Source organism: Conger conger, chromosome 9 (assembly GCF_963514075.1).
Source record: "Conger conger chromosome 9, fConCon1.1, whole genome shotgun sequence".
Taxonomy (NCBI): domain Eukaryota; kingdom Metazoa; phylum Chordata; class Actinopteri; order Anguilliformes; family Congridae; genus Conger; species Conger conger.
This window is the reverse complement of record NC_083768.1, coordinates 12,063,306-12,132,369: the sequence shown is the minus strand read 5'-3', so window position 1 is coordinate 12,132,369 and position 69,064 is coordinate 12,063,306. Positions and strand designations below refer to the sequence as shown.

At 41.0% G+C, this 69,064-nt stretch overlaps 2 protein-coding genes and 3 long non-coding RNA genes across 6 annotated transcripts; all 5 read right to left on the bottom strand.

Moving 5' to 3' along the window:
• Positions 1-11,443: 11,443 nt before the first annotated feature.
• On the bottom strand, positions 11,444-14,055 carry LOC133136585 (uncharacterized). Its single transcript, XR_009709545.1, has 3 exons — positions 13,978-14,055; positions 13,218-13,319; positions 11,444-11,494 (listed from the first exon to the last, which is right to left on the bottom strand). It is a non-coding gene; the product is annotated as an uncharacterized LOC133136585 (long non-coding RNA).
• Positions 14,056-31,889: 17,834 nt separating this feature from the next.
• si:dkeyp-73d8.6 (uncharacterized protein LOC100170809 homolog) lies at positions 31,890-34,779 on the bottom strand. The gene is made up of 4 exons (XM_061255879.1): positions 34,597-34,779; positions 33,989-34,093; positions 32,194-32,277; positions 31,890-32,041 (listed from the first exon to the last, which is right to left on the bottom strand). The coding sequence occupies exons 1-4, from the start codon at positions 34,777-34,779 to the stop codon at positions 31,931-31,933; spliced, it is 483 nt and encodes a 160-aa protein (XP_061111863.1). The 3' UTR covers positions 31,890-31,930.
• A 1,024-nt stretch (positions 34,780-35,803) lies between these two features.
• On the bottom strand, positions 35,804-46,048 carry LOC133136301 (uncharacterized). Of its 2 annotated transcripts, XR_009709506.1 has the most exons (8): positions 45,724-46,048; positions 44,920-45,021; positions 43,065-43,148; positions 42,009-42,912; positions 40,662-40,947; positions 39,850-39,951; positions 37,901-37,984; positions 35,804-37,748 (listed from the first exon to the last, which is right to left on the bottom strand). It is a non-coding gene; the product is annotated as an uncharacterized LOC133136301 (long non-coding RNA). The 2 variants fall into 2 exon arrangements; XR_009709504.1 differs by having other exon boundaries at positions 40,662-42,912.
• Positions 46,049-48,322: 2,274 nt separating this feature from the next.
• LOC133136180 (uncharacterized) lies at positions 48,323-52,199 on the bottom strand. The gene is made up of 3 exons (XR_009709477.1): positions 50,862-52,199; positions 48,632-48,715; positions 48,323-48,475 (listed from the first exon to the last, which is right to left on the bottom strand). It is a non-coding gene; the product is annotated as an uncharacterized LOC133136180 (long non-coding RNA).
• A 1,825-nt stretch (positions 52,200-54,024) lies between these two features.
• On the bottom strand, positions 54,025-57,488 carry LOC133138014 (cystatin-like protein). The gene is made up of 4 exons (XM_061256474.1): positions 57,252-57,488; positions 55,779-55,880; positions 54,371-54,451; positions 54,025-54,290 (listed from the first exon to the last, which is right to left on the bottom strand). Exons 1-4 carry the CDS (start codon positions 57,432-57,434, stop codon positions 54,135-54,137), a joined length of 522 nt encoding a protein of 173 aa, XP_061112458.1. The 5' UTR covers positions 57,435-57,488; the 3' UTR covers positions 54,025-54,134.
• Between the last annotated feature and the right edge of the window lie 11,576 nt (positions 57,489-69,064).

Below are 69,064 nucleotides of genomic sequence, written 5' to 3'. Positions count from 1 at the left end.
CACTGAAGACAACTGAGCTTGAGGTCAAAATGTATACATGAGATGACCGATTTGAATTTCAGCTTTTATTTCCTGGTATTTTTATCTTGATTTGTTCAACAATTTAAACCATATTTTAGGTAAGCAAGTATTGGAACATGTGACTGGCAGGTGTTTCTTGTTTCCCAGATGTGTCCTGTTAGATTGCTTGGTTAAACAACAAACAATTCTAAATATCTACTCTTGATTTTAGTCTTGGGTTTTGCCTACAACGATTTGTGTTAGAAAAGATAAACCAACATGAAGACCAGAGAGCTGTTTTTTTATCTTAGAAAAGAGGGGAAAATTGATTAGAGCCATTGCACAAGCATTGGGGATAGCTCGTACAACAACTTGGACTGTCCTGAAAAAATGAAACCGCCGGCATATTGAGCAACAGACATCGAACAGGTCGACCAAGGAAAACAACAGCAGTTGATGACAGAAACATTGTGGGAGCTGTGAAGAAAACCCCCAAAACATCAGTCCGTGACATCACAAACAATCTCCACTGGGCAGGGGCAAATGTTAAGTGATTGTGTTATTCTTAGGGATGTTTTGCAGAATATGCAGGACGTACAAGCAGAGGGTTAAACATGGCCCATCTGAAATATAGGGCCATTCATACAGGTCCCCTGTACTAATTACAGGCGTGATGCATTGGACTCGCCCACGAGTTCCAGCAATCATGCAGTTGTTCTGTCGGAAATCAGTTATGCGTGGACAGCGGTCATCAATTTTCTGTTTACTTATTTTGTGTGCATGTATATGTTCTGTATTTGTTACACGTACCGGGCGTGGTACGCATAGACAGTGATATTTTTAAATATCTGGAAAACAGTCACAAAAATGAAGTCAGTTAGATGTGACCTGTTTTCACGAAGTCTCTCAAAGTTATCTTTATTTACAATTATCACAATTATTACAATTATCACAAGTATTACAATTATCACCCCTGCCTGCACTGTCCCTTTAATAGAGTCACTTGTACTGCTGTACAGATATAACCATTGTCTCTGTCTCTAGACATTTATATCTTGTTCATAGAACACTCAAAATACAATGGTCACTATCAAAAACAATATCTTCCCCATACACTTTCCATATCTCTATTCACTAGACATTTATATCTTGTTTATAGACACTCAAAATAAATGGTCATTCCTAAACATGTTTATATTCTGCATCAGCATCCTCAATGCACTTTACATACTTCCCAGTATCCTCGGACATGCATCACAGTTATGAATAATTAACTTGCATATTATTCTATAGTTTAAACAATTTAACCGTTTCATTAAACTTGAAACTATTGAGCCAGCCAAAAATATAAAATTAAAAGGAATGGGATACGTGGAGCCATTTACAGGACAGGATACAAAGCTATCAGCACCGAGTGCTGAATCCCGGCACATAACGTTAATTGGAGAACAGAGTACGTTAATGTTAGCTCGAAAAGCGGCAGTGCCAATCTGGGCTAACTTTACATCAGTAACTGAATTGATATCCAAACAAATATGAGCATATGCCCTTGGTAGCTAACATTACCGAAAACAAGCAATGTTCGCTAACTTTCCAAATTTCACAGGAAACTAACGTAGGGCTAACGTTAACTTTGCTTAGTAACGGTAAAATTAATTCAAATAAGTCATATAGTTAGCTAGCGTTCGGAGCATTCATAACATTACTGGCTAACGTTAGCTAACTTCTCACATCTTAGTTAGCCTACATTAGCTAATTCACACCAAACTAGACAAACTGGACATTCACCAATCTGACAAACGTAAATCAAACTCTATACTGATTTTATAAAACTGAATTACACAATACATGGTGCTTGTGACACTTTACTAACCTGGAAAACAGTCACAAAAATGAAGAGTCAGTTAGACGTGACCTGTTTTCACGAAGTCTCTCAAAGTTATGGTGAGCCCTCGCCAAGTCCAATACCTAGACTCAACCATGTCATCTGGTGTCGTGCAATTGCTATTACAGGCAATTGAGGTAAAATCATTATCGTGAAACAAATAGACAGATTTTACCTGTAAAATAAAATTATAAGCTCGCAAAAATAACATCACTAATGTGATCACATTTTAGTGGGCATCACATATTGCACAGAGTAACAAAAATTCATGAATGACTTGAGCAAGTAAAAATTTGTTTCCCTCCTTCAGAAAAACAAAAATGTGTTTGCTTGCCCCCCCAAATCAGAAGATTAACTTCCTGTGGTAAACACTGTAATCTGTACATATTTGAAGTTCCAACAGTCAAACCTTCAACAGTCCAAGTTCCAACAGTCAAATTTTCTACATGGAATAGATGTGTAATCACTGCATGCAAGCAGGTCTTTTGAAAAGATTTTATTTAATTTATTTTAATCTAGTTTTATTATTTTAATTTGTATAATCGACTATTATCATTGTGTTATTCTCTGTCTTCCTTGGTTTCATTAGTCCTGCTAAGCACTTTCAGCAGCATTCTGTATGAAAGGTGCTATACAAATAAAGCAATTTGAGTACATTCTGCCAAAGGAGGGAATAGAATACAGCACAGTATTTCAGACATGAAACTGTCACAGAGCCTTCATTGCACTGAATTTGGGGATCGGACAGCCCAAACTCGCCGGGACATTCAGAAGCACCCTAGACACTCAGCAGGTGGTTTTTCCTGTTTCTTCAGTGTGTTTACACTGCCTGCCCCTAAAACGTGAATTGGGCACACTTTCTTCCGCTCTTCCATGGACTGAAATGAGGAAAAAATAGATCTGTTAAAGGACAACAAAGCCTGTTCTGTACCTGAAGAATAAACATTCACAAGGAACACAGTTTTGGATATTTCTGTTGGTGATCGTCTGCAAAACCACAGTGAGTAGTGTGCCAGGAGAGCTGGTGTACCTGATTTAGTTGCAGTTGCGTAACGCAGTGAATGCCGGGGCCGGACTTAATCCCGTTATTGCAAACAGCACAGTTGATTTTTGGCTTTAGGAAAAGGGATAAACAACCAATTAGTACAAGGGGTAGTGCAATAGAAAGTCTGAATGAATTAAAAGGTGTATTCGCACCTCTTCAAGCTACACATTTCCCTGTCCCTCCCTACCTCCCTGTAAACCTTAATTGCTGTCTTTACCTGTGATATTTACTTGTGTATTACGATGTTTTATTTGGCTAGGTAAGCATTGTTTGGCTAGGTAAACGGTTCATACATTGTTCATACATTTGCGTGTTGCGGTACTATGATTAAAAAATAAAAAAATTAATGAATTGATCAAATAGGCCCTGGTCCTTATCTTTGTTGTGCAGGTAGCAGTTGAAATTGTACTTCCCTCTAGGGTCTTTCAGCGCACTTATCCTTGGGTATGGGTATGCACTTTGCACTTTTGTTGTATGTCGCTCTGGATAAGATCGTCTGCCAAATGCCATTAATGTAATATAATGCAGATTATTCATCTGACGCATTCATCAAAACTCGACAATTATACTGCAAGTGGCCAATGAGCTGCAGCTGGAGCTGCAACTTCTTTACTAACCAAATTGCACAGCCTTTTGCATTTGGACTTTATTTATTTAAGTTTAAAGGTACAATAGGTAAGATTTTTGTGTTAAAACATTGTTACAAGCCCATTGTGAATCTCTTCCTATCATTGTCACTACTGTTGACGGCCCAACACTCTGTACCAAAACATTGTATAACTGTACAATAATTCAAGCTCATTGGTTGGAAATTGCTTCTAATTGCCACAGCCAATGGCGTTTCAACTTCAGCGCATTTACAGAAAAGAAATCCATGCATCCCTTTGAAAAATCACCAGGACATAAAATTGCCCCATCAATTTAAGTAAACACTTTGTTTTGTACACATAACCTCAGAGTAATGTGACCATATAAATGAAAGAAGTTATGAATGTTAAGTCAGCCTTTATTATGTGAATGACCCCTACATCAGTGTCATTTGCTGTTCCGGATACTTAGCACTTAAAATCTACAGAGAACATAATCTGTGTCAGGTTTTTTCCAAAGTTAGTGGCCTGTTTAGATGAAATGGCAGGTAAAGCCTTTTCATCTGCTAGGCCAGGACTGCCCAACACTGTTCCTGGAGTTCTACTGTTCTGCAGATTTTGAGTTTAACCCAATTTTTGCATACCTGATTCAACTAATTGGCACCTCAATAAGATCTCTAGCTGTTCAATGAGGTGTGCTTTGTTAGGGTTGGAGTGAAAACATACAGGAGGGTAGATCTCCAGGAACAGGGTTGGGTGAATTAAGGGTGTAAGCTTTCGGCACACAAACATTCCATATCACAGTTATGTAAATCCTTCTGTATTTGGTTCCATCTCTGTACCGAAGGGTCAGAGGTATACCTTGGCACTGCCAGGTGTACTACAATGCCCTGTGGCTCCAGTACCACACTTGGTACCTGTAAAGTGCTAATGTTTTTATAGCAACGCTGTTGTGGGGTTATTCCTGTAGCACAGTGGTCCTCATTCGTGGCTCTCACTCTTGGACCCTATTATTCTTTGATTGCTAACATTTGAACCCTTACATTCTTGCTGTGTGGCTTCTGTTGTTTTGACCACCTGTCCAGTACAACTTACCCTTCGGTTCATAAATGGGCAGTCATCTCGATGTGTGGTCTTTCCTGTTTTTGTGCAGGTGGTGACTTTCAAGTGAAGCTCAATGTAAAATGGATCAGATTTCTAGGCCATAGTAAAATACATACATAACAAGGTTGACAAAACGAGAACACAAAATTACATTTAGTTTGCAGTTGAAAAAAATCTGTGAACGATGACCTTCCCTTTGCAGTGCCAGGAAGGTTACTGATTTGCAAATGGTCTACAAAATGTTTGCGTTTCTCTGAATCCATGACAGTCAAAATTAATGTTAGAGTTCAACTTGCACAAAGCCATGACAGAGCTGATACATGTTTTTCTGGGGGGTTTTTTCTGTTCACTATGCATAATTCTTTCAAAGTTACAGTAAGGAGCCCGGACAATCATTTTTACATTCTTACAGCTCACTGTCAAGAACCTAACCATTTCCTAACCAAATCTCTGCTCAAATTATGCAATTTAAATATATTTTGGACAGACGATTGGTTGAAAGTGCAATCTGAATATGGAAATAATGTGGCTGTATATGAATGTTTTTAACGTGGTGTAACAGTTAGCAAAACAACTTTTCAAAATTGATTTGATCTGTTTATTACTAGTCAGGATCAGATTGCCCTTGACATATACTGTAAATAAAGTATGATAAACCCCAGGACTTTAAAAGGAAAACACAAAATATTTACACTCTAAACATTCAATATAAAATCTTAATTGCCTTCAGATTAACAATGCACTTACTTTAACAGAGATCAGCACCACAAAGTTGACTTTAACAGAGAGATTAAGACCAGAAATCCATACCTCTGAATCAGGAAGGAAGCCAAGGAAATTAACATGCTTTGAGGATTTTTCATTGCAGTGTTGAATTGCCTTGTCAACAGCATCCTTGTGTACATCAGTGAGCGTGTGATAATCCTGCTGACCCTCAGTAGAGATCAGCAGAGCTCCAGCGATGAGCAGCAGGAAGAGCAATGAGCGACACATCTTCCTCTCAGTGTTGGACTAGTCACTCTGGTGTGGGGCCCTGCAGTATCTTTCCTAAAGGGTAAACATTAATCCACCTCCTGACACTGACTGTGGTGTCTCTCAGAGTCGCCTGTACCATGAGGGGTCCGAATCTGTATGGTGTTTCATACAAGAACCCTATCTCCTATCTAGTTCAAGGGTTCTTTAGCAGGTAAAATTGTTCTTTGTCTGGTTGTTTTCACACTTCATACCCTTGATAGAGGGCTCCATGAAGAAGTTCTAACAGCCAAATAGCCCTTTTTTTCTAAGATACATCAATAGTATATTGATTGTGTGAATTTACAACCTGGTTGTGTGATCAGCTTTCTGTTCCTGGTCAAGGTATGAACATTTTTGTTGATGTAAGGCTATGCTAGTGTGCCATATTTTCTTGTTTTTATTTCCACTCAGTAAGCACTTTATGTATTTATTAGGCTTATTTTTTAGACTTAAGTCTTCTGCTCCTGTAGCCTGTCCACCTAGTGGTCGACATGTTGTGTGTTCAGAGATGCTCTTCTGCATAACACTGTTGTAATTTGTGGTTATTTCTGGTACTGTCACCTTCCTGTCTGGCCATTCTCCTCGGACCTCTCTTATTAACAAGAGTGTGTTTCTGCCCACAGAACTGCTGCTCACTGGATGTTTGCACCATTCCCCGGCAAACTATACAGACTGCCGTGCATGAAAATTCCAGGAGATCAGCAGTTTCTGAGATACTCAAACCACGCTGTCTGGCACCAACAATCATTCCACAATCAAAGTCTCTTAGATCACATTCTTCCCCCGTTTTTATGGTTGATGTGAACATTAGCTGAAGCTCCTGACCCATATCTGCATGATTTTATGCATTGCACCGCTGCCACACGATTGGCTGATTAGAGAAGCACCTGAATAAGTCTCTGTGCAGGTGTTCCTAATAAAGTGCTCAGTGAGCGTATTTCTAAGCAAATTGTATGCTGGGTTAAGCTAATTGTATTCTAGCTTAAACCAGCCTATGCCGGTCAAGCTGGTTTAAGATGTGTATCCGAAACTTTTTGCTGGTTTGACCAGCTTCCACCAATCATTGTGACAAGCATTTAATGACTGAAAACAAGCAGCCCTAGTAGAGTACATTCAGGCAAAGGGAAGGTAGCACAGTATTTCATATGACATTAAACCACCACAGAGCCATCATGGTTCTAGAGGTTCAGGAGGTCCTGGAGGTCCTGTGGGTGGTCCTTGAGGGGTTATTTCTGGTGGCGGTGCTGAAATTTCTGGTCTGGGTGCTGTCGGTTCAGCAGCTAGTACTTTGTGTCCAATGCACTCATTTTTCCAAAATTCTTCAAACTGAAAAAAAATAATAATAAAAAAGGTTAGCTATAGAACTACAGGGCCTGATGAGACCGACTAGTGTGCCAGGAGAGCTGGTGTACCTGCTTTACTTTCTGTTGCGGAGCGCAGTGGATGAAGAGGCCGGTCCTTTGGTTATTGCAAACAGCGCAGTTGATAGGTGGCTTTAGGAAAATGAAAGAAACACCCAATTAGTGGAAGGGGTAGTGGAAGTCGCTGATGAGCTGGAACAGGAGATTTGGGACAGTAACTTCATTACAGCTTTTTGAGGGTGGACATGCTTTAGCTCTGCTTGCCCGTTTGTCTTCAATGTTGGAGTCACAATTTGTACAAATCCTCTGGTGAAGCATGATGCAATCTAAACTCTCTTGCAGACTGCAGTTGCACAAAACCCACGCAACACTCATCAGGTTATGAAATATCGCTTCATCAATGTCAGTGTTAAATGAAACACTTAACTCCAGAGTAACACTTTCTTTAAGGGGTTGCCTGCAGCGTAGTGGTTAAGGTAAATGACTGGGACATGCAAGGTCGGTGGTTCTTATCCCGGTGTAGCCACAATAAGATCCGCACAGCTGTTGGGCCCTTGAGCAAGGCCCTTAACCCTGCACTGCTCCAGGGGAGGATTGTCTCCTGCTTAGTCTAATCAACTGTATGTCGCTCCTGATAATAGCGTCTGCCAAATGCCAATAATGTCATTTTGTACACATAACTTCAGAGTAATGTGTATAAGTGACAGGTGTAGGATAAACACATGCAATGTCAGAAATATGACTTCAAGTGTATAATCAACCTTAATTATGAGAAAGACCTCACTATCAGTGTCCAATTCTTCTCCTATCCTGGTCTGTTTGGGTGAAATGGTTGGCTACCCATTCAGTGACTCGGCGAGTTGTTTAGGGTGAATCCACTTCAGTGTTTTACTCTGCTTTCAGCATCCAAACATTCTACAACATCACAGATACTGTATGTAAATACTTCTGTGTTTGGTTCCATATTCACACCAAGGCCTAAGAGCAGGGGTGTCAAACTCCAGTCCAACTGGAGGGCCATAGTGTCTGCTGGTATTTGTGGTTTCCTTTCAATCAGCAGCCAATTAAGGCCTTGAGAACAAGGTGTGTGGACTCTTTAGCCAATGCAAGACTTAGAAATGTATCTCTCGTGCTGAAACACAACAAAAACCAGCAGACACCACAGCACCCCAGGACTGGAGTTTGACACCTGTGATGTGGGCAATATTCAAAAGTGTTTGATTGTTGGCATTTGACCGTGTGGATTCTTGCTGCGTACCTTCTGTTGGTTTTTCATTCCAACTTACCCTTCGCTCCATGAACTGGCAGTCATCTCGATGTGTGGGCTTTTCGCTTTTTGTGCAGTTGGTGGCTTTCAAGTGAAGCTCGATGTAAAAATGGATCAGGTCTCTAGACCATGCATGGAAAAAAAAAAACACATACCGTCTAAGGTTTAGAAAAGGATCAATTATATTGTGTCAGCAGCTGACAAAAAACTGTCAACGAGAAATAGAATTTCACTTCACTGTGCCATCCATCCATCCATTGTCTTAATCGGACCATAGTACTCTTTTCCAGTCTTAATTCCAAAGAGGTTTGGCAAACTTGGCATTGTTTATTGTGCTGAGTAAGGGCTGTCTTCGTGCCTCCGTTCCAAAGAGTTTGCTGGTATGGAGGTGGCATTTTGCGGTTCTTTTTTAGACGTGGTGACCCCAAGATGCAACCAATCTCTGCCATTCCAAGGAATGGGTGCTTCGTGGCCTTCCTCACTGTCTGCCTCACCATCCTTTTGGACAACGTACATTGACAATGAGTCCTCTCCCTGGCAAGTTTGCAACCGTTCCATACGTTTTACATTTTATATTATTGCCGCCTACAGTGCTAAGTGGTATATTTAACCGTTCATGTATTCTTTCGTACCCATTAGCTGACTTCGACAGCACTTTTTTCCTGCTGATGATGGGTAGTAAACCTCTCTCATGTCGTTGTCATTTTTATACTTACAGTGAAACAGTAATGGAATGACGCAATATAGTTCCTTTAGACCAGGGGTGACCAACCTTTTTGAAACTGAGAGCTACTTCATGGGTACTGAGTCATACTAAGGGCTACCAGTTTGTTTTGTCACGCGCACAATACTGACCTTTGAACTAGAGTAGGTCAGAGTTCACCTAAACTTATCTAAACTTCATGTATAATAAACATATTTTTAAGATATTGTCATTTTTAAATCTATATTAATGCAAGTATGATTAAAAAAAAAATAGCAACAGAATAAAATTAAATTTTAGATGCAGCTCACTAGTGAGTTGTGCAATTTTTAGAACAGGCCTGCGGGCGACTCATGTGGTCCTTGGGGGCGACCTGGTGCCCGCAGGCACCGTGTTGGTGACCCATGCTTTAGACGATGATTAACAAAATGAAGGCAATTGTATTACCAATTTCACTTTGTTTGATTTTATTTACAATAATTTGTAGGGGTGCCAATAATTTTGACACCTACGGTTTTTTGAAGATGAAAAAGATAACTTTATTAAATTGTTTTTGAGAGTAAATCTATTGAAATAAAAGTATATAATTTTCCCATATGTTTGAACATAACATATCAATTATTCTCTGTGTTGTTTATAATATGCAGCCTTAAATCTTTTATCTATTTTTATAGCTCACTGTATATGATAGTTCAGTGGCGATGAAGTGAGACGAAGAGCCATACACATTCGGTGCCATAGATTGCAATGTTACTGCTCTGAAAATGTGTTTGCGCCCTCTGCTGTTCACATGAAATCACCACATCCTTCTCCAAACGGCAGGTGATAACAGCGTGGTTCCAGTGTGTGTTTTCTGCTTGGATTCCATGTTGTTTTAAATTCTTCTGCGTGTTTAGTTGACCATGGGTTGCAGTCGATGCTGAAAAACGAGTTTTTGCAGAAACAAAGAATACCAGGATCCTGTAAATGTACAAGCAGCTTCCATGAGCAGCTTGGTCAAGGCTGTGGATGATCATTTATGTTCTTATTTCTGAGTAAATTGTGCGTTCAAGCTATTTTTGGAATCGAATGATGATCGTGATTACGATTTCAATGTTAGATGTTAGACAATAAACAATAAACAATTCTAAATATCTACTCTTGGTTATATGAACGCCAACCATTTAGTCTTGGGTTTTGCCTACAACGACTACATTTGTGTTAGAAAAGATGGGGAAAATTGATAAGAGCTATTGCACAAGCATTGGGGATAGCTCATACAACAACTTGGACTGTCCTTTAAAAAATGAAACCGCCGGCATATTGAGCAACAGACATCGAACAGGTGGACCGAGGAAAACAACAGCAGTTGATGACAGAAACATTGTGGGAGCTTTGAAGAAAACCCCCAAAACATCAGTCCTTGACATCAGGAACAATCTCCACTGGGCAGGGGCAAATGTTAAGTGATTGTGTTATTCTTAGGGATGTTTTGCAGAATATGCAGGACGCACAAGCAGAGGGTTAAACATGGCCCATCTGAAATATAAGGCCATTCGTACAGGTCCCCTGTACTAATTACAGGCGTGATGCATTGGACTCGCCCACGAGTTCCAGCAATCATGCAGTTGTTCTGTCTGAAATCAGTTATGCGTGGACAGCGGTCATCAATTTTCTATTTATTTATTTTGTGTGCATGTTTATGAGTATCAAAAATAAATTAATGACTTGAGCAAGTAAAAATGTGTTTCCCTCCTTCAGAAAAACAAAAATGTGTTTGCTTGCCCCCCCAAATCAGAAGATTAACTTCCTGTGGTAAACACTATAATCTGTACATATTTGAAGTTCCAACAGTCAAACCTTCAACAGTCCAAGTTCCAAGTTCCAACAGTCAAAGTTTCTACATGGAATAGATGTGTAATCACTGCATGCAAGCAGGTCTTTTGAAAAGATTTTATTTGATACCCTCTTATTCTAGTTTTATTATTTTAATTTGTATAATCGACTATTATCATTGTGTTATTCTCTGTCTTCCTTGGTTTCATTAGTCCTGCTAAGCACTTTCAGTAGCATTCTGTATGAAAGGTGCTAAACAAATGAAGCAATTTGAGTACATTCTGCCAAAGGAGGGAATAGAATACAGCACAGTATTTCAGACATGAAACTGTCACAGAGCCTTCATTGCACTGAATTTGGGGATCGGACAGCCAAAACTCGCCGGGACATTCAGAAGCACCCCAGACACTCAGCAGGTGGTTTTTACAGTTTCAGTGGGAAGCGAATTGGGCACACCTTCCTCCGATCTTCCATGAACTGAAATGAGGAAAAAATAGATCTGTTAACGAACAACAAAGCCTGTTCTGTACCTGAAGAATAAACATTCACAAGGAACACAGTTTTGGATATTTCTGTTGGTGATCGTCTGCAAAACCACTGTGAGTAGTGTGCCAGGAGAGCTGGTGTACCTGATTTAGTTGCAGTTGCGCAGCGCAGTGAATGTCGAGGCCGGACTCAATCCCTTTATTGCAAACAGCACAGTTGATTTTTGGCTTTAGGAAAAGGGATAAACAACCAATTCGTTGATGAGGTCGTGCAGTAGAAAGTCTGAATGAATTAAAAGGTGTATTCGCACCTCTTCAAGCTACACATTTCTCTGTCCATCCCTACCTCCCTGTAAAGCTTAATTGTTGTCTTTACCTGCGATATTTACTTGTGTATTATGATGTTTTATTTGGCTAGGTAAGCATTGTTTGGATAGGTAAGCGGTTCATACATTGTCCATACATTTGCGTGTTGCAGTACTATGATTTAAAAATAAAAAAATTAATTAATTGATCAAATAGACCCTGGTCCTTATCTTTGTTGTGCAGGTAGCAGTTGAAATTGCACTTCCCTCTAGGGTCTTTCAGTGCACTTATCCTTGGGGATGGGTATGCACTTCGCACTTTGTTGTACGTCGCTCTGGATAAGAGCGTCTGCCAAATGCCATTAATGTAATGTAATGTAGATTATTGAACTGACGCATTCATCAAAACTAGACAATTATACTGCAAGTGGCCAATGAGCTGCAGCTGGAGCTGCAACTTCTCTACTAACCAAATTGCACAGCCTTTTGCATTTCGACTTTATTTCAGTTTAAAGGTACAATAGGTAGGGTTTTTGTGTTAAAACATTGTTACAAGCCCATTGTGAATGTCTTCCTATCATTGTCACTACTGTTGACGGCCCGACACTCTGTACCATAACATTGTATAACTGTACAATAATTCAAGCTCATTGGTTGGAAATTGCTTCTAATTGCCACAGCCAATGGTGTTTCAACTTCAGCGCATTTACAGAGAAGGGTGAGGGATGAACAGTGTTGTGGTTTGAGCGTATTTGTTGCTGCTATTCTATTGACTGTTAGAAGTCCAAAATGACCGATTGTACCTTTAAGTCACAAATTGTACAAACCCAGTGATTTAGCATTATGCAGTCTGCACTTGATTACATACTCCTGTTCAAGAAATCCATGCATCACCAGGACATAAAATTGCCCCATCAATTTAAGTAAACACTTTGTTTTGTACACATAACCTCAGAGTAATGTGACCGTATAAATGAAAGAAGTTATAAATGTTAAGTCAGCCTTCATTATGTGAATGACCCCTACATCAGTGTCATTTGCTGTTCCGGCACTTAAAATCTACAGAGAAGATAATCTGTGTAAGGTTTTTCCAAAGTTAGTGGCCTGTTTAGATGAAATAGCAGGTACTGCCCAACACTGTTCCTGGAGTTCTACTGTCCTGCAGATTTTGAGTTTAACCCAATTTTGGCATACCTGATTCTACTAATTGGCAGCTCAATAAGATCCCTAGCTGTTGAATGAGGTGTGTTTTGTTAGGGTTGGAGTGAAAACATACAGGAGGGTAGATCTCCAGGAACAGGGTTGGGTGAATTAAGGGTGTCACTTAAGCCTTCGGCACACAAACATTCCATATCACAGTTATGTAAATCCTTCTGTATTTGGTTCCATCGATGTACCGAAGGGTCAGAGGTATACCTTGGCACTGCCAGGTGTACTACAATGCCCTGTGGCTCCAGTACCACACCTGGTACCTGTAAAGTGTTTTTTTATAGCAACGCTGTTGTGGGGTTATTCCTGTAGCACAGTGGCCCTCATTCCTGGCACTCACTCTTGGACCCTATTTTTCTTTGATTGCTAACATTTGAACCCTTAAATTCTTGCTGTTCTGGATTCTGTTGTTTTGACCCCCGTCCAGTACAACTTACCCTTCGGTCCATAAATGGGCAGTCATCTCGATGTGTGGTCTTTTCTGTTTTTGTGCAGGTGGTGACTTTCAAGTGAAGCTCAATGTAAAATGGATCAGATTTCTAGGCCATAGTAAAATACATATATAACAAGGTTGACAAAACGATAACACAAAATTACATTTAGTTTGCAGTTGAAAAAAATTAGTGAACGATGACCTTCCCTTTGCAGTGCCAGGAAGGTTACTGATTTGCAAATGGTCAACAAAATGTTTGCGTTTCTCTGAATCCATGACAGGCAAAAGCAATGTTAGAATTCTACTTGCACAAAGCCATGACAGAGCTGATACATGTTTTTCTGGGGGGTTTTGATCTGTTCACTTTGCATAATTTTTTCAAAGTTACAGTATGGAGCCCGGAAAATAATTTTTACATTTTTACAGCTCACTGTCAAGAATTTAACCATTTCCAAATCTCTGCTCAAATTATGCAATTTCAATATATTTTGGACAGATGATTGGTTGAAAGTGCAATCTGAAAATGGAAATTATGTAGCTGTATATGAATGTTTTTAGCGTGGTGTAACAGTTAGAAAAACACTTGATATATTCTGTAAATAAAGTATGATAAACACCAGGACTTTAAAAGGAAAACACAAAATATTTACACTCTAAACACTCAATATGAAATCTTAATCGCTTTCAGATTAACAAGGCACTTTAACAGAGATCAGCACCACAAAGCTTACTTTAACAGAGAGATTAAGACCAGAAATCCATACCTCTGAATCAGGAAGGAAGCCAAGGAAATTAACATGCTTTGAGGATTTTTCATTGCAGTGTTGAATTGCCTTGTCAACAGCGTCTTTGAGTATACCAGTGAGCGTGTGATAATCCTGCTGACCCTCAGTAGAGATCAGCAGAGCTCCAGCGATGAGCAGCAGGATGAGCAGTGAGCGACACATCTTCCTCTCAGTGTTGGACTGGTCACTCTGCTTTGTGTCTCAAATGTCTATTTCAAGTGCGTCCGTCTCTCGGATGTCCAGTGTTTAGATTGTGGTAATTTTGTTCAAGGTCCATACAAAATTGTGTTTTCACTAAAAGGAATGTAGGACATGGGTCCTGGAGCAATACCCCTTGTTGATTATTAATGCTTACAGCCACTGACAGATACTCTAGTGGGGGAGTGGTTAGGGGTCGGGTTAACCAGAGACTCTTCACGTCCTTTAGGTTTGCCAGCCCGATACGTGAATCTTTGCAAATGTTTGAGAGCCGTTTTCTCAGGAAAGTGTTATATGTACCAACATTCAACTTCATATACTTTCAGATTGCAGTGTATGACACATCATTTGAATGCTGAGAATCTGTACTTTCATAAACTAACTGTGCTACTTGTGAAATTTCTCCAGTTTTTCAATCCGGTGATGTAAATTAGTGTCTAATTACAGACCCATCAGCACTTTGCATGTTCTTTCAAAGGTGCTGGATTTATTGTTACCATACAACAAAACTACTACCTTGAAAGTAAACATCTTCTAAACTATTTCCAATTTGGATTCCTGACAGAAACACTTCATTTTATCTGCCACATTTCTCTTCACTGAACACATCTGTACAGCTCTTAACAATGGTCAAATGACCAGAGCCATATTCATAGACTTCAGGAAAGCTTTGGACACTGTGAATCACACACTCCTTATGTCAAAACTACAACATTTTAACATATCATCTGCTGCTACCACTTTCATTTAATCATACCTTCAAAATAGATCCCAGTCTGTAAACATATACAAAACTCACTCAAATGCATCCCTCTGCATAGTCCCACAAGGGTCTATATTAGGGCCCTTGCTTTTTCTTTGATATATTAATCATCTCCCAGAGGCTTGCCCACACTCACCCTGCCTTCTGTATGCTGATAATACATCTATACACACATCTGATGAGACCCCAACACAAATCACTACAAAACAGTGACATGAACACCCTCCACTCCTGGCTCAAACATAATCATCTGAATTTAAAGGTGAATAAAACAAAATGCATATTTTTGCACTAGCACACCACACCAGCAGTTCTCTGATCCTGATCTCATCACCATAGCAAATGAAGCCCTTGCAGTTACTCAGCAGTACAAATATCTAGGCCTTACTCTGCTTTTAAACTTTTAAACCACATATTAAGAAGCTGACAAAATAACCTGATCAAACAAACATTATTTTCAAGAAAATGTGGCCTTATCTTTTACTTTCAGCCTCATATACCTAGTTAAACTCATTCTTTCTTTCTTCTGTTGCTTACTGCCTATCAGTTTGACCATAAACTACAAATGATACTCTGGATCACATTATTTGTCCATAAAATACACACATCAGCAACACCACAGGCACATCATTGTATAGTACTGCAGAACACAAACTCCCTTCATTTTGAAAACAATTGCATATTATCCATAACCCAGCAAAATAACAATTATGGCAATAAATTCTTCATTCTTCAATCAGGGACTTCCATCTGGGACTTCCTCCTGTTATCCACCAGGATCCATCCATACATCTAAATCCATACATACTTTCAAATGTTAAAATATTCACATCTCTTACCAAACCAATCATGTAACCACCAATCATGTCCCTCCATCAATTCACATAATATACATATATTATTTTCCTTTTCTCTGTATTTTCTTCATCCTCTTTCTATACATACTTCCTGTCAGTTTACACTTTACTCTCTCCCTTTTATTCTTTTGCTATAACTCTTCTCCTTTTCTTATTCTTCACATTTTCCTTTTCTTCAGTCTGCAGGCCAGAACCCACTGAAAAACAGATTGTCTGAGTTTTGAGGTTTGTTCTTTCCAAGCATTGAGGAGAGTGCATTGGATAACCATGCCAAGTACCTCTCTCTGTTTTTCTGATTCTCTGTAGATGTTCTGGGTTTTGCATACACTTACTACTTATTTTTATTTCTTGTTGATGTTTGTTTGTTAACAATAACTAGATCTTACTATTAAGCTGAAAGCCATCTAAGGATCAAAGCCAAAAATAGCAAATGTGATCAGTTAATAATATTTTTTGTACCCATTGCCAAACCTGTGACAGTCCATTTCCATCTGTTTCTACTGAATTGACAATTCTATGGCTTTTCCCATGCTGATAGATGACAAAGGGATTGTGCATTATTTTTACCTGATTTTTATATTCTAGAGGAATAGAAAGTGATAGAATGACACTAGGACAGGACATCAGCAGGACATTTACCTCAGTGAGTGGTCATGTAAGAAACCCTTGCATTTGGATAGTGTTTCTCTTCCATAAGAAAATGAGCATGATTTGGGACTCTGGAGTATTGATGGAGGAATGCTAATTTGTGCAAATTTGAGGCTCCAACACAGTCAAACCAATTTTCCTGTACAGAACAGACATGCTTCACCAATCATTGTTTGAAGCTCTCACAAAAGAGGAACAGTGTTTAATCATTGTGTATAAGCCGAGAGTACATTCATTAAAGGCAAAAAAGGGAATGCGTATTATTTCAGACAGCATTGAACCATCACAGAGCCATCACGGAGCCAGAGGTTCAGGGGGGGCGCCCAAAACTAATATACTTCCGGGGAAGTAGCTTGGGCAGTTCTTTTTCCGATCTTCATCATTCTGAAATGATATAAATTTTTTTAAAAAGAAGTATTTTAAAGAACAACAATGCCTGTTCTGTATATGATGATTAAATATTCACAAGGAATACAGTTTCAGATGTTTCTACTGTTGATGGTCTGCGTATGAGACTGTGTAGTGTGCCAGGAGAGCTGGTGTACCTGATTTAGTTGCAGGTGCGGAACGCAGTGAACGTAGAGGCTGGACTCAGTCCCTTTATTGCAAACAGCGCAGTTGATAAGTGGCTTTAAGAGAAAGAAAGACAAGCAATACATTTAAGGGTAGTGGAAGGCCTGTAAGTTGCTGATGAGCTAGGACAGGAGATTTGGGACAGCAACAGTTATTATTAATGAAATGGCACAGCCTCCTGAACTGTATGTGGATGTGATTTATTTCAGACAGCTCACAATGAATTAAGCTACAGTACTGTGCAAAAGTTTTAGGCACTTGTATAACATTCTGTACAGATGAGATTCTTTCAAAAATAATTCAATGTAAGGTCCTAAATAAACGTACTATACATTTTACATTACATTTGAGCAATTTGGCAGAATAGTTAAAAACTGAATCAAATCAATATTTTTTGTGACCACCCTTTGGCATTAAATCTGCATCACTTCTCTGAGATAGCCAACGCTGTCCTGCAGTTCCATAAGACAATCAGCAGGGAGGTTGTTCCAAGCATGTTGGAGAACTTGCCACAGTTCTTCTGCAGACTTTGGTTGGCTCCTTGCTTCTGATCTCAGACAGCCTTGATCAAGTTTTTATGTAAAAAGTAGTCAATTGCTAAAAGTAATGTTAATTTTTTTAATTAAATACAAAAATGTCTCTGTAAAATTACATCTTTCGGGAAATGAATATTTGGAAATCTCAAATGTGTTATTTGATCCTAACATACACAAAAACAATTAGCATATATATAATAAAGTCTAGGGTGCCTAAGACTTCTGCACAGTACTGTATATGTATTGATATTGAATGCAAATGTTTCCGTCAGCTCTGTCTCTCATCACTCCCTGTTGTAAGCCTGCCAAAACAGGGAGTGGCGACAACCCCCCCCCCCTCATGGGGATCTTGAGAAGCAGAGCTTACCAGTGGATGCTGGGGTGGGGGTGGAGTCACAAATTGTACAAACCCCTTGGTGCAGCTTTATACAGACAGTGAGCTCTTTATTAGGTAGACCTGTACACCAGCTTGTTAATGCAAATATTTAATCAGCCAATCATGTGGCAGCAACTAAATGCATGAAAGCATGCAGACATCATCAAGAGGTTCAGCTTTTTTTCAGACCAAATGTCAGAATGGGGAAGAAATGTGATCTAAGTGACTTTGACCGTGGAATGATTGTTGGTGCCAGAAAGTGCTGATCTCCTGGGATCAAGCACAACAGTCTCTAGAGTTTGCAGAGAATGGTGCTAAAAACAAAACATCCAGTGAGCAGCAGTTCTGTGGGCAGAAATGCCTTGTTAATGAGAGAGGTCAATGAAGAAGGGCCAGACTGGTCAAAGCTGACAGGAAGGTGACAGTAACACAGTAGCACACATTACAGCAGTGGTATGCAGAAGAGCATCTTTGAACACACAACGCATCCCACCTCTAAGTGGATTGGCTACAGCAGCAGAAGACCAATAAATAAGTCTAATAAATGCCTTATAAAGCGCTCAGTGAGTGTACAATCTGCACATGCTTATAGATGCTGGAGTCAATGCTGGAGTTACCAGGTTACGAAATATTGCTCCGTCAATTTTCTCAGTGAAAACTCCAGGAGATCAGCCATTTCTGAGATACCCAAACCACCCTGTCTGGCACCAGCAATCATTCCACCGTCAAAGTCACTTCAATCACTTCAAATTCTGACATTTGGTCTGAAAAACAGCTGAACCTCTTGACCACGTCTGCATGATTTTATGCATTTAGTTGTTGCCACATGATTGGCTGATTAAACTAACAGGCTGGCGTACAGGTCTACCTAATAACATGGTAACTGAATGTATATACTTTAAGACGCGTTTGTATGGTTATGAGGAATTGTGATACAATATTAGGCAATACTCAAAAGTGAACCCTATCACTCTTTGATTGTTATTCTTGGACATTTGAATTCTTGCTGTGTGGCTTCTGGTGGTTTGATGGTTGGCATTTATATCGCGCCTGTACAATTGATGCTTCTCATTCAGCCATTCATACAAACACTCACGCACCGACGGCGATTGGCTGCCATGCAAGGCACCAACCAGCTCATCAGGAGCATTTAGGGGTTAGGTGTCTTGCTCAGGGACACTTCGACAAAGCCCGGGTGGGGGATCGAACCGGCTACCCTCCGGCTGCCAGACGACTGCTCTTACTGCCTGAGCCATGCCGTTTGAGCCCAATCCAGTACAACTTACCCTTCGGTCCATAAATGGGCAGTCATCTCGTTGTGTGGTCTTTTCTGTTTTTGTGCAGGTGGTGACTTTCAAGTGAAGCTCAATGTAAAATGGATCAGATCTCTAGACCATGAATAAAGAACACATAACAAGGTTTACAAAAAGATGAGACAGTTACATTGTGTCAGCAGTTGGCAAAAATCTGTACACAAGAAATAGAATGTCACTTTACTGTGCCAGCAGGGCTACTGATTTGCAAATAGTTCCTGGGGCGCCCCCAGTCTCATTTCGGACAAATCCCTTATTACTTATAGTCTTTCCGTAAACCTTGCGTTCATGCTTTCTCTCTCTCCCTTGCTTCCCTAATTGTTTAATGTGTCTACTTATTAATCTACTTATTAATCTACTAACGTTAGATCAGGATTGGGTAATACTAACATTCTAACCATGTGTTCATGTTTCCCTTATGTTTCTTGTGCATGTCATTGACTAATTTACTAACACTAGGGCAGGATAGGTTTATTACTAACGATTACTAATTATCCTGTTCGATCCTCCACACCTGCTACTCTCAAGCTAATTGTCTGCACCTGTCTACACCTGCATATAAGCTCAGTGTTCATGTCATGTCTTTGCAGAATTGTTGCCTCCTGTTTGTCAGTGCACTGTTGAGTGGGTTTCCAAGCCATTGATTACCTGTTACGATCCAAGCCTGTTTACTGACCGAAGTCATTGATTTCTGTTTTGTTGACCATTGCCTGCCTGTACCACAAACTCTTGCCTGCTGTCTTTGTGCTTTTTCCCCGCGGAGCGGACTTCGGTCTTAACTCTTGCACCGCCTTCGACCCCGAGCCTGCTTACTGTCCGTCTGCACTACTGCCCCGCTGACAGCTTTCCTGGTGACTGGACTTTTTGCATGGTGTACCGATTTCGAGACTGCCTTCTCCCATGGTACTGTACTTTGATTTTGGCTGGATTTTATGTATGAACTTTGCTTGTTTTCGACTACGCTCATTGGACAATCCCTTAATAAAGTCCTGATGGGACTTCATCACATCTGTGTCTGAATCGTGCATTTTGGGTCCTACCCCCACACACCCGTCTCAATTGTTTTAGAAGAATCTTTCAGATTAAAGGTACAATAGGTAATTTCGGACTTCTAATGGTCAAGAGAGGAATAGCAGCAACAAACCCCTTCAAACCACATCACTGTTTCTCCCTCTCCCTTCTCTGCAAAGGTGCTGATGTTGCCTGTGACAATTAGAACCAATTTTCAACCAATGAGCTTGAATTATAGTACAGTTATACAATGTTTTGGTACGGAGTGTCAGGCCATCAATTGTATATTTTGAAACCCAAATTAAAGGACTAAACACAGGCTGATGGTGAGTCAACATGTGAGTGAGCCTTTTTCAACAATAGGAAGTTGAGACAAATCTTACCTATTACCTTTTAAGAAGCTGAAAAAAAGAATTTGTACTGTTCACTCTGAATAACCAGTCTTCCTTTACATTTCTGCAGAAGTATTCTATACATTTAGCAGTGCATGAAGGCTTGACTTGGTTTGACAGTTTAACTCCCTTTCTTTTTCAAAACACAAGTGAACTCTGACCTATTGGCTGACGTTATTGTCAATCAGGACCTGAATAACAGTCATATAAATGAACAGGACATTAAAGGAAAACAATATTTGAAAAATACCAAAATAGAAGTCTGCACTAAACCTACTCTTGGAATTGGCAAGGTAGTTACAGCACTTTAGTAGAAAGATTAACACGCAAAGCTTATTCTGTCCATACCTCGGTATTACGAAGGAAGCCAAGGAAATTGAGATGCTTTGAGGATCTTTCATTGCAGTATTGAATTGCCTTGTCAACAGCGTCCTTGTATATACCAGTGAGAGTGTGATAATCCTGCTGACCCTCAGTAGAGATCAGCAGAGCTCCAGCGATGAGCAGCAGGAAGAGCAATGAGCGACACATCTTCCTCTCAGTGTTGGACTAGTCACTCTGGTGTGGGGCCCTGCAGTATCTTTCCTAAAGGGTAAACATTAATCCACCTCCTGACACTGACTGTGGTGTCTCTCAGAGTTGCCTGTACCATGAGGGGTCCGAATCTGTATGGTGTTTCATACAAGAACCCTATCTCCTATCTAGTTGAAGGGTTCTTTAGCAGGTAAAATTGTTCTTTGTCTGGTTGTTTTCACACTTCATACCCTTGATAGAGGGCTCCATGAAGAAGTTCTAACAGCCAAATAGCCCTTTTTTTCTAAGATACATCAATAGTATATTGATTGTGTGAATTTACAACCTGGTTGTGTGATCAGCTTTCTGTTCCTGGTCAAGGTATGAACATTTTTGTTGATGTAAGGCTATGCTAGTGTGCCATATTTTCTTGTTTTTATTTCCACTCAGTAAGCACTTTATGTATTTATTAGGCTTATTTTTTAGACTTAAGTCTTCTGCTCCTGTAGCCTGTCCACCTAGTGGTCGACATGTTGTGTGTTCAGAGATGCTCTTCTGCATAACACTGTTGTAATTTGTGGTTATTTCTGGTACTGTCACCTTCCTGTCTGGCCATTCTCCTCGGACCTCTCTTATTAACAAGAGTGTGTTTCTGCCCACAGAACTGCTGCTCACTGGATGTTTGCACCATTCCCCGGCAAACTATACAGACTGCCGTGCATGAAAATTCCAGGAGATCAGCAGTTTCTGAGATACTCAAACCACCCTGTCTGGCACCAACAATCATTCCACAATCAAAGTCTCTTAGATCACATTCTTCCCCCGTTTTTATGATTGATGTGAACATTAGCTGAAGCTCCTGACCCATATCTGCATGATTTTATGCATTGCACCGCTGCCACACGATTGGCTGATTAGAGGAGCACCTGAATAAGTCTCTGTGCAGGTGTTCCTAATAAAGTGCTCAGTGAGCGTATTTCTAAGCAAATTGTATGCTGGGTTAAGCTAATTGTATTCTAGCTTAAACCAGCCTATGCCGGTCAAGCTGGTTTAAGATGTGTATCCGAAACTTTTTGCTGGTTTGACCAGCTTCCACCAATCATTGTGAAAAGCATTTAATCACTGAAAATGAGCAGCCCTAGTAGAGTACATTCAGGCAAAGGGAAGGTAGCACAGTATTTCAGATGACATTAAACCACCACAGAGCCATCATGGTTCTAGAGGTTCAGGAGGTCCTGGAGGTCCTGTGGGTGGTCCTTGAGGGGTTATTTCTGGTGGCAGTGCTGAAATTTCTGGTCTGGGTGCTGTCGGTTCAGCAGCTAGTACTTTGTGTCCAATGCACTCATTTTTCTGAAATTCTTCAAACTGAAAAAAAATAAAAATAAAAAAGGTTAGCTATAGAACTACAGGGCCTGATGAGACCGAATAGTGTGCCAGGAGAGCTGGTGTACCTGCTTTACTTTCTGTTGCGGAGCGCAGTTGATGAAGAGGCCGATCCGTTGGTTGTTGCAAACAGCGCAGTTGATACGTGGCTTTAGGAAAACGAAAGAAACACCCAATTAGTGGAAGGGGTAGTGGAAGTCGCTGATGAGCTGGGACAGGAGATTTGGGACAGTAACTTCATTACAGCTTTTTGAGGGTGGACATGCTTTAGCTCTGCTTGCCCGTTTGTCTTCAATGTTGGAGTCACAATTTGTACAAATCCTCTGGTGAAGCATGATGCAATCTAAACTCTCTTGCAGACTGCAGTTGCACAAAACCCACCAACACTCATCAGGTTATGAAATATCGCTTCATCAATGTCAGTGTTAAATGAAACACTTAACTCCAGAGTAACACTTTATTTAAGGGGTGGCCTGTAGCGTAGTGGTTAAGGTAAATGACTGGGACACGCAAGGTCGGTGGTTCTTATCCCGGTGTAGCCACAATAAGATCCGCACAGCCGCACAGCCGTTGGGCCCTTGAGCAAGGCCCTTAACCCTGCACTGCTCCAGGGGAGGATTGTCTCCTGCTTAGTCTAATCAACTGTATGTCGCTCTTGATAAGAGCGTCTGCCAAATGCCAATAATGTAATGTAATTTTGTACACATAACTTCAGAGTAATGTGTATAAGTGACAGGTGTAGGATAAAAACATGCTATGTAAGAAATATGACTTTGTGTATAATCAACCTTAATTATGAGAATGACCTCACTATCAGTGTCCAATTCTTTTCCTATCCTTGTCTGTTTGGATGAAATGGTTGGCTACCCATTCAGTGACTCGGCGAGTTGTTTAGGGTGAATCCACTTCAGTGTTTTACTCTGCTTTCAGCATCCAAACATTCTACAACATCACAGATACTGTATGTAAATACTTCTGTGTTTGGTTCCATATTCACAAGGCCTTAAAGCAGGGGTGTCAAACTCCAGTCCAAAAGGAGGGCCATATTGTCTGCTGGTATTTGTGGTTTCCTTTCAATCAGCAGCCAATTAAGGCCTTGAGAACAAGGTGTGTGGACTCTTTAGCCAATGAAAGACTAAAAATTTGCATCTCTCGTGCTGCAGCACCCCAGGACTGGAGTTTGACACCCCTACCTTAGAGGTATGCTTGGGCACTGCCAGGTGCCTGTTGCTCTCAATACCACACTCACTACCTGTAAAGCGTTACGAGCGTAGCCCTTGAAATGGCCACTGGGTATGGATGTTGATGAATTCTGTCTGGTCTAGAGTCAAGTGAAGTGGGAGTGTGCAGCTACATTCCCATGGGGCAACAATATCTGTAAGGGTCTGTGGCTTCCTTTCAATCCTCCTATAATTAAGGCTTTGAGGTGCAAGGTGTGGGTTAATTCACCAATTAACGCTGTACATGCAACATGCTGAGTGCTGAGAACTCCCCAAAAGCCAGAGAACACTGCTGCCCTCCAGGACTGGATGTTTGACACCTGTGATGTGGGCAATATTCAAAAGTGTTTGATTGTTGGCATTAGACCATGTGGATTCTTGCTGCGTACCTTCTGTTGGTTTTTCATTCCAACTTACCCTTCGCTCCATGAACTGGCAGTCATCTCGATGTTTGGGGTTTTTTTCAAGTGAAGCCCGATGTAAAATGGATCAGGTCTCTAGACCATGCATGGAAAAAAAAAACACATACCGTCTAAGGTTTAGAAAAGGATCAATTATATTGTGTCAGCAGCTGACAAAAAACTGTCAACGAGAAATAGAATTTCACTTCACTTCACTTTGTCTTAGGTAACTTAAATAGCTGTGGAATTTATCAGTAGATTAGCTTTGATTTGGTATTGCTTGTGAGCAATTGTAGGCCATTTAAATAGGCGTGTCAGAGCGACGCTAGCGTCGCTCCGTCCCCGTTTGTGATGTTATGTTTCTCCCCATCCCAGTCTGCTCTCTCCCTCGAAGACCCCCTCTGCGACGTGAGCCTCCACGGCGTCGGAACCCCTCAAACCTCAGCTATCCCCCGCTGACCCCCTGTGAGGACTTTGCTGTCACAGGGGGACTATGGAACTGCCAGTCTGCCACTCGGAAGGCTGACTTCATCCCTGCGTATGCCTCCCTCCAGTCCCTACAATTCCTTGCCCTAACTGAGACCTGGATCACACCTGACAACACCGCCACTCCCGCTGCCCTCTCATCCTCCTTCTCCTTCTCGCACACTCCCCGGCCTTCCGGCCGTGGCGGTGGTACTGGTCTTTTAATTTCCCCCTCGTGGAAATTCTCTGTTCTCCCCCTCTCTGACCTGTCCATATCCACTTTTGAATTCCATTCTGTTGCAGTATCCTACCCTACTAACCTTTTCATTGCAGTTATCTACCGTCCTCCAGGGCCCCTGGGAAACTTCCTTGATGAGCTAGACACCCTTCTCAGCTCCTTCCCTGAGGATGGCACCCCACTGATTCTCCTTGGAGACTTCAACATCCACCTAGAAGCCTCCCAGTCTGCTGCCTTCCTACCGCTAATCCACTCCTTCGGCCTCTCCCTGCAACACTCTCCTCCAACCCACAAGGCGGGCAATGTCCTAGACCTTGTCTTTGTAAGGAACTGCTCATGCTCCAATTTCACGGTTACCCCTCTGCATACATCTGATCACCACTTCATCTCATTCTCCCTCCCTCTTCCTCCCCATCCTCCTCCCCCTCCTCCCTCCCACACTTCCTCAGCCCGCCGTAACCTCCGCTCCCTCTCACCCTCTTCCTTTGCCAGCACCGTCACCGCCTCACTCCCCCCTCTCGAATCCTTCTCCAAACTCCCCGCTGACTCTGCATCTGCCACCCTCCTTTCATCTCTCTCCTCCGCCTTTGACTCTCTCTGTCCCCCTGTCTCAAAGCCACCTCGCACATCCCCTCCCAGTCCTTGGATATCTGACACCCTCCGTACCTCCAGGGCCAGCCTCCGCGCAGCGGAGAGGAAGTGGGGGAAATCCAGAGACGCTTCCGACCTCATGACTTACCAGTCTCTCCTGGCGGCATTCTCTTCCGATGTCACTGCCGCCAAAGCAAAATACTATCAAACGCAAATTCAGAACTCTGCTTCTAACCCCCGGAAACTTTTCTCCATTTTCTCCTCTCTCCTCAACGCACCGCCTCCTCCTCCTCAGTCCTCCTTCGCTGCTGATGACTTTGCTGATTTCTTCGATGAGAAGGTCGCAGTCATCCGCAGATCCTTTACAACCGCCGCCCCCCTCACTGTGCCCTTCCCCCCCTCTAGGCCCATCCCTTCCTTTTCCACTTTCTCCCCCCTTACAGACTCTGATGTTTCTCAACTCCTGCTCTGCCACCGCCCTACAACCTGTGCCCTTGACCCTATCCCCTCTTCTCTTCTCCAAACTATCACACCTGACATTCTCCCATTTGTCACCTCCCTTGTCAACTCCTCCCTGTCTTCCGGCTGTTTTCCGGCATCCTCCAAGAGGGCCCACATCACTCCGCTGCTAAAAAAGCCTACCCTGGATCCCTCCATCATCCAGAACTACCGCCCGGTATCTCTTCTTCCTTTCCTTTCTAAAACTATAGAACGAGCCGCTTCTACTCAACTTTCTTCCTTCTTTTCTAACAACAACCTGCTAGACCCCCATCAGTCTGGCTTCAGATCGGGCCACTCGACAGAGACTGCGCTCCTCTCCGTCAGTGAGTCACTTCATGCCGCACGAGCAGCCTCCCTCTCCTCTGTCCTCATTCTTCTAGATCTCTCTGCTGCCTTCGACACTGTGGATCACTCCATCCTCCTGTCTGCCCTGTCAGCAACGGGCATCTGTGGCACAGCCCTGGACTGGATTGAGTCCTACCTCTCTGGTCGCTCCTTCCAGGTTGCCTGGGCTGGTTCGGTATCGACACCTCGGCCCCTCGCCACAGGAGTTCCCCAGGGCTCAGTCCTTGGCCCGCTTCTTTTTTCTCTCTACACTCGCTCCCTTGGCCCTGTGATCACTGCACATGGGCTATCCTACCACTGCTATGCGGACGATACCCAACTCTTCGTCTCGTTCCCGCCGTCTGATACGCAGGTTTCAGCCCGTATCTCTGCTTGCCTGAGGGACATCCAGAGCTGGATGGACAACCACCATCTAAAGCTCAACCCAGGTAAAACTGAAATGATATTCATCCCTGCTAATACCTCTCCCCATCTGGATCTCTCCATTTCCCTCGGGGATACCACACTCACGCCGTCACCCAGTGCAAGGAACCTCGGCGTGGTGATGGACAGCAGACTGTCCCTTTCCGAGAACATTGCGGCGGTGACCCGGTCTTGCAGGTTCTTCCTATACAACATACGGAGAATCCGCCCCTTTCTCACCCCCTACTCGACCCAGCTCCTGGTCCAAGCGATGGTTCTGTCCCGCCTGGACTACTGCAATTCCCTCTTGGCTGGCCTCCCAGCGTCTGCCATCAGACCCCTCCAACTCATCCAGAATGCAGCAGCTCGTCTGGTCTTCAACCTTCCCAAATACTCACACGTCACCCCCCTGCTTACTTCCCTCCACTGGCTGCCTGTCATGGCTCGCATCAAATTCAAAACATTGGTGCTAGCCTTCCAAGCAGTTAAAGGGTCTTCCCCAGCTTATCTGCAAAAAATCATCAGACCCTACACCCCTGCCAGACCTCTTCGTTCAGCCTCCACAGGCCGCTTGGCACCTCCCCCTCTCAGAACCTCCACCTCACGCTCACGACTACTGTCTGTTCTGGCTCCACGGTGGTGGAACGAACTCCCCGTTGAGGTCAGAACTATAGAATCCCTCCCCACCTTCAAGCGCAAGCTGAAGACACACCTCTTCAAACAGCACCTCTCCCCATCCCTCCCTACCTCCCTATGAACCTTAATTGTTGTCTCTGTGACTTGTGTATCAGTATTTTAGTTGGCTAGGTAAGCAGTGTTTGGATAGTTAACTTTGGTGACTTTTGCTCTGTTTGTTTGTTTGTTCAAAAAAAAAAAAAAAAAAAAAAAATGGCCCTTGTCCTTATCTTTGTTGTACAGGTAGCAGTTGAAATTGTACTTACCTCTAGGGTCTTTCAGCGAACTTATCCCTGGTTATGGGTATGCACTTTGTTGTACGTCGCTCTGGATAAGAGCGTCTGCCAAATGCCAATAATGTAATGTAAACTTCACTGTGCCATCCATCCATCCGTTGTCTTAATCGGACCATAGTACTCTTTTCCAGTCTTAATTCCAAAGAGGTTTGGCAAACTTGGCATTGTTTATTGTGCTGAGTAAGGGCTGTCTTCGTGCCTCCGTTCCAAAGAGTTTGCCGGTATGGAGGTGGCATTTTGCGGTTCTTTTTTAGACATGGTGAACCCAAGATGCAACCAATCTCTGCCATTCCTTGGGTGCTTCGTGGCCTTCCTCACTGTCTGCCTCACCATCCTTTTGGACAACGTACATTGACAATGAGTCCTCTCCCTGGCAAGTTTGCAACCATTCCATACGTTTTACATTTTATATTATTGCCGCCTACAGTGCGAAGTGGTATATTTAACCATTCATGTATTCTTTCGTACCCATTAGCTGACTTCGACAGCACTTTTTTCCTGCTGATGATGGGTAGTAAACCTCTCTCATGTCGTTGTCATTTTTATACTTACAGTGAAACAGTAATGGAATGACATAATATAGTTCCTTTAGACCAGGGGTCACCAACCTTTTTGAAACTGAGAGCTACTTCATGGGTACTGAGTCATACTAAGGGCTACCAGTTTGTTTTGTCACGCGCACAATACTGACCTTTGAACTAGAGTAGATCACCTTAACTGATCTAAACTTCATGTATAATAAACATATTTTTAAATCTAGATAAATGCAAGCGTGATTAAAAAAAAAAATAGCAACAGAATAACATAAAATTTTAGATGCAGCTCACTAGTGAGTTGTGCTATTTTTAGAACAGGCCTGCGGGCGACTCATGTGGTCCTTGGGGGCGACCTGGTGCCTGCAGGCACCGTGTTGGTGACCCCTGCTTTAGACGATGATTAACAAAATGAAGGCAATTGTATTACCAATTTCACTTCGTTTGATTTTATTTACAATAATTTGTAGGGGTGCCAATAATTTTGACAGCTACGGTTTTTTGAAGATGAAAAAGATAACTGTATGTAAAAAAAACATTTCCATGTTTTGAGAGTAAATCTATTGAAATAAAAGTATATAATTTTCCCATATGTTTGAACATAACATATAGATTATTCTCTGTGTTGTTTATAATATGCAGCCTTAAAACTTTTATCTATTTTTAGAGCTCACTGTATATGATAGTTCAGTGGCGATGAAGTGAGACGAAGAGCCGTACACATTCGGTGTCATAGATTGCAATGTTACTGCTCTGAAAAAGTGTTGGCGCCCTCTGCTGTTCACATGAAATCACCACATCATTCTCCAAACGGCAGGTGATAACAGAGAGTGGTTCCAGTGTGTGTTTTCTGCTTGGATTCCAAGTTGTTTTAAATTCTTCTGCGTGTTTAGTAGACCATGGGTTGCAGTCGATGCTGAAAAACGAGTTTTTGCAGAAACAAAGAATACCAGGATCCTGTAAATGTACAAGCAGCTTCCGTGAGCAGCTTGGTCAAGGCTATGAATGATCATTTATGTTCTTATTTTTTAGTCAATTGTGCGTTCAAGCTATTTTTGGAATCGAATTATGATCGTGATTACGATTTCAAGCTTCCTGTAAGTCGCCTGTCAAATTTGAAATGTATTGGTTGAAGTTTGTTTAGATAAAAAGATGATTCGTTAAAGTACCGGTAGCGGTGAAATCAAAACAGAAAACAGTGCTCTCAGAACCTAACGAGGAAGGAGGAAGTGTCAGTTTAAGCGTACTGTGGATAATACATACCGTTTACCTTAGTTTGTTGTTATGGCAGCTTTTCTCTTAAAGATGCTGAACCAGTGACGTCTCCACATTAGGGGTCGGTGGGGCCCATCCCCACCACTAGATGGCGGTATTGCGTTCTTATCGCTCATTGATGATCTTATATCAAACACTGCAGTTCAATTAAGCAAATTCGTATTCGTTCCAAAAGTATTGGAACAGCAAGGTCAGTTCCTTTGTTTTTCCTACACACTGAAGACAACTGAGTTTGAGGTCAAAATGTATACATGAGATGACCGATTTGAATTTCAGCTTTTATTTCCTGGTATTTTTATCTTGATTTGTTCAACAATTTAAACCATATTTTAGGTAAGCAAAAGTATTGGAACATGTGACTGGCAGGTGTTTCTTGTTTCCCAGATGTGTCCTGTTAGATTGCTTGGTTAAACAACAAACAATTCTAAATATCTACTCTTGATTTTAGTCTTGGGTTTTGCCTACAACGATTTGTGTTAGAAAAGATAAACCAACATGAAGACCAGAGAGCTGTTTTTTTATCTTAGAAAAGAGGGGAAAATTGATTAGAGCCATTGCACAAGCATTGGGGATAGCTCGTACAACAACTTGGACTGTCCTGAAAAAATGAAACCGCCGGCATATTGAGCAACAGACATCGAACAGGTCGACCAAGGAAAACAACAGCAGTTGATGACAGAAACATTGTGGGAGCTGTGAAGAAAACCCCCAAAACATCAGTCTGTGACAACACAAACAATCTCCACTGGGCAGGGGCAAATGTTAAGTGATTGTGTTATTCTTAGGGATGTTTTGCAGAATATGCAGGACGTACAAGCAGAGGGTTAAACATGGCCCATCTGAAATATAGGGCCATTCATACAGGTCCCCTGTACTAATTACAGGCATGATGCATTGGACTCGCCCACGAGTTCCAGCAATCATGCAGTTGTTCTGTCGGAAATCAGTTATGCGTGGACAGCGGTCATCAATTTTCTGTTTACTTATTTTGTGTGCATGTTTATGTTCTGTATTTGTTACACGTACCGGGCGTGGTACGCATAGACAGTGATATTTTTAAATATCTGGAAAACAGTCACAAAAATGAAGTCAGTTAGATGTGACCTGTTTTCACGAAGTCTCTCAAAGTTATCTTTATTTACAATTATCACAATTATTACAATTATTACAATTATCACAAGTATTACAATTATCACCCCTGCCTGCACTGTCCCTTTAATAGAGTCACTTGTACTGCTGTACAGATATAACCATTGTCTCTGTCTCTAGACATTTATATCTTGTTCATAGAACACTCAAAATACAATGGTCACTATCAAAAACAATATCTTCCCCATACACTTTCCATATCTCTATTCACTAGACATTTATATCTTGTTTATAGACACTCAAAATAAATGGTCATTCCTAAACATGCGTTTATATTCTGCATCAGCATCCTCAATGCACTTTACATACTTCCCAGTATCCTCGGACATGCATCACAGTTATGAATTAACTTGCATATTATTCTATAGTTTAAACAATTGAACCGTTTCATTAAACTTGAAACTATTGAGCCAGCCAAAAATATAAAATTAAAAGGAATGGGATACGTAGAGCCATTTACAGGACAGGATACAAAGCTATCAGCACCGAGTGCTGAATCCCGTTGTCTCTACAACGGCACATACTAGCGTTAATTGGAGAACAGAGTACGTTAATGTTAGCTAGAAAAGCGGCAGTACTAATCTGGGCTAACTTTACATCAGTAACTGAATTGATATCCAAACGAATATGAGCATAGGCCCTTGGTAGCTAACATTACCGAAAACAAGCAATGTTCGCTAACTTTCCAAATTTCACAGGAAACTAACGTAGGGCTAACGTTAACTTTGCTTAGTAACGGTAAAATTTATTCAAATAAGTTATATAGTTAGCTAGCGTTCGGAGCATTCATAACATTACTGGCTAACGTTAGCTAACTTCTCGCATCTTAGTTAGCCTACATTAGCTAATTTACACCAAACTAGACAAACTGGACATTCACCAATCTGACAAACGTAAATCAAACTCTATACTGATTTTATAAAACTGAATTACACAATACATGGTGCTTGTGACACTTTACTAACCTGGAAAACAGTCACAAAAATGAAGAGTCAGTTAGACATGACCTGTTTTCACGAAGTCTCTCAAAGTTATGGCGAGCCCTCGCCAAGTCCAATACCGAGACTCAACCATGTCATCTGGTGTCGTGCAATTCCTATTACAGGCAATTGAGGTAAAATCATTATCGTGAAACAAATAGACAGATTTTACCTGTAAAAATCTACATTCTGCCAAAGGAGGGAATAGAATACAGCACAGTATTTCGGACATGAAACTGTCACAGAGCCTTCATTGCACTGAATTTGGGGATCGGACAGCCCAAACTCGCCGGGACATTCAGAAGCACCCAAGACACTCAGCAGGTGGTTTTTCCAGTTTCTTCAGTGAGTTTACACTGCCTCCCCCTAAGACGTAAATTGGGCACACTTTCCTCCGCTCTTCCATGAACTGAAATGAGGAAAAAATAGATCTGTTAAAGAACAACAAAGCCTGTTATGTACCTGAAGAATAAACATTCACAAGGAACCCAGTTTGGGATATTTCTGTTGGTGATCGTCTGCAAAACCACTGAGAGTAGTGTGCCAGGAGAGCTGGTGTACCTGATTTACTTGCAGTTGCGTAACGCAGTGAATGTCGAGGCCGGACTCAATCCCTTTATTGCAAACAGCACAGTTGATTTTTGGCTTTAGGAAAAGGGATAAACAACCAATTAGTTGAAGAGGTCGTGCAGTAGAAAGTCTGAATGAATTAAAAGGTGTATTCGCACCTCTTCAAGCTACGCATTTCCCCGTCCCTCCCTACCTCCCTGTAAAGCTTAATTGTTGTCTTTACCTGCGATATTTACTTGTGTATTACGATGTTTTATTTGGCTAGGTAAGCATTGTTTGGATAGGTAAACGGTTCATACATTGTTCATACATTTGCGTGTTGCGGTACTATGATTTAAAAATAAAAAATATAATTAATTGATCAAATAGGCCCTGGTCCTTATCTTTGTTGTGCAGGTAGCAGTTGAAATTGCACTTCCCTCTAGGGTCTTTCAGTGCACTTATCCTTGGGGATGGGTATGCACTTTGCACTTTGTTGTACGTTGCTCTGGATAAGAGCGTCTGCCAAATGCCATTAATGTAATGTAATGTAGATTATTGATCTGACGCATTCATCAAAACTAGGCAATTATACTGCAAGCGGCCAATGAGCTGCAGCTGGAGCTGCAACTTCTCTACTAACCAAATTGCACAGCCTTTTGCATTTCGACTTTATTTCAGTTTAAAGGTACAATAGGTAAAAACATTGTTACAAGCCCATTGTGAATCTCTTCCTATCATTGTCACTACTGTTGACGGCCCGACACTCTGTACCAAAACATTGTATAACTGTACAATAATTCAAGCTCATTGGTTGGAAATTGCTTCTAATTGCCACAGCCAATGGCGTTTCAACTTCAGCGCATTTACAGAGAAGGGCGAGGGATAAACAGTGTTGTGGTTTGAGCATGTTTGTTGTTGCTATTCTATTGACCGTTAGAAGTCCAAAATGACCTATTGTACCTTTAAGTCACAAATTGTACAAGCCCAGTGATTTAGCATTATGCAGTCTGCACTTGATTACATACTACTGTTCAAGAATTCCATGCATCATCAGGACATAAAATTGCCCCATCAATTTAAGTAAACACTTTGTTTTGTACACATAACCTCAGAGTAATGTGACCGTATAAATGAAAGAAGTTATGAATGTTAAGTCAGCCTTTATTATGTGAATGACCCCTACATCACTGTCATTTGCTGTTCCGGATACTTAGCACTTAAAATCTACAGAGAACATAATCTGTGTAAGGTTTTTCCAAAGTTAGTGGCCTGTTTAGATGAAATAGCAGGTACTGCCCAACACTGTTCTACTGTCCTGCAGATTTTGAGTTTAACCCAATTTTGGCATACCTGATTCTACTAATTGGCAGCTCAATAAGATCTCTAGCTGTTGAATGAGGTGTGTTTTGTTAGGGTTGGAGTGAAAACATACAGGAGGGTAGATCTCCAGGAACAGGTTTGGGTGAATTAAGGGTGTCACTTAAGCCTTCGGCACACAAACATTCCTTATCACAGTTATGTAAATCCTTCTGTATTTGGTTCCATATATGTACCGAAGGGTCAGAGGTATACCTTGGCACTGCCAGGTGTACTACAATGCCCTGTGGCTCCAGTACCACACTTGGTACCTGTAAAGTGCTAATCTTTTATAGCAACGTTGTTGTGGGGTTATTCCTGTAGCACAGTGGTCCTCATTCCTGGCTCTCACTCTTGGACCCTATTATTCTTTGATTGCTAACCTTTGAATCCGTAAATTCTTTCTGCATGGCTTCTGTTGTTTTGACCCCCGTCCAGTACAACTTACCCTTCGGTTCATAAATGGGCAGTCATCTCGATGTGTGGTCTTTTCTGTTTTTGGGCAGGTGGTGACTTTCAAGTGAAGCTCAATGTAAAATGGACCAGATTTTTTCTGAATCCATGAAAGTCAAAAGCAATGTTAGAATTCTACTTGCACAAAGCCATGAAAGAGCATGTATTTCTGGGGGGGGGGTTTCTGTTCACTATGCATAATTCTTTCAAAGTTACAGTATGGAGCCCAGAAAATCATTTTTACATTTTTACAGCTCACTGTCAAGAACTTATTATGCAATTTAAATATATTTTGGACAGATGATTAGTTGAAAGTGCAATCTGAAAATGGAAATAATGTAGCTGTATATGAATGTTTTTAGCAAAACAACTTTTCAAAATTGATTTGATCTGTTTATTACCAGTCAGGATCAGATTGCCCTTGACATATACTGTAAATAAAGTATGATAAACACCAGGACTTTAAAAGGGAAACACAAATATTTACACTCTAAACACTCAATATAAAATCTTAATCGCCTTCAGATTAACAAGGCACTTACTTTAACAGAGATCAGCACCACAAAACTGACTTTAACAGAGATTAAGACCAGAAATCCATACCTCTGAATCAGGAAGGAAGCCAAGGAAATTAACATGCTTTGAGGATTTTTCATTGCAGTGTTGAATTGCCTTGTCAACAGCAGCCTTGTATATACCAGTGAGCTTGTGATAATCCTGCTGACCCTCAGTAGAGATCAGCAGAGCTCCAGCGATGAGCAGCAGGATGAGCAGTGAGCGACACATCTTCCTCTCAGTGTTGGACTGGTCACTCTGCTTTGTGTCTCAAATGTCTCTTTCAAGTGCGTCCGTCTCTCAGATGTCTAGTGTTTAGATTGTGGCAATTCTGTTCAAGGTCCATACAAAATTGTGTTTTCACTAAAAGGAATGTAGGACATGGGTCCTTGTTGATTATTGATGCTTAAAGCCAGTGACAGATACTCTATTGGGGGAGTGGTTAGGGGTCGGGTTAACCAGAGACTCTTCACGCCCTTTAGGTTCGCCAGCCCGATACGTGAATCTTTGCAAATGTTTGAGAGCTGTTTTCTCAGGAAAGTGTTATATGTACCAACATTCAACTTCATATACTTTCAGATTGCAGTGTATGACACATCATTTGAATGCTGAGAATCTGTACTTTCATGAACTAACTGTGCTACTTGTGAAATTTCTCCAGTTTTTAAATCCAGTGATGTCCAGTTAGTGTCTAATTACAGACCCATCAGCATTTTGCATGTTCTTTCAAAGGTGCTGGATTTATTGTTACCATACAACAAAACTACTACTTTGAAAGTAAACATCTTCTAAACAATTTCCAATTTGGATTCCTCACAGAAACACTTCATTTTATCTGCCACATTTCTCTTCATTGAACACATCTGTACAGCTCTTAATCAGTCTGTGACATCAGAAACAATCTCCACCGGGCAGGGGCAAATGTTAAGTGATTGTGTTATTCTTAGGGATGTTTTGCAGAATATGCAGGACGCACAAGCAGAAGGTTAAACATGGCCCATCTGAAATATAAGGCCATTCGTACAGGTCCCCTGTACTAATTACAGGTGTGATGCATTGGACTCGCCCACGAGTTCCAGCAATCATGCAGTTGTTCTGTCTGAAATCAGTTATGCGTGGACAGCGGTCATCAATTTTCTATTTATTTATGTTGTGTGCATGTTTATGTTCTGTATTTGTTACACGTACCGGGCTTGGTACGCATAGACAGTGATATTTTTAAATATCTGGAAAACAGTCACAAAAATGAAGTCAGTTAGATGTGACCTGTTTTCACGAAGTCTCTCAAAGTTATCTTTATTTACAATTATCACAATTATCACAATTATTACAATTATTACAATTATCACAAGTATTACAATTATCACCCCTGCCTGCACTGTCCCTTTAATAGAGTCACTTGTACTGCTGTACAGATATAACCATCGTCTCTGTCTCTAGACATTTATATCTTGTTCATAGAACACTCAAAATACAATGGTCACTATCAAAAACAATATCTTCCCCATACACTTTCCATATCTCTATTCACTAGACATTTATATCTTGTTTATAGTCACTCAAAATAAATGGTCATTCCTAAACATGTGTTTATATTCTGCATCAGCATCCTCAATGCACTTTACATACTTCCCAGTATCCTCGGACATGCATCACAGTTATGAATAATTAACTTGCATATTATTCTATAGTTTAAACAATTGAACCGTTTCATTAAACTTGAAACTATTGAGCCAGCCAAAAATATAAAATTAAAAGGAATGGGATACGTGGAGCCATTTACAGGACAGGATACAAAGCTATCAGCACCGAGTGCTGAATCCCGTTGTCTCTACAACGGCACACAGCGTTAATTGGAGAACAGAGTACGTTAATGTTAGCTAGAAAAGCGGCCGTGGCAATCTGGGCTAACTTTACATCAGTAACTGAATTGATATCCAAACGAATATGAGCATATGCCCTTGGTAGCTAACATTACCTAATTTCGCGTCAAACAAGAAAACAAGCAATGTTCGCTAACTTTCCAAATTTCACAGGAAACTAACGTAGGGCTAACGTTAACTTTGCTTAGTAACGGTAAAATTTATTCAAATAAGTTATATAGTTAGCTAGCGTTCAGAGCATTCATAACATTACTGGCTAACGTTAGCTAACTTCTCGCATCTTAGTTAGCCTACATTAGCTAATTTACACCAAACTAGACAAACTGGACATTCACCAATCTGACAAACGTAAATCAAACTCTATACTGATTTTATAAAACTGAATTACACAATACATGGTGCTTGTGACACTTTACTAACCTGGAAAACAGTCACAAAAATGAAGAGTCAGTTAGACGTGAACTTTATTCACGAAGTCTCTCAAAGTTATGGCGAGCCCTCGCCAAGTCCAATACCTAGACTCAACCATGTCATCTGGTGTCGTGCAATTGCTATTACAGGCAATTTAGGTAAAATCATTATCGTGAAACAAAGACAGATTTTACCTGGAAAATAAAATTATAACCTCGCAAAAATAACATCACTAATGTGATCACATTTTAGTGGGCATCACATATTGCACAGAGTATCAAAAATTCATGAATGACTTGAGCAAGTAAAAATTTGCTTCCCTCCTTCAGAAAAACAAAAATGTGTTTGCTTGCCCCCCCAAATCCGAAGATTAACTTCCTGTGGTAAACACTGTAATCTGTACATATTTGAAGTTCCAACAGTCAAACCTTCAACAGTCCAAGTTCCAAGTTCCAACAGTCAAAGTTTCTACATGGAATAGATGTGTTATCACTGCATGCAAGCAGTTCTTTTGAAAAGATTTTATTTGATTCCCTCTTAATTTAGTTTTATTATTTTAATTTGTATAAATCGACTATTATCATTGTGTTATTCTCTGTCTTCCTTGGTCTCATTAGTCTCGCTAAGCACTTTCAGCAGCATTCTGTATGAAAGGTGCTAAACAAATAAAGCAATTTGAGTACATTCTGCCAAAGGAGGGAATAGAATACAGCACAGTATTTCAGACATGAAACTGTCACAGAGCCTTCATTGCACTGAATTTGGGGATCGGACAGCCCAAACCCGCCGGGACATTCAGAAGCACCCAAGACACTCAGCAGGTGGTTTTTCCAGTTTCTTCAGTGAGTTTACACTGCCTGCCCCTAAGACGTGAATTGGGCACACTTTCCTCCGCTCTTCCATGAACTGAAATGAGGAAAAAATAGATCTGTTAAAGAACAACAAAGCCTGTTCTGTACCTGAAGAATAAACATTCACAAGGAACACAGTTTTGGATATTTCTGTTGGTGATCGTCTGCAAAACCACTGAGAGTAGTGTGCCAGGAGAGCTGGTGTACCTGATTTACTTGCAGTTGCGCAGCGCAGTGAATGTCGAGGCCGGACTCAATCCCTTTATTGCAAACAGCACAGTTGATTTTAGGCTTTACGAAAAAGGATAAACAACCAATTAGTTGAAGAGGTCGTGCAGTAGAAAGTCTGAATGAATTAAAAGGTGTATTCGCACCTCTTCAAGCTACACATTTCCCTGTCCCTCCCTACCTCCCTGTAAAGCTTAATTGTTGTCTTTACCTGTGATATTTACTTGTGTATTACGATGTTTTATTTGGCTAGGTAAGCATTGTTTGGGTAGGTAAGCGGTTCATACATTGTTCATACATTTGCGTGTTGCGGTACTATGATTTAAAAATAAAAAAATTAATGAATTGATCAAATAGACCTGGTCCTTATCTTTGTTGTGCAGGTAGCAGTTGAAATTGCACTCCCCTCTAGGGTCTTTCAGTGCACTTATCCTTGGGGATGGGTATGCACTTTGTTGTACGTCGCTCTGGATAAGAGCGTCTGCCAAATGCCATTAATGTAATGTAATGTAGATTATTGAACTGACGCATTCATCAAAACTCGACAATTATACTGCAAGTGGCCAATGAGCTGCAGCTGGAGCTGCAACTTCTTTACTAACCAAATTGCACAGCCTTTTGCATTTCGACTTTATTTATTTCAGTTTAAAGGTACAATAGGTAGGATTTTTGTGTTAAAACATTGTTACAAGCCCATTGTGAATCTCTTCCTATCATTGTCACTACTGTTGACGGCCCAACACTCTGTACCAAAACATTGTATAACTGTACAATAATTCAAACTCATTGGTTGGAAATTGCTTCTAATTGCCACAGCCAATGCCGTTTCAACTTCAGCGCATTTACAGAGAAGGGCGAGGGATGAACAGTGTTGTGGTTTGAGCGTGTTTGTTGCTGCTATTCTATTGACCGTTAGAAGTCCAAAATGACCTATTGTACCTTTCAGTCACAAATTGTACAAGCCCAGTGATTTAGCATCATGCAGTCTGCACTTGATTACATACTACTGTTCAAGAAATCCATGCATCACCAGGACATAAAATTGCCCCATCAATTTAAGTAAACACTTTGTTTTGTACACATAACCTCAGAGTAATGTGACCGTATGAATGAAAGAAGTTATAAATGTTAAGTCAGCCTTTATTATGTGAATGACCCCTACATCAGTGTCATTTGCTGTTCCGGATACTCAGCACTTAAAATATACAGAGAACATAATCTGTGTAAGGTTTTTCCAAAGTTAGTGGCCTGTTTAGATGAAATAGCAGGTACTGCCCAACACTGTTCCTGAAGTTCTACTGTCCTGCAGATTTTGAGTTTAACCCAATTTTGGCATACCTGATTCTACTAATTGGCAGCTCAATAAGATCTCTAGCTGTTCAATGAGGTGTGTTTTGTTAGGGTTGGAGTGAAAACATACAGGAGGGTAGATCTCCAGGAACAGGGTTGGGTGAATTAAGGGTGTCACTTAAGCCGTCGGCACACAAACATTCCATATCACAGTTATGTAAATCCTTCTGTATTTGGTTCCATCTCTGTACCGAAGGGTCAGAGGTATACCTTGGCACTGCCAGGTGTACTACAATGCCCTGTGGCTTCAGTACCACACTTGGTACCTGTAAAGTGTTTTTTTATAGCAACGCTGTTGTGTTACGTAGCCATCCTTCTTTACTACTTTGTCCTCGTTCGGTCCCTGGCTTCTGTTGTTTTACTGTTTATTGTTTTTAATTGCTTTTAGCCCTTTTATTTTCTCTCTTTTTTAAATTATCATATATTGTTTTATTGTTTATTGTTATTCCTGTAGCACAGTGGTCCTCATTCCTGGCACTCACTCTTGGACCCTATTATTCTTTGATTGCTAACATTTGAATCCTTAAATTCTTGCTGCATGGCTTCTGTTGTTTTAACCCCCGTCCAGTACAACTTACCCTTCGGTCCATAAATGGGCAGTCATCTCGATGTGTGGTCTTTTCTGTTTTTGTGCAGGTGGTGACTTTCAAGTGAAGCTCAATGTAAAATGGACCAGATTTCTAGGCCATAGTAAAATACATATATAACAAAGTTGACAAAACGATAACACAAAATTACATTTAGTTTGCAGTTGCAAAAAATTTGTGAACGATGACCTTCCCTTTGCAGTGCCAGGAAGGTTACTGATTTGAAAATGGTCTACAAAATTTTTGCGTTTCTCTGAATCCATGACAGTCAAAAGCAATGTTAGAATTCTACTTGCACAAAGCCATGACAGATCTGATACATGTTTTTCTGGGGGGTTTTCTGTTCACTATGCATAATTCTTTCAAAGTTATAGTATGGAGCCCAGAAAATCATTTTTACATTTTTACAGCTCACTTTCAAGAACCTAACCATTTCCAAATCTCTGCTCAAATTGTGCAATTTAAATATATTTTGGACAGATGATTGGTTGAAAGTGCAATCTGAATATGGAAATAATGTGGGTGTATATGAATGTTTTTAACGTGGTGTAACAGTTAGCAAAACAACTTTTCAAAATTGATTTGATCTGTTTATTACCAGTCAGGATCAGATTGCCCTTGACATATACTGTCAATAAAGTATGATAAACACCAGGACTTTAAAAGGGAAACACAAAATATTTACACTCTAAACACTCAATATAAAATCTTAATCGCCTTCAGATTAACAAGGCACTTACTTTAACAGAGATCAGCACCACAAAGCTGACTTTAACAGAGAGATTAAGACCAGAAATCCATACCTCTGAATCAGGAAGGAAGCCAAGGAAATTAACATGCTTTGAGGATTTTTCATTGCAGTGTTGAATTGCCTTGTCAACAGCATCCTTGTATATACCAGTGAGTGTGTGATAATCCTGCTGACCCTCAGTAGAGATCAGCAGAACTCCAGCGATGAGCAGCAGGATGAGCAGTGAGCGACACATATTCCTGTCAGTGTTGGACTGGTCACTCTGCTGTGTCTCAAATGTTCTGTATTTGTTACACGTACCGGGCGTGGTACGCATAGACAGTGATATTTTTAAATATCTGGAAAACAGTCACAAAAATGAAGAGTCAGTTAGATGTGACCTGTTTTCACGAAGTCTCTCAAAGTTATCTTTATTTACAATTATCACAATTATTACAATTATCACAAGTATTAAAATTATCACCCCTGCCTGCACTGTCCCTTTAATAGAGTTACTTGTACTGCTGTACAGATATAACCATTGTCTGTCTCTTGACATTTATATCTTGTTCATAGAACACTCAAAATACAATGGTCACTATCAAAAACAATATCTTCCCCATACACTTTCCATCTCTATTCACTAGACATTTATATCTTGTTTATAGACACTCAAAATAAATGGTCATTCCTAAACATGTGTTTATATTCTGCATCAGCATCCTCAATGCACTTTACATACTTCCCAGTATCCTCGGACATGCATCAGTGATGAATAATTAACTTGCATATTATTCTATAGTTTAAACAATTGAACCGTTTCATTAAACTTGAAACTAGTGAGCCAGCCAAAAATATAAAATTGAAAGGAAAGGGATACGTGGAGCCATTTACAGGACAGGATACAAAGCTATCACAGCGCCGAGTGCTGAATCCCGTTGTCTCTACAACAACGGCACATAACGTTAATTGGAGAACAGAGTACGTTAATGTTAGCTAGAATAGCGGCAGTGCCAATCTGGGCTGACTTTACATCAGTAACTGAATTGATATCCAAACGAATATGAGCATATGCCCTTGGTAGCTAACATTACCGAACTTCGCCCCAAACAGGAAAACAAGCAATGTTCGCTAACTTTCCAAATTTCACAGGAAACGAACGTAGGGCTAACGTTAACTTTGCTTAGTAACGGTAAAATTAATTCAAATAAGTTATATAGTTAGCTAGCGTTCGGAGCGTTCATAACATTACTGGCTAACGTTAGCTAACTTCTCACATCTTAGTTAGCCTACATTAGCTAATTTACACCAAACTAGGACAAACTGGACATTCACCAGTCTGACAAACGTAAATCAAACTCTATACTGATTTTATAAAACTGAATTACACAATACATGGTGCTTGTGACACTTTACTAACCTGGAAAACAGTCACAAAAATGAAGTCAGTTAGACGTGACCTGTTTTCACGAAGTCTCTCAAAGTTATGGAGAGCCCTCGCCAAGTCCAATACCGAGACTCAACCATGTCACAGGGCCATCTGGTGTCGTGCAATTCCTATTACAGGCAATTTAGGTAAAATCATTATCGTGAAACAAATAGACAGATTTTACCTGGAAAATAAAATGATAAACTCGCAAAAATAACATCACTAATGTGATCACATTTTAGTGGGCATCACATATTGCACAGAGTATCAAAAATTCATGAATGACTTGAGCAAGTAAAAATTTGTTTCCCTCCTTCGGAAAAACAAAAATGTGTTTGCTTGCCCCCCCAAATCCGAAGATTAACTTCCTGTGGTAAACACTGTAATCTGTACATATTTGAAGTTCCAACAGTCAAACCTTCAACAGTCCAAGTTCCAAGTTCCAACAGTCAAAGTTTCTACATGGAATAGATGTGTAATCACTGCATGCAAGCAGGTCTTTTGAAAAGATTTTATTTGATTCCCTCTTTATTTAGTTTTATTATTTTAATTTGTATAATCGACTATTATCATTGTGTTATTCTCTGTCTTCCTTGGTTTCATTAGTCCTGCTAAGCACTTTCAGCAGCATTCTGTATGAAAGGTGCTATACAAATAAAGCAATTTGAGTACATTCTGCCAAAGGAGGGAATAGAATACAGCACAGTATTTCGGACATGAAACTGTCACAGAGCCTTCATTGCACTGAATTTGGGGATCGGACAGCCCAAACCCGCCGGGACATTCAGAAGCACCCAAGACACTCAGCAGGTGGTTTTTCCTGTTTTTTCAGTGTGTTTACACTGATTACATCTAAGACGTCAATTGGGCACACTTTCTTCCGCTCTTCCATGGACTGAAATGAGGAAAAAATAGATCTGTTAAAGAACAACAAAGCCTGTTCTGTACCTGAAGAATAAACATTCACAAGGAACACAGTTTTGGATATTTCTGTTGGTGATAGTCTGCAAAACCACTGTGAGTAGTGTGCCAGGAGAGCTGGTGTACCTGATTTAGTTGCAGTTGCGTAGCGCAATGAATGTCGAGGCCAGACCCAGTCCCTTTATTGCAAATAGCACAGTTGATTATTGGCTTTAGGAAAAAGGATAAACAACCAATTAGTTGAAGGGGTAGTGCAGTAGAAAGTCTGAATGAATTAAAAGGTGTATTCGCACCTCTTCAAGCTACACATTTCCCTGTCCCTCCCTACCTCCCTGTACAACTTAATTGTTGTCTTTACCTGTGATATTTACTTGTGTATTACGATGTTTTATTTGGCTAGGTAAGCATTGTTTGGCTAGGTAAACGGTTCATACATTGTTCATACATTTGCGTGTTGCGGTTCTATGATTTAAAAATATTGTTTTTAATAAATTGATCAAATAGTCCTTATCTTTGTTGTGGAGGTAGCAGTTGAAATTGTACGTCCCTCTTGGGTCTTTCAGTGCACTTATCCCTGGTTATGGGTATGCACTTTACACTTTGTTGTACGTCGCTCTGGATAAGAGCGTCTGCCAAATGCCATTAATGTAATGTAATGTAGATTATTGAACTGACGCATTCATCAAAACTCGACAATTATACTGCAAGTGGCCAATGAGCTGCAGCTGGAGCTGCAACTTCTTTACTAACCAAATTGAACAGCCTTTTGCATTTGGACTTTATTTATTTCAGTTTAAAGGTACAATAGGTAAGATTTTTGTGTTAAAACATTGTTACAAACCCATTGTGAATCTCTTCCTATCATTGTCACTACTGTTGATGGCCCGATGCTCTGTACCAAAACATTGTATAACTGTAAAATAATTCAAACTCATTGGTTGGAAATTGCTTCTAATTGCCACAGCCAATGGCGTTTCAACTTCAGCGCATTTACAGAGAAGGGGGCGGGATAAACAATGTTGTGGTTTGAGCGTGTTTGTTGCTGCTATTCTATTGACCGTTAGAAGTCCAAAATGACTTATTGTACCTTTAAGTCACAAATTGTACAAGCCCAGTGATTTAGCTTTTTGCAGTCTGCACTTCATTACATACTACTGTTAAAGAAATCCATGCATCCCTTTGAAAAATCACCAGGACATACAATTGCCCCATCAATTTAAGTAAACACTTTGTTTTGTACACATAACCTCAGAGTAATGTGACCATGTAAATGAAAGAAGTTATAAATGTTAAGTCAGCCTTTATTATGTGAATGACCCCTACATCTGTGTAATTTGCTGTTCCAGATACTTAGCACTTAAAATCTACAGAGCACATAATCTGTGTACGGTTTTTTCCAAAGTTAGTGGCCTGTTTAGATAAAATGACAGGTAAAGCCTTTTCATCTGCTAGGCCAGGACTGCCCAACACTGTTCCTGGAGTTCTACTGTCCTGCAGATTTTGAGTTTAACCCAATTTTGGCATACCTGATTCTACTAATTGGCAGCTCAATAAGATCTCTAGCTGTTGAATGAGGTGTGTTTTGTTAGGCTTGGAGTGAAAACATATAGGAGGGTAGATCTCCAGGAACAGGGTTGGGTGAATTGAGGGTGTCACTTATGCCTTCGGCACACAAACATTCCATATCACAGTTATGTAAATCCTTCTGTATTTGGTTCCATATATGTACCGAAGGGTCAGAGGTATACCTTGGCACTGACAGGTGTACTACAATGCCCTGTGGCTCCAGTACCACACTTGGTACGTGTAAAGTGCTAATTTTTTTATAGCAACGCTGTTGTGGGGTTATTCCTGTAGCACAGTGGCCCTCATTCCTGGCACTCACTCTTGGACCCTATTATTCTTTGATTGCAAACATTTGAACCCTTAAATTCTTGCTCTGTGGCTTCTGTTGTTTTGACCCCCGTCCAGTACAACTTACCCTTCGGTTCATAAATGGGCAGTCATCTCGATGTGTGGTCTTTTCTGTTTTTGTGCAGGTGGTGACTTTCAAGTGAAGCTCAATGTAAAATGGATCAGATTTCTAGGCCATAGTAAAATACATACATAACAAGGTTGACAAAACGAGAACACAAAATTACATTTAGTTTGCAGTTGAAAAAAATCTGTGAACGATGACCTTCCCTTTTCAGTGCCAGGAAGGTTACTGATTTGCAAATGGTCTACAAAATGTTTGCGTTTCTCTGAATCCATGACAGTCAAAAGCAATGTTAGAGTTCAACTTGCACAAAGCCATGACAGAGCCGATACATGTTTTTCTGGGGGGGTTTTTCTATTCACTGTTCATAATTCTTTCAAAGTTACAGTATGGAGCCCAGAAAATCATTTTTACATTTTTACAGCTCACTGTCAAGAACCTAACCATTTCCAAATCTCTGCTCAAATTATGCAATTTAAATATATTTTGGACAGATGATTGGTTGAAAGTGCAATCTGAAAATGGAAATAATGTGGCTGTATATGAATGTTTTTAACAGTGAGCAAAACAACTTTTCAAAATGGATTTGATCTGTTTATTACCAGTTAGGATCAGATTGCCCTTGACATATACTGTAAATAAAGTATGATAAATAGCAGGACTTTAAAAGGAAAACACAAAATATTTACACTCTAAGCGTTCAATATAAAATCTTAATCGCCTTCAGATTAACAAGGCACTTACTTTAACAGAGATCAGCACCACAAAGCTTACTTTAACAGAGAGATTAAGACCAGAAATCCATACCTCTGAATCAGGAAGGAAGCCAAGGAAATTCACATGCTTTGAGGATTTTTCATTGCAGTGTTGAATTGCCTTGTTAACAGCGTCCTTGTGTATTCCAGTGAGCGTGTGATAATCCTGCTGACCCTCAGTAGAGATCAGCAGAGCTCCAGCGATGAGCAGCAGGAAGAGCAGTGAGCGACACATCTTCCTCTCAGTGTTGGACTGGTCACTCTGCTTTGTGTCTCAAATGTCTCTTTCAAGTGTGTCCGTCTCTCGGATGTCCAGTGTTTAGATTGTGGTAATTTTGTTCAAGGTCCATACAAAATTGTGCTTTCACTAAAGTGAATGTAGGATATGGGTCCTGGATCAATACCCCTTGTTGATTATTAATGCTTACAGCCAGTGACAGATGCTCTAGTGGGGGAGTGGTTAGGGGTCGGGTTAACCAGCGACTCTTCACGCCCTTTAGGTTTGCCAGCCTGAGACGTGAATCTTTGCAAATGTTTGAGAGCTGTTTTCTCAGGAAAGTGTTAGATGTACCAACATTCAACTTCATATACGTTCAATACTTTCAGATTGCAGTGTGTGACACTTCATTTCAATGCTGATAATCTGTACTTTCATAAACTAACTGTGCTACTTGTGTAATTTCTCCAGTTTTTAAATCCAGTGATGTACAGTTAGTGTCTAATTACAGACCCATCAGCGCTTTGCACGTTCTTTCAAATGTGCTGGATTTATTGTTACCGTACAACACAACTACTGCCTTGAAAGTAAACATCTTCTAAACAATTTCCAATTTGGATTCCTGACCGAAACACTTCATTTTATCGGCCACATTTATCTTCACTGAACACATCTGTACAGCTCTTAACAATGGTCAAATGACCAGAGCCATATTCATAGACTTCAGGAAAGCTTTGGACACTGTGAATCACACACTCCTTCTGTCAAAACTACAACATTTTAACATCATCTGCTGCTACCACTTTCATTTAATCATACCTTCAAAATAGATCACAGTCTGTAAACATATACAAAACTCACTCAAATGCATCCCTCTGCATAGTCCCACAAGGGTCTATATTAGGGCCCTTGCTTTTTCTTTGATATATTAATCATCTCCCAGATGCTTACCCACACTCACACTGCCTTCTTTATGCTGATAATACATCTATACACACATCTGATGAGACCCCAACACAAATCACTACAAAACAGTGACATGAACACCCTCCACTCCTGGCTCAAACATAATCATCTGAATTTAAAGGTGAATAAAACAAAATGCATATTCTTGCACTCTCCACACCAGCAGTTCTCTGATCCTGATCTCATCACCATAGCAAATGAAGCCCTTGCAGTTACTCATCAGTACAAATATCTAGGCCTTACTCTGCTTTTAAACTTTTAAACCACATATTAAGAAGCTGACAAAATAACTTGATCAAACATTATTTTCAAGAAAATGTGGCCTTATCTTTTACTTTCAGCCTCATATACCTTGCTAAACTCATTCATTCTTTCTTCTGTTGCTTACTGCCTATCAGTTCGACCTTAAACTACAAATGATACTCTGGATCACATTATTTGTCCATAAAATACACACCACATCACCACAGGCACATCATTGTATAGTACTGCAGAACACAAACTCCCTTAATTTTGAAAACTATTGCATATTATCCATAACCCAGCAAAATAACAATTATGGCAATAAATTCTTCATTCTTCAATCAGGGACTTCCATCTGGGACTTCCTCCTGTTATCCATCAGTATCCATCCATACATCTAAATCCATACATACTTTCAAATATCTGTTAAAATATTCATATCTCTTACCAAACCAATCATGTAACCACCAATCATGTTCCTCCATCAATTCAAATAATATACATATATTATTTTCCTTTTCTCTGTATTTTCTTTATCCTCTTTCTATACATGCTTTCTGTCAGTTTACACTTTACTCTCTCCCTTTTATTCTTTTGCTATAACTCTTCTCCTTTTCTTATTCTTCACATAAGTACCTCTCTCGGTTTTTCTGATTCTCTGTGGATGTTCTGGGTTTTGCATACACTTACTACTTATTTTTATTTCTTGTTGATGTTTGTTTGTTAACAATAACTAGATCTTACTATTAAGCTGAAAGCCATCTAAGGATCAAAGCCAAAAATAGCAAATGTGATCAGTTAATAATATTTTTTGTACCCATTGCCAAACCTGTGACAGTCCATTTCCATCTGTTTCTACTGAATTGACAATTCTATGGCTTTTCCCATGCTGATAGATGACAAAGGGATTGTGCATTATTTTGACCTGATTTTTATATTCTAGTGGAATAGAAAGTGATAGAATGACACTATTATTCAGCAGGACATTTACCTCAGTGAGTGGTCATGTAAGAAACTCTTGCATTTGGATAGTGTTTCTCTTCCCTAAGAAAATGAGCATGATTTGGGACTCTGGAGTATTGATGGAGGAATGCTAATTTGTGCAAATTTGAGGCTCCAACACAGTCAAACCAATTTTCCTGTACAGAACAGACATGCTTCACCAATCATTGTTTGAAGCTCTCACAAAAGAGGAACAGTGTTTAATCATTGTGTATAAGCCGAGAGTACATTCATTCAAAGCAGAAAAGGGAATGCGTATTATTTCAGACAGCATTGAACCATCACAGAGCCATCACGGAGCCAGAGGTTTAGGGGGGGCGCCCAAAAGTAATACACTTCCAGGGAAGTAGCTTGGGCAGTTCTTTTTCCGATCTCTCTGAAATGATATAAAAAATAAAAAAGTATTTTAAAGAACAACAATGCCTGTTCTGTATATGATGATTAAATATTCCCAAGGAATACAGTTTCAGATGTTTCTACTGTTGATGGTCTGCGTATGAGACTGTGTAGTGTGCCAGGAGAGCTGATGTACCTGATTTACTTGCAGTTGCGGAGCGCAGTGAACGTAGAGGCCGGACTCAGTCCCTTTATTGCAAACAGCGCAGTTGATAAGTGGCTTTAAGAGAAAGAAAGACAAGCAATACATTTAAGGGTAGTGGAAGGCCTGTAAGTTGCTGATGAGCTAGGACAGGAGATTTGGGACAGCAACAGTTATTATTAATGAAATGGCACAGCCTCCTGAACTGTATGTGGATGTGATTTATTTCAGACAACTCACAATGAATTAAGCAACAGTACTGTGCAAAAGTTTTAGGCACTTGTATAACATTCTGTACAGATGAGATTCTTTCAAAAATAATTCAATGTAAGGTCCTAAATAAAGTACTTTACATTTTACATTACATTTGAGCAATTTGGCAGAATAGTTAAAAACTGAATCAAATCAATATTTTTTGTGACCACCCTTTGGCATTAAATCTGCATCACTTCTCTGAGATAGCCAACGCTGTCCTGCAGTTCCATAAGACGATCAGCAGGGAGGTTGTTCCAAGCATGTTGGAGAACTTGCCACAGTTCTTCTGCAGACTTTGGTTGGCTCCTTGCTTCTGATCTCAGACAGCCTTGATCAAGTTTTTATGTAAAAAGTAGTCAATTGCTTAAAGTAATGTTAATTTTTTTAATTAAATACAAAAATGTCTCTGTAAAATTACATCTTTCGGGAAATGAATATTTGGAAATCTCAAATGTGTTATTTTATCCTAACATACACAAAAACAATTAGCATATATATAATAAAGTCTAGGGTGCCTAAGACTTCTGCACAGTACTGTATATGTATTGATATTGAATGCAAATGTTTCCGTCAGCTCTGTCTCTCATCACTCCCTGTTGTAAGCCTGCCAAAACAGGGAGTGGCGACAACCCCCCCCCCCCTCATGGGGATCTTGAGAAGCAGAGCTTACCAGTGGATGCTGGGGTGGGGGTGGAGTCACAAATTGTACAAACCCCTTGGTGCAGCTTTATACAGACAGTGAGCTCTTTATTAGGTAGACCTGTACACCAGCTTGTTAATGCAAATATTTAATCAGCCAATCATGTGGCAGCAACTAAATGCATGAAAGCATGCAGACATGATCAAGAGGTTCAGCTGTTTTTCAGACCAAATGTCAGAATGGGGAAGAAATGTGATCTAAGTGACTTTGACCGTGGAATGATTGTTGGTGCCAGAAAGTGCTGATCTCCTGGGATCAAGCACAACAGTCTCTAGAGTTTGCAGAGAATGGTGCTAAAAACAAAACATCCAGTGAGCAGCAGTTCTGTGGGCAGAAATGCCTTGTTAATGAGAGAGGTCAATGAAGAAGGGCCAGACTGGTCAAAGCTGACAGGAAGGTGACAGTAACACAGTAGCACACATTACAGCAGTGGTATGCAGAAGAGCATCTTTGAACACACAACGCATCCCACCTCTAAGTGGATTGGCTACAGCAGCAGAAGACCAATAAATAAGTCTAATAAATGCCTTATAAAGCGCTCAGTGAGTGTACAATCTGCACATGCTTATAGATGCTGGAGTCAATGCTGGAGTTACCAGGTTACGAAATATTGCTCCGTCAATTTTCTCAGTGAAAACTCCAGGAGATCAGCCATTTCTAAGATACTCAAACCACCCTGTCTGGCACCAGCAATCATTCCACCGTCAAAGTCACTTCAATCACTTCAAATTCTGACATTTGGTCTGAAAAACAGCTGAACCTCTTGACCACGTCTGCATGATTTTATGCATTTAGTTGTTGCCACATGATTGGCTGATTAAACTAACAGGCTGGCGTACAGGTCTACCTAATAACATGGTAACTGAATGTATATACTTTAAGACGCGTTTGTATGGTTATGAGGAATTGTGATGCAATACTCAAAAGTGAACCCTATCACTCTTTGATTGTTATTCTTGGACATTTGAATTCTTGCTGTGTGGCTTCTGGTGGTTTGATGGTTGGCATTTATATCGCGCCTTTATCCAAAGCGCTGTACAATTGATGCTTCTCATTCAGCCATTCATACAAACACTCACACACCGACGGCGATTGGCTGCCATGCAAGGCACCAACCAGCTCATCAGGAGCATTTAGGGGTTAGGTGTCTTGCTCAGGGACACTTCGACACAGCCCGGGCAGGGGATCGAACCGGCAACCCTCCGGCTACCAGACGACTGCTCTTACTGCCTGAGCCATGCCGTTTGAGCCCAATCCAGTACAACTTACCCTTCGGTCCATAAATGGGCAGTCATCTCGTTGTGTGGTCTTTTCTGTTTTTGTGCAGGTGGTGACTTTCAAGTGAAGCTCAATGTAAAATGGATCAGATCTCTAAACCATGAATAAAGAACAAGGTTTACAAAAAGATGAGACAGTTACATTGTGTCAGCAGTTGGCAAAAATCTGTACACAAGAAATAGAATGTCACTTTACTGTGCCAGCAGGGCTACTGATTTGCAAATAGTTCCTGGGGCGCCCCCAGTCTCATTTCGGACAAATCCCTTATTACTTATAGTCTTTCCGTAAACCTTGCGTTCATGCTTTCTCTCTCTCCCTTGCTTCCCTAATTGTTTAATGTGTCTACTTATTAATCTACTTATTAATCTACTAACGTTAGATCAGGATTGGGTAATACTAACATTCTAACCATGTGTTCATGTTTCCCTTATGTTTCTTGTGCATGTCATTGACTAATTTACTAACACAGGATAGGATAGGTTTATTACTGACGATTACTAATTATCCTGTTCGATCCTCCTCACCTGCTACTCTCACGCTAATTGTCTGCACCTGTCTACACCTGCATATAAGCTCAGTGTTCATGTCATGTCTTTGCAAAATTGTTGCCTCCTGTTCGTCAGTGCACTGTTGAGTGGGTTTCCAAGCCATTGATTACCTGTTACGATCCAAGCCTGTTTACTGACCGAAGTCATTGATTTCTGTTTTGTTGACCATTGCCTGCCTGTACCACAAACTCTTGCCTGCTGTCTTTGTGCTTTTTCCCCGCGGAGCGGACTTCTGTCTTCACTCTTGCACCGCCTTCGACCCCGAGTCTGCCTACTGTCCGTCTGCACTACTGCCCCGCTGACAGCTTTCCTGGTGACTGGACTTTTTACATAATGTACCGGTTGCGAGACTGCCTTCTCCCTCGGTACTGTACTTTGATTTTGGCTGGATTTTCTGTATGAACTTTGCTTGTTTTCGACTACGCTCATTGGACAATCCCTTCATAAAGTCCTGACGGGACTTCATCACATCTGTGTCTGAATCATGCATTTTGGGTCCTACCCCCACACACCCGTCTCAATTGTTTTAGAAGAATCTTTCAGATTAAAGGTACAATAGGTAATTTCGGACTTCTAATGGTCAAGAGAGGAATAGCAGCAACAAACCCCTTCAAACCACATCACTGTTTATCCCTCTCCCTTCTCTGCAAAGGTGCTGATGTTGCCTGTGACAATTAGAACCAATTTTCAACCAATGAGCTTGAATTATTGTACAGTTATACAATGTTTTGGTACGGAGTGTCAGGCCATCAATTGTATATTTTGAAACCCAAATTAAAGGACTAAACACAGGCTGATGGTGAGTCAACATGTGAGTGAGCCTTTTTCAACAATAGGAAGTTGAGACAAATCTTACCTATTACCTTTTAAGAAGCTGAAAAAAAGAATTTGTATTGTTCACTCTGAATAACCAGTCTTCCTTTACATTTCTGCAGAAGTATTCTATACATTTAGCAGTGCATGAAGGCTTGACTTGGTTTGACAGTTTAACTCCCTTTCTTTTTCAAAACACAAGTGAACTCTGACCTATTGGCTGACGTTATTGTCAATTGCCAATCTGAATAACGGTCATATAAATGAACAGGACATTAAAGGAAAACAATATTTGAAAAATACCAAAATAGAAGTCTGCACTAAACCTACTCTTGGAATTGGCAAGGTAGTTACAGCACTTTAGTAGAAAGATTAACACGCAAAGCTTATTCTGTCCATACCTCGGTATTACGAAGGAAGCCAAGGAAATTGAGATGCTTTGAGGATCTTTCATTGCAGTATTGAATTGCCTTGTCAACAACGTCCTTGTATATACCAGTGAGCGTGTGATAATCCTGCTGACCCTCAGTAGAGATCAGCAGAGCTCCAGCGATGAGCAGCAGGATGAGCAGCGAGCTACACATCTTCCTCTCAGTGTTGGACTAGTCACTCTGGTGTGGGGCCCTGCAGTATCTTTCCTGAAGGGTAAACATTAATCCACCTCCTGACACTGACTGTGGTGTCTCTCAGAGTTGCCTGTACCATGAGGGGTCCGAATCTGTATGGTGTTTCATACAAGAACCCTATCTCCTATCTAGTTGAAGGGTTCTTTAGCAGGTAAAATTGTTCTTTGTCTGGTTGTTTTCACACTTCATACCCTTGATAGAGGGCTCCATGAAGAAGTTCTAACAGCCAAATAGCCCTTTTTTTCTAAGATACATCAATAGTATATTGATTGTGTGAATTTACAACCTGGTTGTGTGATCAGCTTTCTGTTCCTGGTCAAGGTATGAACATTTTTGTTGATGTAAGGCTATGCTAGTGTGCCATATTTTCTTGTTTTTATTTCCACTCAGTAAGCACTTTATGTATTTATTAGGCTTATTTTTTAGACTTAAGTCTTCTGCTCCTGTAGCCTGTCCACCTAGTGGTCGACATGTTGTGTGTTCAGAGATGCTCTTCTGCATAACACTGTTGTAATTTGTGGTTATTTCTGGCACTGTCACCTTCCTGTCTGGCCATTCTCCTCGGACCTCTCTTATTAACAAGAGTGTGTTTCTGCCCACAGAACTGCTGCTCACTGGATGTTTGCACCATTCCCCGGCAAACTATACAGACTGCTGTGCATGAAAATCCCAGGAGATCAGCAGTTTCCGAGATACTCAAACCACCCTGTCTGGTACCAACAATCAATCAGTTGAAATTGTACTTCCCTCTAGGGTCTTTCAGCGAACTTATCCCTGGTTATGGGTATGCACTTTGTTGTACGTTGCTCTGGATAAGAGCGTCTGCCAAATGCCAATAATGTAATGTAATGTAATTCCACAATCAAAGTTTCTTAGATCACATTTTTCTCCCGTTTTTATGGTTGATGTGAATATTAGCTGAAGCTCCTGACCCATATCTGCATGATTTTATGCATTGCACCCCTGCCACACGATTGGCTGATTAGATAAGCACATGAATAAGTCTCTGTGCAGGTGTTCCTAATAAAGTACTCAGTGAGCGTATTTCTAAGCAAATTGTATGCTGGTTTAAGCTAATTGTATTCTAGCTTAATCCAGCCTATGCCGGTCAAGCTGGTTTAAGATGTGTATCCGAAACTTTTTGCTGGTTTGACCAGCTTCCACCAATCATTGTGAAAAGCATTTAATGACTGAAAACAAGCAGCCCTAGTAGAGTACATTCAGGCAAAGGGAAGGTAGCACAGTATTTCAGATGACATTAAACCACCACAGAGCCATCATGCTTTCAGAGGTTCAGGAGGTCCTGGAGGTCCTGTGGGTGGTCCTTGAGGGGTTATTTCTGGTGGCGGTGCTGAAATTTCTGGTCTGGGTGCTGTCGGTTCAGCAGCTAGTACTTTGTGTCCAATGCACTCATTTTTCCGAAATTCTTCAAACTGAAAAAAAATAAAAAAGGTTAGCTATAGAACTGCAGGGCCTGATGAGACCGAGTAGTGTGCCAGGAGAGCTGGTGTACCTGCTTTACTTTCTGTTGCGGAGCGCAGTGGATGAAGAGGCCGGTCCTTTGGTTATTGCAAACAGCGCAGTTGATACGTGGCTTTAGGAAAACGAAAGAAACACCCAATTAGTGGAAGGAGTAGTGGTTGCTGATGAGCTGGAACAGGAGATTTGGGACAGTAACTTCATTACAGCTTTTTGAGGGTGGACATGCTTTAGCTCTGCTTGCCCGTTTGTCTTCAATGTTGGAGTCACAATTTGTACAAATCCTCTGGTGAAGCATGATGCAATCTAAACTCTCTTGCAGACTGCAGTTGCACAAAACCCACCAACACTCATCAGGTTATGAAATATCGCTTCATCAATGTCAGTGTTAAATGAAACACTTAACTCCAGAGTAACACTTTATTTAAGGGGTGGCCTGTAGCGTAGTGGTTAAGGTAAATGACTGGGACACGCAAGGTCGGTGGTTCTTATCCCGGTGTAGCCACAATAAGATCCGCACAGCCGCACAGCCGTTGGGCCCTTGAGCAAGGCCCTTAACCCTGCACTGCTCCAGGGGAGGATTGTCTCCTGCTTAGTCTAATCAACTGTATGTCGCTCTTGATAAGAGCGTCTGCCAAATGCCAATAATGTAATGTAATTTTGTACACATAACTTCAGAGTAATGTGTATAAGTGATAGGTGTAGGATAAACACATGCAATGTAAGAAATATGACTTGTGTATAATCAACCTTAATTATGAGAATGACCTCACTATCAGTGTCCAATTCTTTTCCTATCCTTGTCTGTTTGGGTGAAATGGTTGGCTACCCATTCAGTGACTCGGCGAGTTGTTTAGGGTGAATCCACTTCAGTGTTTCACTCTGCTTTCAGCATCCAAACATTCTACAACATCACAGATACTGTATGTAAATACTTCTGTGTTTGGTTCCATATTCACACCAAGGCCTTAAAGCAGGGGTGTCAAACTCCAGTCCAAAAGGAGGGCCATATTGTCTGCTGGTATTTGTGGTTTCCTTTCAATCAGCAGCCAATTAAGGCCTTGAGAACAAGGTGTGTGGACTCTTTAGCCAATGAAAGACTAAAAATTTGCATCTCTCGTGCTGCAGCACCCCAGGACTGGAGTTTGACACCCCTACCTTAGAGGTATGCTTGGGCACTGCCAGGTGCCTGTTGCTCTCAATACCACGCTCACTGCGTGTAAAGCGTTACGAGTGTAGCCCTTAAAATGGCCACTGGGTATGGATGTAAATGCAACATGCTGAGTGCTGAGAACACCCCAAAAGCCAGAGAACACTGCTGCCCTCCAGGACTGGAGTTTGACACCTGTGATGTGGGCAATATTAAAAAGTGTTTGATTGTTGGCATTTGACCGTGTGGATTCTTCATGCGTACCTTCTGTTGGTTTTTCATTCCAACTTACCCTTCGCTCCATGAACTGGCAGTCATCTCGATGTGTGATCTTTTCGCTTTTTGTGCAGTTGGTGGCTTTCAAGTGAAGCTCGATGTAAAATGGATCAGGTCTCTAGACCATGCATGGAAAAAAAAACAAATACCATCTAAGGTTTAGAAAAGGATCAATTATATTGTGTCAGCAGCTGTCAAAAAACTGTAAACAAGAAATGGAATTTCACTTCATCCATTGTCTTAACCCGCTTTATCCTGAACAGGGTCGCCGGGGGGCTGGAGCCTATCCCAGCATACATTGGGCAAAAGGCAGGAATACACTCTGGACAGGTCACCAGTCCATCACAGGGCACACACAGATACATGGGCAATTTAGAGTCTCCAATCAGCATGTCTTTGGACACAGGGAGAACATGCAAACTGCACACAGAGAGGCCCCGGCTGACCGGGATTCAAACTGAGGACCTCCTTGCTGTGAGGCGGCAGTGCTGCCCACTGCACCATCTGTGCCGCCCACATGTCACTGTGCCAGCAAGTCTATTGATTTGCAAATGGTCAACAAACTGTTTATGTTTTTTGCCTTTTCTCTGAACCCATGAAGGTCAAATGCACTGTTTGAATTTGCTTGCGCAAAGTCATGACAAAGCAGCTATACCTTTTGTTAAATTATTACATTTGCAGAATTTTTAGAAAGTTCAGTAAAATTGTTACCTTATCTTACCCGGCTAAAAAGTTTTTTCTTTTTTATTCAGGACATTCAGAAGACAGGCCTGGGCAACATTGGCCTGGGCAACATTGACCCGGGACGATGTTGGCTCAGGTGGTAAGAACAGTTGTGTGTCAGTCGGTGGGTTGCCGGTTTGATCCCACCCTGGGTGTGTCGACATGTCCCTGAGCAAGATACCTAACCCCTAAACGCTCCTGACACACTGCTTGGTGCCTTGCATGGCAGCCAATTGCTGTTGGTGTGTGAGTGTGTGATTGTGCATAAGAATGCGTAAATAAGAACAATCTGTTGTACAGATCTTTGGATAAAGGTGCTTTATAAATGCCAGCCTTTAACCATTTCCAAGAAAATCATTTTAACAGCTTACTCAAAAGAATATAACCATTTGTACTCCTCTGATTAAGTATTCTTCAAATTTCCAGTTTGATATTATGATATTTTTAGACATTGATGGGATGGTTATTGTATGAATGCACAGTCTGAAAATGTAAATAATTTAGCAGTGTTTGAAAGCTGTACTTGGTTTGACGCTTAGCTGAACTATTTTGTTTACAACATACTCATGAGCTGTTGACCTAAATTATAAATGATAAATTATGACTTGGTTGACCTTGTCGTATAAATAAAGTACGATATGCAGGAACATAAAAACACAAACATAAAATGCCAAAATAAAAGCCTTATCATACCATGGATTTAGCAAGGCATGTACTTTAACAGAGAGATTAACACCACAAATACACACGTGCATTTTGCCCATACCTCTGAATCAGGAAGGAAGGCCACAAAATTCAAATGCTGTAGGGATTTTTGATTGCCGTGTTGAATTGCCTTGTTTACGGTGTCTTTGTAGAAACTAGGGAGACTGTGATAATCCTGCTGACCCTCAGTAGAGATCAGCAGAGCTCCAGCGATGAGCAGCAGGATGAGCAGTGAGCTACACATCTTCCTCTCAGTGTTGGACTGGTCACTCTGCTGTGGGCCCCTGCAGTATCTTTCCTAAAGGGTAAACATTAATCCACCACCTGACACTGACTGAGGGTGTCTCTCAGAGTCGCCTGTACCGACAGGGGTCTGACTCTGGTACCAGACATGCACATGTAGTTGTATTGAGGAAATTTGTACCACGCCAAGGTTTTGACTGTATCGAGTGTCTCTTTCAAGTGCCTCTGTCCAGTGTTTGGATTGCAGCCTTTGAGAGAAAAGTAATATAATTGTTTTGTGGTAAATTTGTTCAAGGTCCATACAGTATTTTGTCCTCACTCAAGAATGTAGGACATGGGTCCTGGATCAACATCCCTTGTTGTTCCTGGAACAACATTACCATTAACCAATCATTGCCATCTGATGTCATCAGCGCTGTGCTGATTAACCTCCCCCTCCTGAGCCTTTAACATGAACATTTCTTATGTCGTTTCTGATGTTTTCCCATTTTCCTCCCAATCTGGTTGCTAATTGTACCCTGTTTATTTCGATCGGCCGTGTTAGTTGAGGAAACACCGCTGCGACCCCCTGTCCCCCGGCAGCCCAAAGGAGATCGACAGGCCTTCTCCAAGCTGCATCATCTCATGCCCCGGTGCGTGAGAACCACAGCGTTTTTTTGCATGCGGTGATCCTCCCTGCTGAGTCCCTGCCCCCACCCTCGGACCTTACAGCCCAAAATTACTCCACTCCCTCAGGCGCCGGCCGGACTCTGCTTGGGCAGGACCGGGGTTCGGTCTGCACCACGGCCCGACGCCTCTGCCTTCTCATGAATCCATAATTTATAACCCCATTCTGTGGCTGTTCATTATCCTAACCCGCTTATCCTGAACAGGGTCGCAGGGGGGCTGGAGCCTATCCCAGCATACATTGGGCGAAAGGCAGGAATACACCCTGGACAGGTCGCCAGTCCATCGCAGGGCACACACACCATTCACTCGCACACTCATACCTACGGGCAATTTAGACTCTCCAAACAGCATAACCTGCATGTCTTCGGACTGTGGGAGGAAACCGGAGTACCCGGAGGAAACCCACGCAGACACGGGGAGAACATGCAAACTCCGCACAGAGAGGCCCCGGCCGACGGGGATTCGAACCCAGGACCTCCTAGCTGTGAGGCGCCAGTGCTACCCACTGCACCATCCGTGCCCGCCCTAGTTTGGAATTTTATTTACATTTTTTTATTAATGTGTGTCAGAAAAGCGGGGGGCGAATTTCGAAATTGCTCTGGAGTGGGAGGTTGTTCGGCACACACTGTTGACGTGAGAAGACAGTGATTGGTTAATAGGAATGTTGTTCCCAGGACAATAGTGATGTTGACCCAGGAGCGTATCCTAGTTACCTAAATCACTTCATGCCAGGACACAAAGCTGTTTATGGGGTGTCAGGCCCATGTGGCTACAGATTACCATAAGGGTCACGGTTTCCATCTTCCATTTTAAGTTTGAATGCCAATCTGCAACATTCGATGTGAAATCATCAGTTGGATGTGTTCATGTAGAAAAATCCTTGTTGAGGCCTGCCAGTTCGGAATTTGTGGAGACAGCTCCAGATTCAACCTTGGGAAATACTTTGCCCGGAGAAATCACACTATTGCCTGAACTTAACAATTATGGCCTACAATCATCATGGTCTTACTGCAGTGCTATAAACTAAGTGTCAAAGCCAAATGCACGTGGTTATTTGACGTGGACTATTAAAAACAGAAATAGACCAGGGCGCTTCATAGAGAGTGGAGGGAATAGCAGCCACCATGTCATGTCTCTTCTCCAGGTTGAAACTGATTCTGTCTGTCTTTGGGTGTAACACACACACCCCTGAAGGTTTTCGGCAGGGTCACTGAAATTGTGGTATATTTGCATTGAAAGTCAAAGTCTTAGTTTTACATTTCTTTATTTCAATCCAATCATGACATGTTTTTCAGTCTATATTTTACCACATGTATGTATGTATTTATATTTGGTGATTTGGATTTGGCATTGCAAAGCTGACGCACAATTGGCTCATTAGATAATTGCATGAATAAGTAGGTGTATAGGTGTTCCTAATAAAGTGCCCAGTGAGTGTATATTTATATATGTTTTGTTACTATATTTTATATCTGGTGCTTACAATACATTTAAGCGATTGCTTCATATCTTATGTGAAGCAAAGATTATCATTGTAGTTTTTATGGTTGTTGGTCTGTAAATGTATAGATCTTTACAAAACTATTTGAATATCGATTTATTTTTCTTTCTTTTTTTACAGAATTCTTAAGAATGCGTGTGATGCGTTAAGTAAAGTAACGGAATGCTGTCAGTTCTCTCCAGTGACTCCGAGTAGAATCACACCACCAAGGTACGCCATTTTCTTACAGTGATCGACTCTTTTGGCCGTCATCTCCTGAAATGGAAGACATTTGAGTTCATTAGATTACAGTATAAATATTATAGATATTCATATTCCGGGTTCCCGTGTAATTAATGCACTCTCTTCTTGGAGAGTGTCCCCCTATTACAGTACTAAGTGCATCCTGTCACCCCGCTTCTCATTGGCCTCCACTCGCTTCCTATTGCCACACGCATCCGATTCAAGGCCCTAGTGTTGGCATTTCAGGCTGCTAAGGGGACTGCCCCACCTTACATACAATCCTTGATCACTCCCTACTCCCCAGCTAGACCACTCCGGTCTGCCAGCTCTGGTCGCCTTATGGTTCCCTCTTTACGTGCACCTGGCGGTCGAGCTGCACGTTCACGCCGACTCAAAACACACCTTTTCAAACTCTACCTTAGTCCTCCCTCCTGATTTCCCCCGCCCCCCTTTCTGATATCCCTATCCTCCTTGTCTAACCCCCCCAAAAAAAAAGAATTGCACTTATGATGACTATATGTTTAGAACAGCATTTCATGTGTATTTTCCTAGTTATGGATGTGATGCTTTGACTTGTGGTAGAACCTATGCACTTGTAAATCGCTTTGGATTAAAAGCGTCTGCCAAATGACTAAAATGTAAATGTAAAATGTAATCCTTATCTAACCCTCTTATTCCTGGTCAGGTTCGCAGGTGAGCTGGAGCATATCCCAGCATGCACTGGGCAAGAGGTAGGAATACACCCTGCACAGGTGGCCTGTCCGTTGCAGGCAACACACATCATTCACTCATACAACAGTATATTATTGATTTGATTAAAAGCACCAGTTTAGTGCAGTCAATATGAAGAATAAGGAACAACATTGGCATGAATAATTATTGATAATAACATTTTTAAATGATTAAAAGTGTTGCATTATGAACAAACATGTATGATAAGAGCACATGGTGAAGTGTGTCCGTCCTTTAACAGAACTTATGGCATACGAGTGCAAATGGATACAGGCTACTCTGTCATTGTAAAATATACTCCATGGGTGTAAAATGTTCTCTCTCTCAGTGTATGAAGAACTCTGTCCACAATGATTTTACACTGAGCAGGCAGTGCACCAGGCAGAAGGAGGTCATACCGAGGTCAGGGCTGGCTTGTGGACACAGTTCACATACGGCTTGGGTTCAGTTTCAATCGCCCCTGAAAAAGTCTTGTAGCAAACCGTACAGTCGACCAGTGGCTAGGAGAGAGACAAACAGGGAAATTAAGATCCTGTAGAATACATTTGCACACCTCTGGGTTCTCTCTTGTACTTACAGTGGGTGATATAATCAAGATTTAAACCACAAAAACTGGTCATCTGTTGACCTGGTCCTTCTGGTACTCACTCGGTCATTTCTGAAGGGGCAGTTTTTTGGATTGGGGTCCACTGTGTCTTTGGAGCACTTGGTTGGTTTGAGGTAGAAATTGTGGTAAATGTAGTTCACATCAAATCCAGGCTAAAAAAAAAACAAACCAAAAGAAACCACTTAAGAGCTGCATTGTTAAAAATTGATATATAACAAAGATTTTCATTATAAATCCAAGATTATATTGATGTTATAATGCATTCCTCAGTCCACAAAGAGGATTAAATATAGGCACTGTGATATAATTTAATAAACCACTTAATCCCTGCAGTGTTTGTTTTTTTAAGTATATTTTTGTGTACCATGCACTCGAATGAACCAAAATGAATGGTAAAAACCAATAAAAGTGACCTTTGAATGTTTACCTTTTCAGTCACAAGCCCTAAATTATGTCCTCATTGCTCGCCTGACAAAATGCTCTTCTTTGTTTTTCTCCTTGCAGTATTGCACAAAAGAAATCTATTGGTATATATTAACGGAGGTGTGGTTGTGATAATGTCCGAATGTCCGAACCACACACGAAAATCGCCAGCCTCGTCGTTTTTTAAACTAAACGAGCATCTGCACGAGATCTGTAAATGCACGGCTTCTCATGTTTGAGCTCACCGCTCACAATTACTATTCTCCTGACGTTGTAAGATCACAAATATGCGATCAGAATGTTCTTAACTGAGCGTAGAATGTTATTAAATGAACATTCTAATGCTGATGTAACAATCACTACTGCCAACTGAAAGGAGTTCTAGAACACTGGAAATAGATCCCAAAGAACCTTCTCTTCAAAGGGTTAGCAGCATATTGTTACAGGATGATCTTAACAGCGCACTACATTATGTATGTCAAATGAGAGTCAGACGAAAGGGGGAAGTATCGAAATACACTGAGCGTACGTAAACAAGATGTTTACAGAGAAAATCGATTATCGGTCAGTCTTAAGTCCAGCTCAAATTTTGTCAACAGACAGAAAAAAGGTCATAAAAATTTTTAAAAAGTACCTCAACATTAGAAAGAGTCAAGCTTTTGAAAAAGAATAAGTGATGCGGAATGCTGCCGTGCAACTTCAGCTGCTCCAGGGCTAGGTCGACTCCTTTCTTGGTGAGGTCTGGGAGCTGATCGTAGGCCCCTTGTCCTTGAGTAGAGGACACACAGGCTCCTACAGTCAGCAGCAGGAATAGCAGTTGGCAGCTCATCTTTCTCAGTGCTGGTTGAACAGCAGGACTGAGGATTCTGCTCTGTCGAACACTGATCCCCTCCACACTGGGTTACATATTAACCCTGACCAACATTGCATTTCAAAGTTGTTTTTTGTTTTTTTTGAAAGGTTAAGGTTAGGGGTTTTTTTTTGTTCAACTTACATTGTAATCGACATCAAGTCCTGGAGCTGGTCAAAGAAGTTTAACATTGAAAAAAAAAAAGAACTTTAGCTGTCTCTTAAATCAATGTGCAATCAATGCACAAGCACATACTCACGTAGCCAAGTGCTGTGCCATGTATTGCTTTGTAAGTAAGTGTAAGAATTGTAAGGTTAATGCATGTGGAAAAATATAAATTATACAATAATCCATTCTGGAGGCTATGAAAGCATATACTAATTTTTCATTGTATGGAATGTGTTCTTGCATTACATTACATTATTGGCATTTGGCAGACGCTCTTATCCAGAGCAACGTACAGTTGATTAGACTAAGCAGGAGACAATCCTCCCCTGGAGCAATGCAGGGTTAAGGGCCTTGCTCAAGGGCCCGACGGCTGTGCGGATCTTATTGTGGCTACACCGGGGATTAGAACCACCGCCCTTGCGTGTCCCAGTCATGTACCTTAACCACTACGCTACAGGCCTTGCCCACTAAAGGAACATACACATTAAGTTCAGAAAAAAAGAATAGATCTGACTCACAAAAGGACATTTCCATCCATTATCCTAACCTGCTTATCCTGATCAGGGTCGCAGGGGGGCTGGAGCCTATCCCAGCATACATTGGGCGAAAGGCAGGAATACACCCTGGACAGGTCGCCAGTCTATCTCAGGGCACACACACCATTCACTCACACACTCATACCTACGGGCAATTTAGACTTTCCAATCAGCCTAACGTGCATGTCTTTGGACTGTGGGAGGAAACCGGAGTACCCGGAGGAAACCCACGCAGACACGGGGAGAACATGCAAACTCCGCACAGAGAGGCCCCGGCCGACGGGGATTCGAACCCAGGACCTCCTTGCTGTGAGGCCAAAAGGACATTTCTAATATTATAATTTTGGAATGATAGTGCCTGAAATGAAATTGACCATGCTAATGTCACATGCATGACTTCTTTATTTTCCGTCAAATGTCATTAATAAGCAAACGATAATCTAATTATGCTTATTCATAAAAATAATGGTGCGCCTGTATGCTTGTATAAATACGGCCAGAACATTGCCACCCCTTCACTGTGGATAATAGGCTAAATTACCATGATATTTTGTGTTCCAAACAGTGTACATTTTAAACCACCGGACCATTTCACAGAGGACGCCTGCGGAGGGTAATGTTCCGGAAATCCTCCATAATTATTGAGTCTATTATTCGTGGAGTCTTTTGTCTTAATATTATTTATTTAGTAGCTATTATATTTTGTTCTAAAAGGCGTCCGGAATCAAAATGGTTGTAGTTTAATGATAGCGCACGCAATATGTTCTCACATTTTGAGCATTTCATTTTCCAGTGTGGCGGCACGGATGGTGCAGTGGGTAGCACTGCCGCCTCACAGCAAGGAGGTCCTGGGTTTGAATCCCCGTCATCCGGGGCCTCTCTGTGTGGAGTTTGCATGTTCTCCCCGTGTCTGCGTGGGTTTCCTCCCACAGTCCAAAGACATGCAGGTTAGGCTGAGTGTGTGAGTGAATGGTGTGTGTGCCCTGCGATGGACTGGCGACCTGTCCAGGGTGTATTCCTGCCTTTCACCCAATGTATGCTGGGCTAGGCTCCAGCCCCCCTGCAACCCTGTTCAGGATAAGTTTAGGATAAGTGGTTATGATAATTGATGGATTGATTGATTGATGGATTGATTGATTGATTGATGGATTGATTGATGGATGGATGGATGGATGGATGGATTTTCCAGTGTTGATTCGTTAAAAACATTATGAATGATGTGAAATCCCGTTATCGATTTATTCACTACTCGTGCTGTAATGATACGTCTGCACTCCATGTAACTCATTCAAGGAAAAGCATGGTTTAATGTTAGATGGTCCACCTTGTACAGTCCGACTCAAACCTCTGGTCAGAGACGTAACACTCCTGACCTCTACTGGTTGGGAATGGTACACACTGGATATAATATCAATACACGTGCTTTAGCACAGTGGTTCTGAAGTTCGGCCCTGGGGCCCGCCTGTGTGCGCTGGTTTTGTTCCAACCACAACTGCAACCCTAGAATTCTAACACACTGTTCATATTTTTATATTTATAGGAATTGTTTTACCCTCTCAAGCCACAGTGTGTTCGACGTAGCTATGCCAGAATGAAAGCCCAATGTTCACATTGTGCTATATTGCACACAATTACAAAAAGAAAACATTTTTAATTTGAGAAATTAAAGGCTGAGGTGAATCAGTATGCCTCCTAATTGGTGAAAGCAAGGACACATTAAAACTAATAATCAAATAAAACTAATAATCAAATAAAACTAATAATCAAAACGAAATAATAAATTCAGAATTTAAAGACAAAGCAGATGATAACGAGCTAGACCTGCACTGTGTTCATGCAATTATGGAAAAAAGAATTTGCCCAACTTTATTAGGAACCTATTGATTTGATCAGTTAAAAAGTGACATCTTTTTGTGTAATTGTTTTCAACACAGCAGAATATTGGACTTGTATTCTTGTATTCGTGGCATGCATTGCTATGTTGGCTATAACATGGCTGCTTTGAACAAAACCCAGCATGCACAGGGGAGCCCCGGCCCCTTTAGCCGGAACGCACATGAATATAAGCTAAGTTCCTCTTAAGAGTCCGGCGAGCGAGTGTTTGCGAGACCCGCACACGGAGAGGACATCCTGTGCTTAAGGACCTCGTAAGCACGCTTGTTAATCCTGAGATCCGGCGTGATCGGCAGCCAACGTCGAGTTCGCTCCAAACAGTTGCTGCAGTAGAGTACGTATGTAGGTACTAGCTCTCTCAAACATTTCGGTACATTGCGCAAATCTTTTGTCTGCCTGCTCCTGAAATACGAGGCATAAGTTCATTACAATATACGATATTCACGATACAATGTAAATATATACACTCACTGATTCTGTGATTTGATATTATATTCAAATTAAAAATATCAATTTGGGGCCGCACGGATGGGGCAGTGCGTTCGAATCCCCGTTGGCCGGGGCCTCTCTGTGTGGAGTTTGCATGTTCTCCCCCTGTCTGTGTGGGTTTCCTCCGGGTACTCCGGTTTCCTCCCACAGTCCAAAGACATGCAGGTTAGGCTGATTGGAGAGTCTAAATTGCCCGTAGGTATGAGTGTGTGAGTGAATGGTGTGTGTGCCCTGCGATGGACTGGCGACCTGTCCAGGGTGTATTCCTGCTTTTCACCCAATGTATGCTGGGATAGGCTCCAGCCCCCATGTGACCCTGTTCAGGATAAGCAGGTTAGGATAATAAATGGATGAATGAATGAATGAATGAATATCAATTTTGATATATCCGTTACAGTACCAATTAAGTATTGCTCAAACATGGGCCTACTGTCGAGGGATGTTTCTGTTGTCAATCTGCTGAACCTCAGATCATGCCGTTTTACTTTCAAATACCAAATCTGTGTGTTATGAGAAAATGATTACAGACAGGCTTATGTTGGTTTCGGCCTGCAATAATAGTAATTCCATGCGTCTCTGTGCCCGTTGCCACTTAAACGGTGGGATACGTCATGCTGGAGTCACATGGTTGCGACTGATAACGTCAGAAACTGCACGGGGTGCGATCGTCTCTGAACGGGCATCTCTTTGGATCCGGGTCCACGGTGTCGTTGGAGCACGTGGTTGCTTTAAGGTCGAAGTTGTGGTAAATGTATTTCCCACCGAATCCGGTCTGAAAAGCGAAGGAAGCCACATCATGCGTATAGCTGCCATGGTAAAAAAAAAATGAAAATAAATGTCCATTTATTTATGTGTACCATGCGCTGAAATGCACCTTGCACCAAAATGAATGGTAAAGTAAATGTTTAGTCAATAAAAGTGACCTTTAAATGTTTACTTTTTTTACTCACAAGCACTAAATTCCATCCTCTTTCTTTGCCTGTCTCAATGTTCTTATGATTTTAAGCTTTGAATTTCTCACCTTGCAGAAATCCAAAGATGCTTGCCTGCAAGGCCGTTTAACAGCCTTTTGTTACTATGTTAATGTCTTAACAGCATATTGTTACTGTGTTAATGTCTTAACAGCATATTGTTACTGTGTTACTGTCTTAACAGCGTTTTTGTCAAATGGGAGTTGGACAAAAGCGGAAAGGTTTACAGCATAAATTCTATCGATCAGTCTGCCTTCACTCCAGCTCAACTTTTCGTAATTAGGTGAGCTTTTACATTTGTCAACAGACAGAAAAATGGCGCGGGCGATGCAGAAAAAGCACAGTACCTCCACCGCAGAAGCATTCAAGCTTTTGACAAAGAGTAGGTGATAGGGGAAGCTGCCGTATAACAACAGGTGTTCCCGGGCGAGGTCAACTCCTTTCTTGTAGCGGTCCGGGAGCTGATCGTAGGACCGTCGTCCTTCAGTAGAGGAGACACAGGCTCCTACGGTCAGCAGCAGGAATAGCAGTTGGCAGCTCATCTCTCTCAGTGCTGGTTGAACAGCAGGACTGAGGATTCTGCGACCAAGCGCTGATCTTCTCCACACTGGGATAAATATTAACTCTGACCCACATTTAAGTCTGGAGGCTTTTTGGAACGCTTGGTGTTCAACAGGTTTAACACCAAAATTATTTCACAAAGGTTTTTGCTTTAACAGTCTATTATATGAATGTGCAATCAATACTTCATTCATTCATTCATTATCCTAACCCGCTTATCCTGAACAGGGTTGCAGGGGGCTGGAGCCTATCCCAGCATACATTGGGCGAAAGGCAGGAATACAACCTGGACAGGTCGCCAGTCCATCGCAGGGCACACACACCATTCACTCACACACTCATACCTATGGGCAATTTAGAGGAGGAAACCCGGAGGAAACCCACGCAGACACTGGGAGAACATGCAAACTCCGCACAGAGAGGCCCCGGCCGACGGGGACTCGAACCCAGGACCTCCTTGCTGTGAGGCGCAATATTAATTAATTAAACATATTAATTTGGAACTACCAATTTCAATACAGTTTCAGTAGTTCTCCAATCAGCTGAGGTGATATCTTAGTGGTTTCTTGTGGAACCATAATTGGTTACTTTAAAGGCACATCTACAATGGTACCTACATAAATGCATATACAGGTGCATATCAAAAAATTGTAATATCATGGAATATCATTTTTTTCCATAATTTAATTCAAAAAGTTAAACTTTCATACATTCTAGATTCATTACATATAAAGTGAAATAGAACCCTTGAAAAACCTTGTTCTATGGAATTGCAGTTGCAATTTTGCAGTAAAAAAAAAAAAAAAAAGGCATTCCTTATGTTATATCTTCTAACAGTTGTATGATATTCTACCTCTCTGACGAATACTGTCATGTAAATATACTCACTGAGCACTTTATTAGGTAGACCTGCACACCAGCTTGTTAATGCAAATATTTAATCAGCTAATCATGTGGCAGCAACTAAATGCGTAAAAGCATGCAAACGTGGTCAAGAGGTTCAGCTGTTTTTCAGACCAAATGTCAGAATGGGGAAGAAATGCGATCTAAGTCATTTTAACTGTGAAGTTCAATTTTAATTTTCAATTTCTCTCTTTTATTTCAAAATGTACAATTATATGTATCTTCTATTGATTGCAATATACATAATATATTGTAAAAATGTTAATCTGTAGTAGCCTACAGTATATTCATATATGAATTGAAACGACATATGTATTTTTGTATCAGTTATTTTGATATTGCTAATGATAATACAGGGACTTATTGTGTTTATGTAATTTTCCTTTTCCATTTTCTGTGCCCATCAGTGTAAACAAATTCAGAATCATCAGTATAATAAACATTCTTCTTCGTTCTGTCCAATCACATTAATTAATACTTTATTGTACAATTAATTCATAGCTAGTTCGGAACAACATATTGACGTTAGCTTGCTTGTTTTTTAATCTAAAGTTTGACGCTGATCTGATCATGTTCAAAGATCATGTTAAAGTAAATACTTCTAGGTTTAGTAAATAAATAAAGGTGATCCTTGGACTCATCCCGCAACAGTTTAAACATTAATTAGTCAAAAAACATTTTTGTACATTCATGTGAAAAAGTCCAGATAAAGATGGCGTGGTTGCTTTAAGGTCGAAGTTGAGGTAAATGTATTTCCCACCGAATCCGGTCTGAAAAGCGAAGGAAGCCACATCATGCGTATAGCTGCCATGGTAAAAAAAAAATGAAAATAAATGTCCATTTATTTATGTGTACCATGCGCTGAAATGCACCTTGCACCAAAATGAATGGTAAAGTAAATGTTTAGTCAATAAAAGTGATCTTTAAATGTTTACTTTTTTTACTCACAAGCACTAAATTCCATCCTCTTTCTTTGCCTGTCTCAGTGTTCTTATGATTTTAAGCTTTGGATTTCTCACCTTGCAGAAATCCAAAGATGCTTGCCTGCAAGGCAATTTAACAGCCTTTTGTTACTGTGTTAGTGTCTTAACAGCATATTGTTACTG

What these genes read in the sequence shown, in the direction of transcription:
- si:dkeyp-73d8.6 (XM_061255879.1), bottom strand. Translation starts at nt 34,779, where the DNA reads ATGTGTCGCTCACTGCTCATCCTGCTGCTCATCGCTGGAGCTCTGCTG. An exon ending in GCTTCCTTCCTGATTCAGAG is followed by an intron (nt 34,094 to 34,596) that starts GTATGGATTTCT and finishes TCATGGATTCAG; the next exon opens with AAAAAATCTGGTCCATTTTA. An exon ending in CGCAACTGCAAGTAAATCAG is followed by an intron (nt 32,042 to 32,193) that starts GTACACCAGCTC and finishes TCCTCATTTCAG; the next exon opens with TTCATGGAAGAGCGGAGGAA.
- LOC133138014 (XM_061256474.1), bottom strand. Translation starts at nt 57,434, where the DNA reads ATGTGTAGCTCACTGCTCATCCTGCTGCTCATCGCTGGAGCTCTGCTG. An exon ending in CCTTCCTTCCTGATTCAGAG is followed by an intron (nt 55,881 to 57,251) that starts GTATGGGCAAAA and finishes TGCATGGTCTAG; the next exon opens with AGACCTGATCCATTTTACAT. An exon ending in GCCAGTTCATGGAGCGAAGG is followed by an intron (nt 54,452 to 55,778) that starts GTAAGTTGGAAT and finishes GTTTTCCTAAAG; the next exon opens with CCACGTATCAACTGCGCTGT.